At 42.0% G+C, this 72,089-nt stretch overlaps 1 protein-coding gene across 3 annotated transcripts; it reads right to left on the bottom strand.

Moving 5' to 3' along the window:
• Window positions 1-11,692: 11,692 nt before the first annotated feature.
• LRIG2 (leucine rich repeats and immunoglobulin like domains 2) lies at window positions 11,693-60,120 on the bottom strand. Of its 3 annotated transcripts, XM_033092837.1 has the most exons (19): window positions 59,666-59,800; window positions 56,335-56,511; window positions 38,907-38,972; window positions 36,503-36,577; window positions 36,209-36,343; window positions 35,481-35,624; window positions 35,234-35,377; window positions 34,582-34,725; window positions 34,233-34,376; window positions 31,940-32,020; window positions 31,129-31,200; window positions 30,922-30,990; window positions 26,699-26,862; window positions 24,691-25,011; window positions 23,343-23,624; window positions 21,557-22,006; window positions 20,791-20,940; window positions 18,856-19,146; window positions 11,693-16,832 (listed from the first exon to the last, which is right to left on the bottom strand). In XM_033092837.1, exons 4-19 carry the CDS (start codon window positions 36,571-36,573, stop codon window positions 16,606-16,608), a joined length of 2,889 nt encoding a protein of 962 aa, XP_032948728.1. In that variant the 5' UTR covers window positions 36,574-36,577; window positions 38,907-38,972; window positions 56,335-56,511; window positions 59,666-59,800; the 3' UTR covers window positions 11,693-16,605. The 3 variants fall into 3 exon arrangements, with proteins under 3 accessions (XP_032948728.1, XP_032948727.1, XP_032948726.1); XM_033092836.1 differs by lacking the exon at window positions 56,335-56,511 and having other exon boundaries at window positions 20,818-20,940; window positions 59,666-60,120; XM_033092835.1 differs by lacking the exon at window positions 56,335-56,511 and having other exon boundaries at window positions 59,666-60,119.
• Between the last annotated feature and the right edge of the window lie 11,969 nt (window positions 60,121-72,089).

The following is a 72,089-nucleotide window of genomic DNA, read 5'->3' as shown; positions in this document are numbered from 1 at the left end:
CTTAAAATAAAAGCACACACAGGCAGGTATTATCAATACAATTAAAAAAATTTTTTACAACACAAGGGCAAATCATTTTCATATTTAAAGAACTCATACAGATCAACAAATAGAGCATCAATATCACCTAGATTAATGAGAGCAGGACATGAGCACAAAAGTTTACAAGAGAAAATAACTTAACATGGGAAAATGTTCAAAAGACATAAAAATTTAAATAGCAACCAAACAAAACCTATTAATATTAAAATGTCAGATTAGCAGGTCAGAGGGCAAAGAAACTAACACTCTCATAGATTGTAGTAAGAAACGTGGCAATTTAAAATTGATTCAGGGATTAATAACCAGTAAAAGGGGAGGAAAAACTGGAGAGGGAAAGTTAATTTTATCAAGAACTCAACATCAGATGGTGTGTCCGCTTAAGCAACAAATAGAATCCCGAGCTTCCTAGCAGCCACTGCAAAAATAAAAACACAGGTAAGAAAACTCACTGGCATGGCCTCCAGGAGAGAGAAACTTTGTTCACCAAGGCCAACGGGAATTTTGGTCAAGTGAGTCCTAACACAAGGCCCTGAGGAACAGAATCTGACAATGTTTCAACAACAGTTCTGAGGTCATGTAACATGTGCCTCAGCTGCAATCGAAGCTTATTTGAAGCAGCACACACAGCTCTACACATCTACTCTGGCCAAGAATGTACCCTCCCACTCATCACTGAAGAATGAATTCGCTGAAAATGCCTGCCACTCTAGCAGTACGTTGGGCCTGGCAGGTACCCGACTCACCTGCAGGCCTCCTCCAGGCTGACAGGCAGGGATGGTTGCCAGCTCAGGCTGCCAGCTGCCTAAACAGTCCTGCTGGCTTGGCTCTCTGGCTGCAACCCCTCACTATACGGAGGCCCACAGCAGAGCCTGGCCCTGGGGTAGATGCTGCAGCCAAATTCCCCCACTTCCCCCCACCCCACACCATTCAGTTTTAAATGGCTCCCTGTGGGGAAGTAGGGAGGGGAAGGGACCAACTCTGAGTGTGTCGAATAAAGGAAATGGAAGCTCAAGTGCCCCAGAGAAAAGAAAACACTCACGGGAACATGACACGGTGAAAGCAGCTTCTTGCTCTCTTAACATCACTGTGCCTCAGTTTCCTCTTCTGTAGAATGGGGATAATTCACTTATCATCCGTAGGTTCTGAGACTTTAAGCGAAACAAACCTAATGAAATCAATTTTACCCTAGGCTAATTGACATAAACACGTGTTAAGTTCCTACTGCGTCTCATCAACGTTAGAATGAAACTATGAGGACCTGCTGTGGTGACCTCAGGGGGTTATTGGGAGGATTAAAAGAGCTGCACGTGCAAAGTGCTTTGAGCTAAGCCTGGCACATGGTAAATGTTAGCTGCTATTATTGTTATAATTTTTGCCTTCAGCACTCCTCTGTGTGTATCCTAGACTCAAGCAACATACGTATCTCCAGGAGGGGCTCACAGTGCAAGGGGGTGATAGGAAAAAGTTTCTGAACCTTTGAATCACTGGATAATCCTCAGCCTAGAGCCAAGCAATATTAATATGTTGGAGGAGCCCAAGCATGGAATACTAGTCTCAGCCCTGCCACTAACTGGTGCCCCTGTGCGAGGGCATTGGGCCGTGGGCCTTGGGCAAATCCTTGCTCCAATCTGGGCCTCAGTTTATTCACCTATAAAATGAAATGATGGGACTAAGTAATTCCTAAATTTGACTACCCATCAGAATCACTTTCAGGACATCATAAAATGCAGATTTCCAGGCTCTGTCAATTGAATTCAAGTCTCTGACCATGGAAACTGAATGTCTGCATTTAATGAGCTCCTTAGCAGATTTCTGATGTTCAGTCAGGTTTCGAAGCCACTGACTAGATGAGCTGTCAGGCCCCCTCCAATATTCACATGCTAAGTCTACCTGCAGAGCAGAAAGTGGCCGGGATTGTGTGTGCTTGGTGGCCCAGGGCAGGAGGTCGTCTGCCTGTGGGAGCCCCAGAAGGATATCGAGTACCCTTGGTGTTCTTCCAGGGCTTAGTCATGCCTACAGGTAGGGAGTTATACTTTTCCTAACCCCAGCTCTGATGGCATCACGTCTCCACCCTCAACCCTCCACACCACTCCATCAAAACCTAACTGCTCTCCCTGCCCTTCAAGGCCTGGCAGGCCCTAAACCAACCTACATTTTTGCTTCCATAGCTTATTACATTTCTCTTCCATAACCCCCACTGGCAAAGAGCCACCTTGGGCTACAGTTAACTTTCTCGAATTTTTTTTTTTTTTTTACAGAGAGTTTCCCAGACTTGAATATCATGGAACACTCTCTTCCCACCACTGCCTAATTTTCATGGCAAAAAATACCTGTAATATGCATACAAAGTGACTTATGGAACTCAGTTTGGGAACCAGTCTCTGTGCTCTTCCCTCTGCTTGCCAACGGCTTGATTCTGTATTCTGGCATTTGCCCAGGTCTTGAGCTCCGACTCAGAACAATCCGCTAAGGTTCTTAAGCCTGCTGTCTCTCCATCTGACTGTACAACTGTCAAGGTTCTGCAGAGACATGGGACCAGAACACTACTTTGTCCCCACCCTTATTCCTCTCTGCCTTCCTTTGAGTGGGTATCACACTTTCCCCAAGGGTAGAACTACTCAAAGTCCATCTTGGTTAACTCTAACGAGCACGTTGACCATTCAACCGTCTTTGTTTCCCAACTTCCAAATAAACAGCCTCCTCTTCTCATTAGCAACTCAAGCAGGTAAATCCCGACCCCTCCTGGAGCTACTCCCCTTTCCTGCATCTGCAACAGTCACCACGGACTGATCACAGCACTTGCTCCTAAGCCTCAGACGTGACGATGTACATTCCGCATCCATCTCAACACAATTCCCCAAGCAGGTATTATCCATCAATCAGAGTTGGCATGCCCGTCGAGACAGTCCTACTTACCATCAATGACCTAGTTGATTAAATAGCGAATGTGTTTACCAGAAAAGCTCCACTGCGTTTCAATTTCAACTCCCTTATGGAACCTTAAACTAGAGTAGTCTCTAGTTACATTCTATCTACTCGAAGCCTTTCAGGCGGGAGGATCTGGGTTGTGGGTGAGGATCTATCAGAAGTCTACTGTGGCGTAAGACCTGGAACAAGACTGCTGAGGTCAGAAAAGCTTGTACAAAGAACTGTACTGGCACATGGTCCACGTCCCATCTTTTTCTCTGGCCAAAACCCAAAGATGTATCTGGTGAGCTGGCTGGTCTTAGACATAAAGAAGAGCACTTGAGAGGCTACCAAACAGAGGACAAACCACCCCTTAGAAAGAAGAATCTCTGGAGCAGACAGCAATTGGAGATGGCGTCGATGTCCCTGAGCAGTGGCAAGGTTTTAGACTTGGCCTGAGCTAATGGAACCATGTGCAATGGAACCATAGACCGGTATCTTCGGTCAGATAACAGGCTGCTCCAGTTTCTTCTCGCCTCCTCCCACTCCTTCTCCTCCAAGCTGATCACATTTCCTTGCTGATTTTCATGCTTAGTCAGTAGGTCTTAGGGGACAAGTGTGAATTCCACAGGGACCTTGTTCGTATATGCTGCTCTGTACTGATGCCATCTTCTGCATGGTATCTTCCTGCCTGCCGTCGGCATTTACTAAACACCTACTGTGTGCCGTGTGGTGAGCAGGACTGTAGAGAAGAAAGCCTTTGAACTCTAACTGGAGCCACCAGGGGAGGCTGTCTATTAAAGATAATGCCGCTGCTCTGATCAGCAGAAAAAATGCATTTCAAGTTGCTTCCTCTCTTTTCAGGCCTCAAAAGACGTCTAACTGAGGTTGGAGAAAATGGAGAGGCTCGCAGCTGAAATACAGGAATTTCAGCAAATTCTCCAAAATCATGAAAAGCCCCCACAGGATGAATACAAACCAGTTCTCAAATCCAGGACACTCCAAGGAGAGAGCGGCAGAACCCTTGGGAACTTTGGCTAATGGCCAGGGATTGTTTTGTTATATGTATATTAACTCCCTAAACCCCCACAATAAAGCTATGAGTCAAATACGCTGATAAATGTATTCAAAAGATGAGAAACAGGCACAGAGGTTAACTGACGTGCCCAAGGCCAGCAGCTAGGAAGTGCTGGAGCTGGGATTTGAACCTCCGTATTCTCCTGGCAGAGTCCTAAGCTACCTGTGTCTGTACATTTAAACAACAAAGAAAGTGCTGATCTCAGATGGACTGGAGAGGGGTGGGGTGAATAATGACTGGATAGAGAAAAGCCTCATAAAGGCCACACACCCCCAGAGCCACATCTCGTAGTGTCCCCGACAGACAGCAGACTGGGCCTCGGGCCTGAGCCACTCTTGAGAGCCAGGCGTGGACACAGGTCCGCACTGGTCCCTCTACGTCCTAGCAAACTGCATTTCTGATTGGGAAACCATGTGATGTAATTAGTGCCTGGTGAAGCCCTGTCACGGGTCCTAGCAGCCTGAAGCCCTAACTTCTAGACTGGACTTTACCACCTTCTGTCCTGCAGTTCAGTTTTTTTCCCTCTGAAAATATTAACTCATTCAGTAAACAATTCTGAGCACCTCCTCCTGACCAGGCATCCTGTGCTAAGCCCTGAAACCACTCAGCTGAATTCAATAGCTGCCCCCAAGGAAGTTGCTATGTGCTGGTAGAGACCAGGAAAGTGAGCTTTAGATTGCACTGTGTCCTCCCAGGGCTCCAGAGAGCAAGGGAGGGCCCCACTCTGTCCCTCCTTCCCCTGGGAGTTTAGGAGCAGCAAATGAGATCACACAGGGGAAAGTGCTTTGTAAATAGCAGAGGGTGAGAATGAGGTGTGTGGGGAGGAGGGGCAGGATTTAAACCCAGGAGCTGGCGGTCATGTCTGGAGGCCTTGGGCAGGCAGCCAGCCAAGTTATGTGCTCCGTCCGGGGCGGTGAGCCTCGGCGAGGCCTCGTGGGAGCAACAGGACAGCCTGACGCTCTGGGCCCACTCTCCCCGCAGGCCAAGCCCAAACCTTGCGGCCCTGGGCTGTGTCATGGCAGGGACCCCAGTTGGGACGAGCGAGGTATTTCTGCAGCCCCGCGCCAACCCCTGACCTCTTCAGTGTCTCAGCGTGAACAGTGACAAAGTCTCTGTCTCCCCTCCATTGTGCAGCCCGAGAAGCCAGATTTCCGTGAGTCCCCTTATACAACGACATCCCTGAGAAATGGTGGACCGAGGCGCCGCCGGCACGGCCATTCTCTGTGCTAAAGCACCACCTAGAGGCCAGTTCTAGTTCGAATGAATGTGTAGGTATGTTTTACAATTTGCCTGCGTAGGAGGAAAAGGGCGGAAAAGGGAGGTTCCCAGGACTAAAAGGCAAGAAAATGGCAGCGGACCCTTCAGGAGACCCCATCAGGCCCTTCCCAAACCCCTCTGTTGTTTGCTGATGAGGTCATCAAGGGCTGAAATGTCTCTGCTTCTCATTGGGACAGGATTTCCTCTACATCCAGGGACCAGTGTGAGAATGTCGCTGCCTCTAAATGAGCATGTCACATACTCTAAAATCTCAATCTGAAGGGCAAACATCTTAAGAAAACGCCGTTTGCCCGACAGTCCAGACCCCAACCCATCTGCTCCTCTCCTCCTATCCCTCTGGCGAGCTTGGGAAAGTGGTTTTTCAATGGATGAGGCCTCCTCTGGGGGAGAGTTTGTTGATTCTGCTTACATTTCTGGAACTGGCTGCCCTCCACTAAGCATGAACACACATTTATCATGGGCCATTTATTCAGAAGTAGCTGGAGGAGGCTACAAAGGCATCAAAGATACGCCAATAGTTCAAAATCAGCATGGAGTTATGTTTGCCCAAAGAAAATCCAAGCCAGATGGTAGCAGAGTATCAAGAAAGGTAAGCCAAACTCCCAAACTGACCAAGTTGTTGTTTGTTTTTTTTTAAATCCTCTTACTTTAAGTTTTTCTGTTCATTCCTTTGCCAGAGCAGCAATTTCGCTTCATACTACTAGGCTTATCAAATTGTTACGTCTAATTAGAAAACAAGACACATACAATATCCAAGCTCTCACTGGCCATCCAAGTGTCCTAGCTCACGCTGCTTGGGGGCAGCAGCTGGCGCAGTGTCCAGGGAGGGCCCGCAGAGGCCATAACACGTCTTTGCCTGCAAGCAGCTGCTGCTTTCTCTTCAGATCGCCACCAATTCCGACAGGGGCTCCCCATAGAGGAAACCCTGATCCGCCACGGGTAAACTAGAATGATGTCTGGATCTATTACAAAGCTACAGCAGTGCCTCATGGATAAAGTGCAGTCCACCGACTGGCCAAAGGGCCCAGAGGAAGTGAAGCTGCCATCTCCTTTACCCACGCTCCCAAATGAGTTCGATTTACTAAAACTGCAGTGTTTGCTTCTCCCCAGTAGGAACAAGTCTGCTTGGCGCTTACAGCAATCTTGAGGTATGATCTTGAGATGAGTGTTATCATCACTGCTCTCTTGCAGAGACGGAAATGGCGGCTACAAGAATTGAGTCGTATTCCTGTACGCGACGTAGCCAAGATTTGCACTCAAGTGTTCTGATTCATTTTCCCAATGCCACCGTCTCTCCGCTCCATATTCAGTACCCAAAGACTATTCTGAAAAGCAATTCATTTTGCTACAGATTGGTGCAAGAATTCTTACACCATCATAAGGACTACACGATAAGGTGGAATTTATGGACCCAGGGTGACCTTCCTTCAGGAATAATGCCCACTGAAGGTCAGTTCACACAATTCACTTTGAGAGCCCCAAGTTTCTCAGTGACACTGAAATAACTTCTCCTGAGTTCGTTTCCTACTTCATTCCTTTGATTTGAATCAGACAGGATCTTTGTCCCCTATAAAATCCCATGCAAGTGTTCGTAACTCTTCTTCTGATAAAGTGAGTTCCCTCCTGGGAGGGGAAGGAAGAGAAAGAGCAGCGCTTAGCCCGAGCGCCCGTAACAATAGCTAATCTTTATGGAGTGCTATGGTGGGCACTGCGCTTAGCACTTCACGTGCATTAGCTCATCTAACCCTCTCGACAGCCATATAAGGCAGGCAAGTTTATTTCCACTTTACAGATAATGAAGCACAAAGCACCTAAGGCGCTGGCTTACGTTCCCACAACTTGTAGGAGTGGAATCCGGCTGTGTTTCAAAGGCCTGCTCCAACCACTGACTTTTAATAACCACATGGTAAATGCAGGGCTCGGGGAGTCAAATTCTATTTTGGCTGACCCCAGGGAACCTTCAACACCAGCAGCCAGCTGTCCTGGCACAACATTGCAGCCCCGGCTAAAGGGGATTTCTATCACGGTCGGCAGGTTGGGGCCTTGGGAGTTTGGTTTCTTGCTTCTCCTGCCCAGACTCTTTTACTTGGGGATGGAGGAAGCGTAGGACAGCAGGAAGGAAGGAACATTCAGGACTGGAGGTTTAGTGGGGACAGAAAACAGAGCAGGTTTGTTGTCTACACCAAGGGTATTTATTCTAAGAGCCACACCCTCCTTCTAGAGCTACAGAAAAAAATTCGATGCCATTCTTAAATTCTTCCACCAGCCTCAAAACCCATTTCACTAACAAGTCTTCATCTGCTAGAACTTAAATTAGACACAAGAAAGGACTTGTGGGCAAAATGAACCAGTCATCTCTGTAAATTGGAATGTCTCTTCACAAAATCCCTTTCCTGGCATGAGGAAAGTAATGTACCCAGCCAGCCAGCTCTTAGGACCTTCTCTAAATTAAGGCTGCCCAAAGGAAGACACACTGAGATTTCCAACAGGGGAGACAGAAGGGAGTTTTCAAACTTCTTACCTTCCTCGGTATTAAAGTCTTTTGCCCTCAAGGGACCTCCAGGAACTGGCAGGCATTTAGCAGGTGAGATGGGCGACTAAGGTCTAGAAAAGGTGAGAAAGCTGGTGCTTATGGAGGAGGCACAACTCCTGCCAACACCATACTGCTTTTCCCCCCAAATCTGCAATTTATTGTGATTTTGTGCTTCTCCATGTGTTTGAAGTTCTCAATGTCACACACTTGAACCATAACCGTAAGTTCCTTTTCAGGAAAAGCCTATTTGTGAGGTCCCTGGACGACCCACCCCCCAGGTTATATGTAGAAAGATCAGGAAGCAGCAGTCATTCATTGTTTGACGACATACTATTTTAGGTTGGTGCAAAAGTAAATGCAGTTTTTGCGATTATTTTTAACATTTTGAACCACAATTACTTTTGCACCAACCTAGTATTTCTTCTCTGCACTAGCTGTTTCTGGCCTGGTACGTACACCCGTGCACTTGTCTCTGGAGCTTACCCAGAATAAATAATTCAAGCTAGGTTCTATCACTTGGCGACTTGAACCACGTGCCTATTGTTTTTGAGCCTGGAATTCACATTGGCTTTAATGGGGGATATAAAAGGGACACAACATTAAACTACTGGATCTGGCGTGTAACTCAAGAACGGCCAGTAATTCCACATATGGGATTCTACTTACTGATCCAAAAGCCTGGTTTCTCCTTGGGTGAGAATAAAATGGGAGCTTAAAAGCACGCACTCTGGAATGCTCCAAATAGTTTGCTGCTTTGTTCCCAGATGCACTCGGCTTCCGATCACTTATGCTGTAAACACATGTCAGTTCCTTGCTTTCTGGGCACGCATCTTTCAGTGCGGCAGTCGCCTTTTGTTGGAACTTCTGAGAGGCTGGGGAGGTGTAGAGCATCAGGTCTCCAGCACGCCAGCCCGTGGTGGTGGGTTTCATTTCCAGTTTCTCTGCAGTGCTTCTCAGTATCTAAAGCACTGACTGGGACCAGAAGACAGCATGGCTCAGCTTTGGAGCATGTGACCGTAGGTAAATCACCTAGCCTGAGTTCTAAGAAAATTCTACCATCCTGGCTGGGTTATCGGAAGACTGTATTAGTTTGCTCGGGCTGCCATAACAAAATACCACAGACTGGGTGGCTTACACAACAGCGGTTTACTTTTTCGCAGTTCTGGAGTCTTGAAGTCCAAGATAAATGCTGGCAGATTTTCTCGAAGCCTCTTGTGTTGGTCTGTCTGCGGATGGCTGCCTTCTGTGTCCTCACATGGTCTTTCCTCGGTGCGCACACATGTCTGGTGTCTAAATGTCTGTTTTCTAGGACAGAAGCCATATTGGATTAGGGTCTTCCCTAAAAAAAAACAAAAACCCTCATTTTAATTACTTCTTTAAAGACCTTATCTAGTCACATTCTGAGGTAGTGGAGATGAGGGCTTCAACATATGAATTTAGGGCACACGATTCAGTCTGTAACAAAGACTGACAAAGCAGAGGGAAAGAACGTGTGCCTTGGAACGTGTGCCTTGGAATCATAAAGCGTAATTTCAACCCCTGCTTCTACTGCTTGTTAAGTATGTGAATTTGGGCAAGTTGCTGAACCTGTATCATCTGTCAAGTGGGACTAATCTCTCTCTCAAAGGGATTGCTGTGAAAATAAAAGTTAGGTATGTGACGTGCTTAACAGTATATGGAAGGGGTGGGCCGGATGTATTGCTATTATAGCATTATTTCTTCCTAGCAAGAATTGTGATTAATGCTTCCTATTGGCTGGCCTCTTTTTGTCAAAGTGCTTTGCACTTAGCCTTGGTGATGGTCTGTGAACTACATAAAGTGACAAATCTGTCCTAGGGATTTCAAGAAATACTTCTTGATTGGCTGAACAAAGGCTGCAGCAGAGGCGGCAGATGAGACGTCCCCAGTGACGCCTCACGATAGTGATTCCACAGTTCTCAACGGACCCCGCAGAATCAGACCATCTCCCTCCCTCTTTGGACGATGACCTGTGTTCTTCCTCTTCCCTTAAGAGTCTCTCATGACAGAATTTCCCTTGTAACAAAAGTCACAGCCTGAGGCAACCCACTGAGAACACTGGCCAGACTCACAGCACGACGGGAGAACAGGTGGCATGTTACAAAGGACTCCCGCACGCCTCTGAGATGTGCAGGGAGAGGCGCCTGAGCCAAAAAGGTGTTTTCATTGTTGCTTCTGGTCAGGGAGGCCTCCAGACAGAAGCCCAGTTCTCAGTTTCAACCATTGCAAACCAGCAAGAATAAAAGAACCTCCAGAAATGAGCCAGAAATGTCTTCGTGACACACAACTGTGAACGTGGTCACAGCAGCTCCTTCACACATGGTCTGCAGACCTGTCTCTCTCCACAAACTGTTTGCTACTGGTCCACGACCAAGCACAGAAATGAAGAGTAAGCATCTAGAAGCAGCAGTTTGACAGTGTAATTTTATATCTGTTAAATCTATGAGAACTTTCTTTTTTTTTCCCCTAGAAATTCATCCTTATTGAATTTTTACAAAAGTATCAATCTGTGGCATCTAGTCCTGCAGCAGAGAGAGCTTAAGCACTGGGTTCCAAGCTTCTAAATAGCCCTCAGAGTGTGAAAGACTCTCCTCAGTCAACAGATGCCACTACTTGGGTCCTAGTAGATCACACTCCAAAACAAAAATTAGTGAGACCGTGGCATCTTTCTTCCTTCCAGCCTTGTAAGAAAATGAAAGTCTGTTCTCCTATCAGGAATACAGTAAAAATCAGCTTCCAGTGTTCATTCCAGTCCAAACTTTCACTATATTGGAAGTGATCAATGCCCAAAAGGGTTTTTATTCAAATGTGTATGAAGACAATCGACATGACACTCAGTTCAGAACTGGAAGGTATCACAGTGGAAAAAATCCTGACTATGAGTCAGAAAATCTGGATTCAAATCCTGACTTTATTGCCTAAAAGCTTTTTGATCCTGTATGAGTGATGCCACCAAGCCAGTTTTTGAACTACAAAAAGTGGAGATTAAAATGATCTGCCCAATCTACATTTTAAGAGTGTTGTGAGATTCAGGTAAGATAACACCTGTGGGATGTACCTCATAGAGAATCAAGTACAGCAGAAGTACACAACGCGATCCCCAGCCTTCAAACTGACAGTCTCAAAGAAAATGGCCCCGAGCATGGTACAGTGAGAAAGTGGAGCAGGATACTGACATTCTTCCAATATTTTGTTAATCAAAGATTTACCAAGTTAGAAAATGCTGCCTTATGCGCAGCCGGATGGCTCAGCTGGTTAGAGCGTGGGCTCTCAACAACAAGGTTGCAGGTTCAATTCCCACATGGGATGGTGGGTTGCGCTCCCTGCAATAAAGATTGAAAATGGAGACTGGACTTGGAGCTGAGCTGCGCCCTCCACTAGGTTGGAGAACACTTGGCGCTGATGGGCCCTAGAGAAACACACTACTCCCCAATATCCCCCAATACAAATTTAAAATAAAAAATGCTGCCTTCAAATGATTCCCTGTGCAGAAGGCACTCTTATTTTCTCAAGAACTATTAAGTAGGTTTGTTTCCATCCTGCCAGGCATCGTGCACTATGGTCGGCATCGTGCACCATGGTTGGCATCGTGCACCATGGTCGACACCGCAAGGAAGGCAGAGAACACAGTGCCAGCCCCCGGGGGTGCAGGGGGCACCTGGGGCATGTGCAGGCAGTGTGTGACTCAGATACAGCAGGAAATAGAGCAGGACTCCTGCCCATTTAATTTGTACAGCGATTTGGAGACCCTCTCAAAACCCCACAAACTTAGAAATGCACCATTTTGCTGCTGTACTTGACGCATGCAAAGACCAGAGAATCGTAATGTATTTTAGCTTTATTGAAGACATATTACAGTAGACAAACAAGTAGACAAACACATGCTTTATAAAATATACATTCTCATGTGTGAGAAAATATAAATAGATACCAGGAAAGGCCACACTCAACACCTTGGCTTCTCTCTCTCTTTAGGGACATCTGGTACCGGGGCTGCTCAGACTGATATCCCAAAGGGAACAAAGGAGAACTGGGGGAAAGGACGGGGTACAAAGAAAGAGTCTCTCTATAGATCAAGAGGCCACTTTAAGTAGCCAAGACATATTCCAAGAGCACTTGACCACCTGATGATCAATTTCTCTTTCAAGACAATTACAGTTGATAATTACACTCCTTACATTTGAAAACAGGCTCAAATTGCACTGCTTTTCACCTTCACCCCACGCGCTTGGTGGAGATTAGGATTGCTAAAAAACACACCACACAACACTGAGGGAGCAGGTCCATTATTACTCTTAAAACACACACACACACACACGTGCGTACACACACCTTGGTACCCACAAAACCTTCAGATGATTCGTGGGCTTTCAGGTGTTTTGTTAAGAGCAGCTTGTAATATATCTCTCAAGTCAAAACTTGTTATTTTTGCAACAAACCAGGCAGTTGTCCAAAATAGAAAGAATTTTGAGGCTAACTGATGTTGGTTTATTGTATTCCAAACAAAAAAGTTGTAAGTTAGAAGAAGCAGGAAAGAAAAATATTTGCCAAACTGAACTGGGAAAGAGACCATGTAATAGAAAAATGAAACATTACTTGCAAGTTGCCAAAAAAATCTTGGCTCGACCTTTAAGGTCCATTACCTTTGTAATCTGCATCAAGAAGCAAAATAAGAAATGGAGGATGTAGCATAAAGTGACAATGACAGCAAATTAACCTCTGTTGCTCTGTTACCCTCTTGGCATTTCTGTGGATATTCAAATGAACAGAAAAGGCTGGAACTCACTTGGGTAAAATATTGGTATAAAACTGAACACAATTCCAACCCCATTCAAAATGGAGTGCCACTGATTAGAAGAAACAGGAATAAAAATTAAAGAGTAAAAGGGAGGGTTATAATACATTATAGGCTTTTAAATTTTTTACTATGGTAATGCCATTTGTGTTAATAACTAGTTATAGATTCTCTCAGAAAAGCAAGCCCAGAGTTTCACGTTTTCAGCCATTAACACAGAACAGGCTCCTTTTGTCAACCAAACCCAAAATTCTTTTTTAAAAAAATTCTTGAGTGCTCTATACTTACTGCATAGACAGGATTCTGAAGGACAAATTTTTAAGAACATCAAATTGCTTCTGGTGATTTCCAATGATAAAACAGAGACCTAAAAGTCATCTTGCTCGTGTTCCGTCTCAATGCAGAAATTTCTTCAATGCTATTAACAGATGATTCTTTAGTTTCTGTGTGTCCTTTTCCCACAAAAGGCTGTATCCAATTGTCAGACAAATCTAACGGTTAGAGAGAGCTTATGTAGAATTACTGGCAAGAATGTACTGCGCCTCCCTGTAACTTCTGCCCCACTGAATACACTGCCCCGTTCTTCTGGAATAGAGTGCATCTCATCCTTATTCTGTATGATAATCCTTTAAGTAAAGACTTTTGCCATATCTCCCATTTCTTAGGAAAATGAGTAAGAGTCTAAGTTGCTTGACATCTTAATGTTCCCTTTACAAAATCCGAATGGGCAATATGAAGGCAACTGTTTTTAAACATGCAAGTTACCTTCAGAAAAATACATTTTTTTAAAGCATTCTGAGGTGGTGCCATAGACGGGACCGCACACTGGGCTGGGTGTTGCTCGTTCCTATCCTATGTAGTAACTTGAATACTAGGGAAAGCATTTCAGAAGCTGCTGAGGGACAGAAAGCCAGTAAGGCTTGGAGTTCAAGGATAATGTTAGTTCTTCCAGGTAGACTTGAAGAATCCGTCTAAGAGGGGCACAAATAAATGAACAGAATGTATGCATCCCTCCTGACAGGAAGTGGTAACGGAGTCGGGGGCAGAGTAGTTTTCTCAGCATTTTAGTCTGCGGTGCTTCTTGCAACATCCCTGATTAAACTGGCCAGAGGCAAACATTAGAGTGCTGGAAAGAAACACTGATGAGCCACCGATCCTGGTTCTAGTAGAGAGATACATCACTGCTTGGTCAAAAACATACACGGTATGAAAAGTTTCAGGAATTCCTCCTATGATCAACATTTATCAAATTCTTTTTTTTTTAAGAACAGGGGTTGGCTATTCACATGTAAACAAAGTCCTGACTAGTTTTTTAAGCAAGTTGTTTAGTTATGAAGGCAAGCCAGAAATATCTGGGAGAACATCTCAACCATGTGAGCTGCCATCATGGAGAACCTGGCCATGCAGGAGACCGGCCTCTGACACCAGCAGCAGAACGACCACTGCTAGAGCAGACGCAGCACTCGTATTTGAAGTTTCCTAGAACGCTGGTTCACAGCCTGTTTTGTCCTCTCACACATAACAGCTGATGCTCTCCTCCAGTCTGGCTCTAACTCCACCCTTTTTCACTCAGGCAAGTCTCAGAATGTGAGTGAGAGTGCTGTATAGTTACAGGGGTAGCCGCGAACACATGAGAAAGGTAAAGGAGTCACAAACTAGCCACCGATTAGCTGTGGCACACCTCTCCGGATTCTGGAACTTTGGTGTGGTGTAACAGTAGCATTTAGACCTGCTGTTCTAGAGAGCAAAGGGTGGCTTTCAATGGAGTCAAGAGTCTCTGTTTACTGAGTCTGTTTAGAAGCAGAGTATTTCTTCTCCTCAAGAGTATTTCTTGTACCATTACTCCTGCTAGAGAGGAAATAAATCTGGCTCAAGTCAGAGTAAGCAGCAGCATCACCCTTGTTCTACTCGAACAAACATTTCATGAAAGCAGCTTTTCATTAGAGTAGCATAATCCTCCTTGGTCCTGGAGGGATCACAGATTCATAGAATGTTACAGCTGGAAAGGGCTTTAGAGCATCTAGTAAAATGCCCTCATTTCATAAATGAGAAAATCGGGCTGAGAAGTAATGGAACTAGCCCTTGATTACACAACTAGTAAGGAGCAGAGCGAGGAACTACGTCGTCTCTTGAGTCTAAGTCAGTGCAAATTATACGACAATCTAGTAAGTAAGAAGAGGGACCATAAATGGAAGGGATAGGAAAACAGTGATATTTAAGACGTTCAAAGTGAAAATGAACGGAGGCTGACAGTTTAAAAAAGGGGGGAAAAAGGCATAGTGGTAAAAACAACTAAAGAAGTGCTGCTGCCTGTCGGAGAAAAATTTAGGATTGAAAACTAGTACTGTGTTTCCCCGAAAATAAGACTGGGTCTTATATTAAGTTTTGCTCTAAAAGACGCACTAGGGCTTATGTTCAGGGGATGTCATCCTGAAAACTCATGCTGGGGCTTATTTTCCGGTTAGGTCTTATTTTTGGGGACACAGTATGAAATTCAGCTGGGCTTTCTAGCAAAAAGCTGAGAAACTATGTGAGTTTAGAACCCTTGAAATGCACAATGACTCAGAAATAGATATTGTCACTTAAGTGATTGAAGTTATCTATTCATAATCAGTACACTTAATAGATTTAGAGGACAGCATATGACAGCCTATGTAAGGAAATCTGAAAGCACAAAGAAAGAACCTCAGTTCATTCCATTAGTGTTAAGTCCTTTGTTTAAATAAAGCTCTCTCTCAGAAATTCAGGAAAACTTTTTGGCTTAAATAATCACTTGTACAAAACAAGGACCACTCTAAAGCTTTATAGTGTAAGAATTTCTGCACGTTCTTCCACTCCCGAAAGCCTTCTTCCCTTCTTAAGATACACTGTGCATCGGTAGAAGAGACATTATAAGAAAACAAACACAGAAAAGAAGCAATCTTTGGCTTTCTCAACTAAGTACTTTGTTGAAAGAAGCTATTCTCCAAACAAGTTTTCCTTTATCTATGTGCATATGGCTATGACAAGACTGCTAGTCTTTTGAAAGAGCCTTTTTATGCTAGGAAGGTAATATTACCTGGCACTTATAAACAGATGGCAAATGATGAGATGTATGAACCTTCAGGTATGAAGTGGTTAATTACACCAGGATTGTGTCTGTGTGTACGCAATCGCTAGGGACCCTGCCTCTATACATATACTTAACAAATACATTTTTGAAACTTTAAACCCAAGATATACAAAAATCTGTGGTCTGAGAAGCTGCTGTCAATATTGTAACTGGATTATATATATAATTTTGGCATATCAAAAATATTTACATTGTAGCCAACACATATGGTCAATGAATACAAAAATTATTTATAAATGCACATATATTTACAATGAGATCCCTGGGTGATAGGGACCTCCCCCCCAAAAAAATATTCACATGAATACAAAACCCCTTGACCTGGTGACAGTGGGTCAAGCCTGGGATTCTTGTCCAAGACCTTGAATATCAAAGCCCCAGCCTCAACTATATGCTAACCACCACCGAGGACTCTCAGGAGCACTTCCCAGAGGGCTCCGAAGTTATTTTTGTTCTTTGGAAGGCAAAACAGAACGGTGATGCTTTCTCAGAGTCACTTTGCGGGTTGAGACAATCAGCATATCAAGCAGCAACGAGATTCTTCCTAATGTGCAATGCACACGTGGGCACATCCCCATGGAACCATCAGGAAACACATTTGTCTTGTATCTTCCTCGGCCCCTGCTGCACATTTCTTATCAGATGTACCCATTTCCGTCAGCCACTACTCCTCCTTTGTCAGACAGAAGCCCAAACAAATGCTTGGGGTACCTTGGTGTGGTCAGATGTAACTGTAGACAAAGACTAAAGCAAATGCTGACTCGGGGGTGTCTTCTGAACTCTGAGGTAGTAAATACAAAATTAATTTGGGTCTCTGCCCAGATTTCATCCTGGAATGAGTTTCATGTGCCCTCACTACCATCTTGAACGTTCCGAGTCCTACTAAAATCAAAAGCATGGTCAGGTGACCTGTGACAAGGCGTGGGGGACGCGGAACAGTCTGGACCACTCTCTGCCAGGCCCTCATTTGCATGAAGTTGTGGCGACTCAAGGACCGGTTGCTGGGAAAAGGGAAGATGAGGCAGGCCTAGCTCTTTGCTTACGTTCCACAGAGGCCGTTGAAATGTTTCTGAGAATTAAAGACAAGAATTATCAGTGGCGAAGACAGGCTCAAAATAAATTTTCTAAAATTTAATTTTCTTTTACCCAAATCCTCAAAGAAATAAAGATGTGCAATATTCCTGAATAAGGACCTGGAAATCAAATATATACTGGCCATCTTCTTAGCAACAACTAAAAAAAAGAAAATCTGGAACTATGGTCTTTCAAACCCTTCTACTCAACAAACTCAACCAATTATTTACTGAATCCAAGCGATATGTCATCTACTTTAGCCTATTAGTGGTTCTGTTACTACAAAATTTTGAAAATAAAACTCTTTAGACACACGGAAAACAGACTAATAGTATCCATATTGTAACGCAAGTTGCATGATACATAGATCAAAACTGATTCAGAGCAGCCATTACATTTTTAAATAACAATTAAATGCCTATGTAAAAAAACTGTCTTAAAAATAAACAACCATTTCCCTCCAGCGTCTAGCATGCCAATAATTCTAACAACAAAATAACCAAAAGCAGCGATTTTAAATCAGATTATCTGTACTTTGGTCTCAAAAATATGAATTTCTCATTCTCCTTTTTTACTGCAGTGGAGAGCTCTGCCCAGAGATTGTTTACTGAAAGTTATATTAACTTCATGAGAATGCATTTTAGAAAAAGCTAGCCAAACATTCTGGAAACAAATGCTCAGAAATACAATAAAATAAAAAACCCATGTGAAAAGTAAGCGAAAGCAGGGTTTCAAGCAGGTTTCAAGCAGGTTTCAAGCAGGTTTCAAGCAGGTTTCAAGCTTTAATATGCACAGAAAGAACCTGGGGATGCTGTTAAAATACCGACTCTGGTTCACCAGGTCGGGTAGGATCATGACGTGCATTTCTGACAAGCTCCGAGGTGACCCGGATGCTGACAGCCAACACTGAGCACCAAGGAGCCAGGGCAGCCTGGGTGAGCATGAGCACTGCACCCACACACTCGCGTCTGCTCATCTCCTCCCTGACAGACCAGATGAACGTGTCAGATATCCCGAAGTCAGGGAAAGGATGCAATGCACGGGAAAATGGATTCAGTGTTGGTGCATTTCTTTCATGGACACTGAACTTTAAAAACAAGACACTCATTTCACTAACAGTATACTTTTTTCTGACCTGTACCCTCTTTAAAATCTTTAGTGTTGGTCCCTTAATTAAGAACAACAGAGCACATCTCAAAAGTCCCAGGTCAGGTCATTTACTCCTGCCAGAGCCGTTCCTGGAAGCGCCACTCTACACTGCCCTCCTCTGTGCACCTCCGGTTCTCACCCCCCCTACCTCCAGTGTCTTTCCATTTCAGGATGACAGAGGGTGACAGCTGATGAAAAGGCTGGATGAACAGGAAGGCATGTGCCCTTCACTGTCTTGAAAGTGTTTCGTTTTGTTTTACTGACCAACGAGTTATCAAATGACTCATCTGCACAATACAATGTGCAGATTGTAACACAATACATATTCCTTTTACTGGGCTATGTGGGACCGAGGACACCATCCCAAATTTGCTTTCCCACTCACAGCCCCGATCCTAATTCCTCACAGACAAAAGCAAACACTAGCCAAGTGGTATTGACATTTAATACTTACCTGATAGCACAGTGACCAAATAAAACATTTTAAAATCTCAGTGAAAACCTTCACCAAAGTATGCCCAAATTATATCCTTAGCATTTCAAATCTGTCATTTAAATAAAGATGGAAGAAAAAATTAACGACTATATGAAACTTTTTAAAAGCTTTTTCTATATGGCTTCTAAATTGTCAGAGGTGTGGTCTTGTTATTCCCACAAAAGCTGTTTTCATCCTTCAGATGCAGACTTCTTTGTAACTCTAATCTCTCAAAATCTCTGGCTCTACTTTCCACCAGCTAACAGTAGCTAATTACTCCATTATACCAACTTGATTGCTTCCTGTCAAATCAGAGTGCTACCTAAATGACAGAATGAAAAACCAAGGTGGTGAAAGTGAAAACAAAATAAACAAAAACCACTGTGCCCTTTACCATTGCTCATCTGTGTGGAGGGAAGCTTCTTCTCATTTATCCTCTCGTGGTTGGTGGGAAAGGCAGACACCTCTCTGTCTGCTGATAAGACCAGGCTCTCCAGGGTAGCAGCATCTTGGGAAGGATGTGCCAAGTATGTCTCTTTGGGCATCTGGACCATGAGGCTGGACAGTGTCTGATCTAAAAGGTCCTCCTCAGCAATATAGGTGTACGGACAGTATTCTCGGGTCCTGGAGTAGATGTTGGCATTGTCGTAACAATCTGAGCAGATGACCCGGGTAGCAGTGCCACCTAAGGACAACATGGGAAAGAACCCGAACATCCTTCAGTGAAGGAACCAGCTTTGCCAATCAGTTTTCTTCAGCAGCTGCCATCATTATCATCATCGCTGGCATTTATTCAACACTTACTTTATAAACCAGGTGAAGTTCCAAGGTATTTCTGTGAAGTAACTAATTCAATCCTCACAACATCCCTGTGAGATAGGTACTATTATTATGACCATTTTACAGATGGGGCAAGTACAACACAGAGAAGTTAAATAACTTGCCCAAAGACATACTGAAAGAGTGAGGAGTTGAAATCTGAACTCAGGCACTCTGGCTCCAGAGCCCATGCTCCCGAATTCAACACTAGACCATCTTTGTCCAGCCTGAATAAGGTCACGCTCAAACCAAGGAAGCCAAAATATGGCTGGTACTGGGCTAAAAGCCATGTTTGACTTAAGCAAACTAAAGCAGAGAATAAGGAGTTATAATGACTCCCAAAAGCCCATATTACTTTCATGAGTCGAGAGGTTATGCAACACTAGTTGCTAAAGTACCCTAGAGAAAGCCTCCGACGGCTGAGTCCTGTCTGACAAATACGTGTTTGGCAGAGGTTTAGTAATAAGCTCCCTGGACTCTTATGTGGTTTGAAAACTGAATGAGGAAAGAGGGGAAAGACACTGAGGAATCAAGAGCGAGTTCCTTATTCACGATCAAGCAACAAAATGTTAGAACTGGAAGAGACCTAAAAGTAATTTAGTTTAACCCAGAAGGCAATGGTTAGTTCCCATAAATTTCAAAGAGTAAAGGCTTTTAAGTATTCTTTTAAAAAGTTAGAAATATCCCCCCCTTTCTATAGAGAGCCAAAATAAAATCGAATTTATCGATTAAACAGAGAAGTTCTGCTAACACCCAGCCTAAAAAAATCTCTGTAGAAATGGAGTAACCTTTCATTTATATAGTACTTGATGTACCACAAAGATTTGTTGAAAGATTCTGTGAGACTCTTGGGAGAAGTTCTTTGTAAAATATTTTATTTTAAAAATGAGGAAATTGAAGCTCAGATCTCAAGTAACTTGTTCATGGCCACACAGCTGGAACGAAGAACCAGGAATCCAACCCAATTCTCCTATCCCTTACTTCACCCCCGCGTCCTGTCACTCCCTGTGGGAAGGGTGGAGTGGGAGAAGAAAAGCAGTGTTGAGAAGTCGGGCTCATTTAAGTAGGGAACATTTTACCTCTCTCTGACATTCTCCGATAAACGCTGCAAATCATCATCAGCCTTTAAACTTTAGTGAATATCTACCTGTCCACAGGAGAAACAAACCTCCCCTGGATATGGTCTGAAGGGTGCTCATGCCTGAATCAGATAAAAGACACCTAAAAAAAGTTTCCAGAGCTTCTCCTTCCCATAGTAACACTTTGGTTTTGGAGCCTCTGTTGTGTACTCCCAATTTCTTGTGTAAGGATGTGTGTCTCCTTTCTGTCAGATGATTTTCTTCTCTGTTAAGACTTTCGTCAGTTTTCACCCTATTTTGCATGAAGCCAAACGTTTTCATTGAGTATTTTACTTTAAAATATTGCTCCAGGTTAAAGGGGGAAACTGTACACTGAAAAATAAACTCAGCGGGATAGGGCTGAAGTGGTAAGCACATGCAACAGTCATTACCATCCGTGGCTTTGTGGAAATACCCACTGGCAGGAGGCATAAGCTGCTGATGACTGCCGGCCTCGGAGGTGCTGTAGCCTTCCTGTGGCTCAGACAGTGTTCCCTGGGAAGATAAGTAGCTGGGAATGTCTGCAGGCAGATTCAGCTCCTCTGCAAAAGAGAAATCTGCATGTAACGCTCAAATACAGCCAGGCAATTTAAGCCAACACTCAGAAGATTATTTTGCAAATGTGGTGCACTTTGATACTATTGGACAGGAAAAGATTATGTACCTTGGAATTTTCCCCTAAAACCATTTCTCACTAGAATTCTTCTCAAAGTTTCATCTTAAAAGTATTACCAAAAGAAACAAAACCTAAAGCCTAAAATCTTATTCCTAGGCACACTTTCACAATTTATCTGGCTGGACCTCTTCTCTTACAGGATTTCAGGGTGAGGGGGGTGAAAGACTGAGCTCAGTCATAAGGGCTCCACTCTTCCCCACAGGGAAATTACGACAGAAATAGGCCCTAGGCATTAAGGAAAGAACGTACACCTGTAAGATGTTTATGAGAGCAAAGTTTTCAGGGAGTGTCTACAAATTCTTAAAATTATTCATCGGGGGGGTTCCGTTATATCAAGGAAATATAACACTTTAACAGAAAATCTCTTCCTTCTACTACACGTAAAGTATCAAAGCTCTTTAGTTTTTTACATTTTACAGTAAATACTGCGCTACATTCCTGACTCCAGTACAAGCCACAGGTGTCAAGTGGGCACCACTCACCTGTGTTGGTGATGCTGTAGTCTTCACTTTTCCTTCTCATGTGGTAAATGACAATGACCCAGATCAGAGAGGTGCCCACAACACAGCAGACCACCACGATGATCACAATGCCCACTGTGGTCCAGCCGTCATCCTCGTGCCCAGTGCCACTCTGGGAAGAGTCACAATTGGGGGAGGAAATGACATTGAGGTAAATGTGACCACGTTCTGTCCCAAGGGTGTTAGACATAATGCAGGTGTATTTCCCAGCATCTTCGAGCCCGGCGTCGACAATGATGAGCAGCTGGTTGGCTGCAGCAAAGAAGTGCCGTTCTGTCACCAGCAGTGGGCCATCGTCCTTGGTCCAGTTGAGGCGAGGGGCAGGACTCCCCCCGGCTATGCACTGCAAGACTGCAGTTTCACCTCGGCTCACTGCTTTGTCCTCCAGGGGTCTAATAAACGACGGTGTCTCTAACAGAAAAATCACAGAAAGCAATTTTATTTCTTAAATCCTACTGAATCAGACTGAGGTTATCATGAAATAAGCACTTTCATATATTCATGGGAGGATCAGAAGTTAATGGTTCAGAAAAGCAAATGCCTCTGCCTCAAAAAAATCTAAATCTTATCTCAGCAATTCCACCTCGGGCAAGCTATCCTAAGCTAAGAAATTCAAAAATTTATACAGGAACATGTTTATTACCAACTTATTTGTAATTTTTAAAAATCTAAGCAGGAAAATGATTAATTATAGTACACAGCCATGTGATATTTTATGAAGACCAGTGAAAGGATGAACCTTGTGATACACTATTAAGTGAAAACAAGTAGGTATGCATAACTACATAAAAATGAGTGTAAAAAAAAGTCAAGAACATGACAAAATCTTTAACAAGCATTTGAGTGACTTCCCCTCCTTATTTCTAATGTCCTGTACAAACACAATGAACTTATTTTTCTGATTATACAAGTAAATAACACAAATCAACAAACGTTCAAAACCTTAACATCTAGGGAAACAGAGAACTAAACGTAGAATTTTTGCCTTGGATTTGAGTCAAATGAAGAAAAGTATTCTTATAACGCTAAAATTAGGCTTGTTCAGGGGAAATCTTTAGGGAAAAGACAGTTTACCAGAGCACAGGATTAAGAGGAGCACACTGGAAGGAAAACGGGCGAGACGGGTCATGTTTTGCTATTAATTTTTTTTAAAAAATGAACTAAGGGGAACAACAGGTAAATTGTCTGAAGTTCTCCCTGAAGCAGTATTTGAAGCAGTATAAAACAACTAACTGCAGGGGCAGCGGGTTAGCTCAGTTGGTTAGAGCACGGTGCTCTTAACAACAAGGTTGCCGGTTCGATCCCCACATGGGCCAGTGTGAGCTGCGCCCTCCACAACTAGATTGAAACAACTACTTGACTTGGAGCTGATGGGTCCTGGAAAAACACACTTTAAAACAAACCAACAAAAAAAAAACCTAACTGCAAACTCACTAATGAATAGAAAAAACATGTATGGAGTAAAAACCTCAGAGAGAGATAACAAGATAAAGGGATTTGAATTTTCAATTCATGTGATAAAGACTTCTAATTCTGCCCTCAGCATTTCCCCAGATTTCAGTTCCCTGATCCACTAACATCTTAGGCTGACAGAAGCCTGTATAAATTGACAAAATAAGATGATGAAGATACATAAGGGTAACAACTGAAATCTCAAACATATTCTTTTCTTGCCATTAAGACCAAGAATAGACCCGGAATAAAAAAGCTCCCACAAAATCAGGGACCCATGGAGCAGGAAACATACCCAACACTGTGAGGGAGGCATTTGCTGAGCGGCCTCCTGCTATATTTTGTGCCATGCAGCTATAGATTCCCATGTCTTCTATTTTCACGTTTGCAATGAAGAAGACATCATCCTCAGGCATGACATGCATGCGTCTTTCCCGAGCTGCAGGAAAGTCGGTGCCGCCATCTTTCTGCCAGGAAATCTGAGGTGCAGGGTGGCCCTGTGCAGCGCATTCTAGTCTGGCCATGGCACCAGTGCGAATAGTCAGATCCATTGGGGTTTTCAGGAAAGATGGCATCTCTGTTCCAAGAAGATCACCAAGAGAATGTGGGTGGGGGAAAAATACACACACACAGATAGAGACAGAGAGAGAGGGAGGGAGAAAGAGAGGGAGAAGGAGAAGGGGAGGGAGAGGGAGAGGGAGAGAATCTGTTAGGCCAAATAGCAACTGTCGTATGACTCCATTCCTTTGAGAAGACATGCTCTCTGGATTGATAGTAAACACAACTTCAGAGGCGATCTCTTCTCCCAGAACCTCAGGGTATTGGAGTACCGCGAGAACTAACTCTTCTAGAATGCATGACACACCTACCTGATCTCCCTGATGGACACAGGGAAAGTGGACGGCCACAAACCTTTCTGAACTCCCTATTTTTTAACCTGATATTTACTATGACTCCCTTGGTGCTTCCCAAACTAACATCTACAAAGCTGTCAAGGCATTTCATGATAAAAAAATTATGCCTTCAAAACTCTCATAAAACACAGAATCAAGAACACAAGCATGTTTAGCAAGACACAAGTATATTTTTTGGCTGCACAAAGCCTAAAACGTTGTAGTAATTCAATCTAATAAGCAATAAATAATTCAAGCTGTTTGGAAGGTTTTTTTACAGCCACACCGAAGAAGAGCATTAATTTAAAAACTGATTCTGTTTGACTACATTTAGGCAATGGTGATGATCACTGGACCCAGAAATGTCCTAAACACTCCCAGTTACTGGAAGGCCCTGTGAACAGCGTCAGGAATAAATTCCATAGGTTTCAGGACAGAATTATGGTTCTGGAAAGGAAATGGAGAATTTCAAAAAATTTTTTTCAAAAGCATCAATAACAGTGAAAGTAGTAGCCTGTCTCCTGGAGCCATGGAATTTGCCTTGACCCCTCAACTAATGACCAAGTAGGGACAGTAAAAGGACAAACTGACAATCCAGTCTACACATTATCACAACCCTAAAGACAAAAACAACAAGATCCTCCCCTCAACTGTCAGGTTTAGCCTAATTTTCTTGGGTCAGGTGGTTCAAAACTGAACATAAAAATCCTTCTAACTACAAAAAAACTATTAGGGAACATAATTCCTTACCATTCACAGTCAGTTTGGCTTTATGAGAATAATTAGAACCAAAGTGATTAGTAACGATGCACTGGTATTTTCCTTCATCTGTGAAATTCACACTGAAAAGATGTAAGACACTAGTATATTCTAGAGCTTCTCCAGCGTGCTGCTGATAACGAACCAAGTTCTCAATGTCGGCATCATACAAGATTTCGCTGTCTTTGCGCCACACAGCAGACATGGGTGAGTCACTGCTGCTCACTGCAGTGCACGCCAGGGTCACGTTCACGCCTCTTAGGGCAACTGTGGTTTCAGGATGTATTCTTATCTGTGGCTTGAGAAAATCATCTAAGGGGAAAAACATGGGGCAGGAGCCAAGTCAGTTATTTATATTTTTGCTTCTACAGACTCAATCTTAAAATAAATGATGTAAAATGGTGTGCCGTGTTTACAAAAAAGCATATTATATTTGAAAGAAACTATAGAGCTCGAGTCCAATTCCCTCATTTAAAGATGAGAAAAATGAGGCACCGAAAGGTCAAATGACTTGTTCAGAGACAAGTCAGTCAGCAGCAGAGCCTGGGCTGGACTTCAGACTTCAGGGTTTTAGTTTTAGCACCCTTGCCACTACCCCTTACTGTCATTTATGCTTAGACTGTCCTTCTTAAGCATTACCAGTTACTGGGGAAAAAGAGAAACCTATCTTAGAATTTCAAGACAAGTTCTAATACCCTTAGCCTGTTACATATATAAACATGATACGTTACCTATAGAAACATGTATATGATACCCATTATCCTTTCTGCGCCAATATAGAAAATAGGGATTATGAACTTATTATATTTTACAGGGAATACCTACTAAAACATTATCTGAAAGTACTTTGTGCATGCGTAACTTTCACCTAATAGTGAAAATTTCCAAATATGTCAAATGTCCAACTATATATTGGCTTGAGACTGGCTAAGAAACAATAGATTCATAAATAATAATATGTTATTGAACTGATTCAGAGAGGCAGGTATATGAATTCTTAATCATTACCTTCATTGGGTAACATTTCACTGTGTCATAAAAGTGAAACATGAAAAAAGAAGTCAAAATATACAGTGTTTACATTTAAAACTAAGAAAGTCAGGAGAGAATTCGTTATAACAAAGTACAATTTAATTATTAGATTCTTTGTTTTCTTCGTTAAAATTTGTAAAAACAATATAACTACTTTGTGGGCCTGAAGCATCTTTGAGTAGATTGTGGAAATAGATCTGGCAATATACTGCTATGTAAGTGATCAGAGATACTAGTGATATGTAACACAAACATAATTATCTAAAAGATCTACATTTATAAAGCTCGGAATCAGTTATTCCACTTTTAAGGAAATGTAAGTGTAAAGTGAAAATTTCCAAGTTGAGAAAGAACAGTAGAGATGTATACGTGAAAGTGTAAGTGCTACAATCAAGAAAACTTGCCTATGATTGCCCCCTTCCCTCCAAAAAACTCCAAAACCCCGCCACTTTAGTCCTAAGAAACTGCATCAAAACTAGAAACCAAGTGAACTGGGTTAATTCATACACTGCTGGTCACAGCATAAACTAGCACTATTTTCTAGAAAACACCTCGTAGCACTTTTCAAGATCTACTAAAAAACAAACAAAAAAGATTTATACTTTTGAATGAATTCATGTAAACAAAAAAATCATACTTTTTGATTCAGGAATCTTACTACTGAATATTTATTCTAAGGTTAACAATCTCCCTAAAAAAGAAAGGCTCACATCATAAAGATGTTATCACACTGACATTAAAAATGGTCATTTAAGAACACATAGAGGAAAACAACTGCTTATGATACATTAAGTCAAAGAATATAAAAGTTAACCTACAATTACAACAAATATAAAAATGTTAGAGAAAAACAGAGAGAAATGGAAATAAATACCAACGGGAAAGCATTCTGGTTTAATTTTTTTAAAATTCTGTTGTTAGGATAGTAAGTGTGTAATATACAAAATTTTAAAACAAAAATACAAACCACAGACAAAATCTTTCAGATCCACATTCAGGATGCTTTGCCCTGCCAGCCATTCAGGATGTGCACAGCTGACATTCACAGAGTGTTGGAAGTTATTATCAACCAGCCACTGAAGCAACCACTTCAAATGGCAGTCACAGAGCAAACTGTTAGTGTTCAGGATGCTGCAGAAAAAAGAGGACAAGTAACCCTTTCCTTTTCATTCTAAGTTTCTTCAAGCATTAAAAGCTTACTATTTATCTATGCATTTTTCTTGCCAAACAAATGTTTACTCTGAATCTAACCATGAAAAAACAAAACTCAGACTGTCAACCTCAATTCCTCAAATATTGTCAGTGTCATGAAAAACACCAAAAAGGTGGGAGAGGGGAGGACCAGGGAAAGGGACACATTTTAGATTAAACTAAAAAGCCATTACAACCAAATAAAATGCATGATCTTTGACTAGAAAAAAAAAGATCTACGAAGGACACTTTTTGACATTGGGGAAATCTGAGCATGAACTGTATGTTAGATGTGAATTTCATCGGGTGTGACACTAGTGCTGTAGTTATGTAGGAAAATATCCTTGTTCTTGGGAAATACAGGCTGAGATATTTAGGGTGAATTGTCATGTCTGCAACTTACTTCTAAATGGTTAAGCAAAACAATGGTGTGTGTGTGTACACAGAGAGGGAGAGAGACAGAGACAGAAGGGTTGGCGGGGAGGGAGGGAGAGAGGGAAAGAAGGAAAAAGGGAAGGAGGGAAGGGAGGAGGGAGGGAGAGAGATAAATTTAGCAAAAAACTAACAATTGTTGAATCTACGTAAAGGGTATATGGATGTTCCTTACACCTTCCTTTAAATCTCTGAGGTTTAAAATTTTTCCCAGAAAAGTATAGAGAAAAGCTTACTATATATATTGGAGCAAAGACATCTTCACTGTGGAAAAGGTGTCAAATTATTTAATCAAGACTGACAACACTTCAGCCCTGGGGCAATGTCTACTACAACTTAAACTAAGAACCACTGAAAAATTATTTGTGGCCCATAAGAGGCCTATAAAACATAGCTGAAAAATCAGTGTTTTCTTTTAATGACTCCTCATCCAGTTTTAAGGTTTGGTATAAAGTACCAAAGATCTGATTCCAAAGACGTTTCAAACAGTCTCTAAGCCTATCTCAAAAGTCATATTTTGTCAAGGTTAGTTTTAAGTAAGCAGGCCAAAAGTTACCTTTTGCATTATAAGAATTTTTAGGTCATATTCCTTCATTCATTCATTCATAGAGAAATATTTGAATCTACTATATGCCAGGCGTTGTTCTAGGCCATGGGGATACAGCCCTCACACAGCTTATGTATTTAGAACCAAGCAATAAACAAATAAATGCAAAGTATAATGTCAGAAAGTAAGTGTTATCAAGAAAAACAAAGCTAGGCAAAGACGTAGAGACAGCAGCTACCAGTGACAGAGCCAATCACAGAGCTGCAGCAGAGTATCGCAGCCAGAAGAAACTGACAGATGGTGATGGAACGAGGTCAGAGAGCTGGGCAGGGAGGTCCAGACCACACAGGTGCTTTAGAAGCTATGAACTTGAGTCGGTGTTTTCCTGTGTGTGATGGGAAGCCCTCGGGAGGTTAAGAACAGAGGAGTAACAAAGTCTGATTTACAGTGTCTTACGTGTAAGCTGGGCTTATGAGACCTGGACTCATTTCCTAATTCCACTCACCTTAGGTAAAATACTGAATGTCTCCAAAATCTCAGTTTCTATTCCTGGAAAATGGGACTGACAATGCCTCCCTCAAAAAAAGTTTTAAACAAAGTATTTATTTAGCACAGTGCCTGGCCAGATACCACTGAATTCACATTAGTTCCCTTCACTTCTATTTCTTTGCACCTTTCCAGCCTTCACATGCTAACCAACCTGTGCACCAGTGCCTAACTGAGTACCTGCATTCCTTCAACAGGTACCGTGTGGCCAGATATATACCCAAATATTAACAGTGGCTGTCTCTGAGTACTAGGGATATGGGGTCTTTCTCTCCCTCTCGGTTTACCTGTATTTTCTCATTTTTCCACCATGATTATATAATTTTAATGTAAATTATTTAATTTATAGGCGACTCTCCCACCTTCTCCCCATATTTATGCAAAGCATTGTGCAGGATACCAAAAAGTGAAAGAGATTTTAATAAATGGTGATATAAAAAGTATTATAAACATGACTTAGATTTAAAGTAACTAAAAGCAACGAAAACTTCTCAGTAAAAATGTTGCATTAGAGGTCCTACATTAGCAGTTTGTAAAAGCCAACTCCCAAATTACTGAATGACTCGCTGACGGATGAAAGGACAATATTTGCTTTCACCTAATTTCTAAATTATATTTTGAACTGTGTTCTCATAACATGAGTTAAAACTTTCTTGCTGGCCCTCAGATTATCACAGGCAAAAAAAGGTCATGCTGATATACAATAAATCGGGCCTTTACATGCTAAACTAAGCCTACAAGGCATAACTCAAAATATCTCAACAGACACAAAAAAAAAGAAGAAAAGGAAAAGAAGAAAGCCACTTCAAAAATCTGGCAGAAAATAACAAATGATAATTACCATAACATTTTTATTTTTGTTATTGATATTAGTTATTGGACTTTCACTATGCGCCGGGCTCTGTGCTGAGCATCTAGTCAAAACTCTCCAAAGCTCCCTAAGGTACTTAGTGGGGAAGGTCCTAACTCCTCCTGGCCTCCCAGGCCCCCTATAACCTGGCTCTTGCTTACCTCTCTGACCTCCTCTCTGCCCACTCCTCCCTGGCTCTGGTCTGGCAGCCACAGCAGCGACCTGCAGGCACGAGGAGCGAGCTCCTACCTCAGGGCCTTTTCAGGGGCTCTTCCTTGTGCCTGGAATGCCCTTCAGCCCGTGCTCAGTGGTTTGTCGCTTCATCTCACTAAGGTCCTGGTCCAAATGCTGTTATCTTCAGCAAAGCCCTCCCTCACTACTTTATCTAAAACAGCAAGCCCTGTCACTCTCCATACCTTTGACCCAGCTTTACTGCTCTGTGGAACATTTATTATCAGATGAGATATTATTATCTACCGGTTCACTGTGTATCTTCCTTACGAGAATTTATTGCACTACGCTATGAGGACAGACTCTGTCTCGTGCACTGCTGTGAACAGTACTTTACATAGCAGACAACAACAAAGATTTCTTGAATGAACAAATTAATCTCTTTCAGTCTCACTAACCCTGAGGAAATTGCTATTACCATTTTAAGGAGGAAAACTGAGTCTTAGGCTAATCAATTGGCCCAATATCACACAGTTGTAAAAGAATGGAGCAAGAACTTCCAGTGCATCTTAGACTATCTGTGGTGAAGAACCAGTTTTTAAAATTTCCAACATGTTGTGGATCAATACTTTTATAAAATTCAACAAAAGTATCACAGTAATGTCAAACTGTTCTAAAAGTTTCTACACACATACTCTGAATTTCTATCCCTATCTCGTCATGAAGCAGTTCTGGTCCACAGACCTTTCTTTAAGAAGCTTTTAGCAGGCAAGATAAACTGTCATTGTTCCTTGATTCTTCCCACTGGCTGAATATTCACATCACCAGAATTTAAAATTAATACAAATACCCAACTAGCCACCCCTCCACCTGGGAAATCTCTGAATCAATTAAGAGCCTTTTTTAAAAAAAAAAAATCATGAATGGAAAAAGTATGAAGTGATATGCATTTTTCTATTATAACTATTTAAGTTTTTGAGCATTTTAGTTGTTTGAGCAAACAGGTAAGAGACATCCTCTCTGACCATTATACTGAAAGTGCGAGATCATTTCCCCCCAAAATTATATAATACCTGAATTGTAACCCACCCCAAGGGGTAAGGATTAGAAACACACGTTTCCAATAGTCCAAAAGGGATGAGGGGAACAAAGAAAAAGAATGGAACAGTAGGGCACACACATCTGAGGAGCAAGCGCTCGGCTCTCGCTGACTTGACCATCAGCACCAACAGAACGGCCAATGCAGAAGGGCCTGGGGCCACACCCTCGGGGCTTTGCAATCTGGGTTATTTTCAAATTATATCCAGCCACTGAAATAACTGCATAGTAACACTTTCTTTCTTCCTGCCTGAATTGTGTGCTTTTGAAAACATCTGGGTCACATTCATCACACAAGCATGGATAATGATCTAACTGGTGATTGAAAAAAATAAAAAAGACTTAAGTTACGTACAGTTCTTTCAAGCGAGTCTGAGAAAAAGCATTTTCTTGGATAGACATTATAGCATTGTTGTTCAAATCTCTGAAATGAAGAGAAACAAAACATTACCAGTCACCATTCCTACAATTAAGTTCTATAAACACTTTAAATGGTCATGAAAACCTCTGCTAATAGCAAAGATTATTTATAAACTGAGTAAAATATATGCAGAATACTTACAGATGCTCAAGGGATTCAAGCCCAATGAATGCTTTCTTTGTAATTGATTTAATCTGATTTCCTTGTAAGATTCTGAAAAACAAACAGACCTTCCTAATAAAGCTTTCCACTAAATGAAATTAAATTCATTAAATCAAACATTTACCTATAAAAGAGGAAAATAAGCTTAACGTGCGTGTTTAAGAAAGCTGCAAACCTTTCTGATTAACCAATGCATAGCACAGCATGAAGGCTTCTATTAAGATGTTAGAGCTCAAAGAGGTACCCATGAACAACCATCCTGACTACTGACTACACTGGGAGTTTTCATGAGAAATTGGATTATTTCCCCAGTTTCTCCCTTCTTAGCAAAGACCATCAAGTCAAAGAAATACGCTATGAAGCCTTGAAGAAATTCTCATGGGCAAAGACCTAAAATCTTACTGGAGAGCATCCTCCCTTGCTTATGGGTAATTTAGCAAGAGAGGATGCTCTCCAGTAAGATTTTAGATCTTACATAATTAAACAGATTACTGGTTCAACTCTGGTTTCTCAGTGCATTGCTTTTACTTAAACAGAAATTCTAGTTCCATAAACGACTTCCCTTTAAGTGCCCATAGGAGTGCTCTTCCAATAGAAAGTGTCCCATAACAGAAAACAAAATTTAAAAGAAACAAAAAACTTAATAAACAGCAAAGCTTCTTCCTTGAGTAAATGAGTCGGAAGGCTCAAACTTTCCAGCCACAGCAAAGAGACATAAATCCAATCACATTTACAATCGATTCTTGAAAATATACCTCTGTAGACATACATAAATATTATAAATACATACAACTTAGTGAGACTTGTGAGTCCAGCAAAGGCTTCACTAGCATCTTCTATGGCCCATGAAATTTCATTGTTTCTTAAGTTTCTATAAAAATGTCAGAGAAAAACAGGTTATGTTAGTCAACATGACCATTACACCATCGGGCACCAACCTGGCATGGCAATGCTAATTTTTATCCTTATTTAAACAGCTAAGTTATGATGAAGACTCTACTTTTTAAAGAATACTGTGGTATGTAAAAAGTAATTCTCATAAGCTAAGAATTACGCTGGCCTTGATAAAGAAATTAAACAACCTGCAAGGGTATGAATCGTCCTAGCTAACAGTCCCTAATCGTGTCAGCATTAAAAATTATAGTCAGGCTCCTGCAAAAAGCAGGAACATTTCAAGATGCTGGGGATATGGCTTACAAATCTGATTTCAGACTAATGGGATTTCTGGGTGACCCAAGCCTTCCCCTGGGCCCTTAACCTAAAAGGGCTGACAAAGAGTGATGTGAATAGTTTCACAGCTCCACAGCAATTAAACATGCCCCCTGGGAAGCAAGAATGTGCTAGAGTGATCACTGTTTTCTTTAAAAGGAAAAGTATGGATCTTTTCAAATCCACTGTTCCATTCTCAGAGGAAATGCAATTGCACCACACCATGTCCTCTGATGGAAAAAACACCAGTTAAAGATATTTAATCAGTTTTGCTTCCTTAAGTTGTCTCGTAATAAAGCACAAAGCTTTTTTGCTTTAGAAGACATATGTACAGTTGTTTGAATCACAGTAAGGAGATAGGAGACCACTGTTTCCCTTGAGCTATCCATTTCCTTGAAATGAGAGCTAACAAAGCTCATTTTATTTTACTAAAGAATAAACACTAAAAACAACCCATGGCTCTACTCTTCAGGATGTTCCCCGTCCTCCAAAGCACAGCAGAAATCTAACTCATCACCAGAATGAGTAAGAAGTACACCTACAAGGGCAAGAGTGCTGGTCTGAAGTCAGGATTTCTCAGATCGGATCCTAATTCTGCCTTAACTATCTCTGTGGCATTAGACCATCAGTTACTTCTGCAATTACTTTACTAAACTTTAATGTTATGATAATCACTAGTATAATGAAAGAAACTGTTTGCCATCCCCTGACTGTCAAAAGGCAATTTGTATCTGATAACTGAGCTGGTTTCACCTCTGATAATACAGAAAATGGAGGGCGGGGCTGACTGAATTTTTCAAGGCCAACTGAAGGAAGACTACCTCATTAACTTTAAAAAAAGAAAAAAGAAAATCAAACACACACTCATGCACATAAACACACCTTCACAAAATCATCATGCTTTCTTTCTCATTGATGGTTAGGCCACAAAGTTGGGAGCCTGCATCTTCTCTGAGACCATTTACCAACTCTGAACCTGATGACCAGAAAGTCCCCTATTCAAGAACCTTAGAATCTAAAATTTCTACTAATTACTCTTTTTCTCTAATTCTGCTCTATGTTTGAGATTATTGTATTTCATTAAAATACCTCTCCATTCAATTATATTCATGATCATTCAACTTATTGAATCACAGAATTTTAGAACTGAAATTGCCTTCAGTAACCATCTAATATGTCCATCTTCACTGGATGAAGAGACAAAGAAAATGACAACTAGGAGAAGTTAGGTGATTCTGTTCACCTGGCAGTATGGCAAAGCAGGCGAGCTTTAATATCAAACAGGCCTGGGTTCTAATCTTGACCCAAATATTTACAAGCTATGTGACTTTAAACAAATCATTATAATCTCTCTGAACCTCAGCCTCCTGCCATGGAAAAGAGCGATCACATCCTGTGTTCTGAAAGCACCTGGCACAGATCATTAATAAATGTTAGTTTTTTCTGTTCCAAGTCGTGCAGCAAATTATTAACAATGAACAGGTCTCCTGCCAGGGCTACACATCCTGCATCCTTTTGAATGAAAAGTGGTGGTTCTGGTATACTACTGGTAGTTCAAGGTCAGAGGAACAAGAAACTGTGCATTCCTGACACCAGCAACTGTGTTTTATCCCACAGTAACTGGCACAGTAAAAGATGCTTTGTTGTTTGGTTGATTAACTGAGAATTACAGTACAAACTGAACTGGCTAGAGATGAGATTTAGGTATGAGGACAGAGACAAGTAAGACTGTCTACACCAAGGCTCAGGACAAAGAACCCAAAATATTAACATATATAAATCTTCAAGCTGATCAGCTGTTTTAATATATTTGCTTAACTGCTTTTAAAAAATTAGCAAAAAAAAAAAAAAAAAAAAAAGACAGATGTACTTACAGTGTCTGAAGATTGGAAAGAAACCTAAAGACACCATCAGCAATGTGAGTGACTCTGTTGTCCCCTAAATTCAATGTCTCCAGTAAGCTCAGACCCACAAAGGCAGATTCATCCAGGCGGGTCAACTGGTTATAGGACAAATCACTGAAAACAGAAAACATGGAAGGTAAGGAATTCACTGTATTTCAGTTCAACTTTCATACCCTTATTCTACTTACATGATAAATTTAGAGCTTTCAACAAGCGTCTAATAAAGAGGGACATCAGATTGTGTTACTGGCCATGGGAATGATTCATCCCAACCTGCGCTAGTCTCACAGCCTCCACTGGAATGCCATCCAACACTCACAGTTCGGACAGTCTTTGGCAGAACTCCCAGGCATCAGGGCTGATTCTTTCAACAGCGTTCTGGCCCACATAGAGCTGCTGTAGCATTCGCAAGCCATACAACCACCCCTTGTTCACTTCTGTAAGGTTATTATGCTCCAGTTCTCTGCACATTAGAGAAAGAAGGGAAAAAATATGTTTCATAACAAGCTCTGCGATGAGAAGATTCCAAAAATCTTCATGAAGTCTTGCTCAGAGAAACACAGACCTTCACTCAACCCACGTAAGCCAACAAATTCTAGTCAATAAATACTCCCATCTTCCCTCAGATTTGGTACTAGCAAGTAGTAAAACTGTCTAAAATATCAGATCTATAAAATCGAGACACCGAGAGGTATAGTATACCTGTTCTGGATAAATTCTGATAATTTTCATCAGCCAAAACATTAAAGGAATATAGACTATTTAGATGAAACGTTTGTAAAACTGATGACAAAAATGCCAGTTAGATAACAAAACTTAAAGAACTTTGTATACACTTATTTCATATCAGGGAAGGGAGAAAGAACTAATGTACCTTGGCATAATTAAAGCAATTACCCTAGTTGTTTGGCACTAACAAGTCCCGGTCAGACTCCCTTCCTAACAATCTCCTACTCCAGGTCAGTACTTACAGTTCTTCCATGTTATCCAAGCCAAAAAAAGCGCCATCCTTAAGTTTGCTAATTCCATTCCGCTGCATTTTCAAAGATCTTAAGGAGTCAAGCCCTTGGAATGTTAGACCTTCCACAACTTTAATCCTGTTTCTTTTAAGTTCCCTTTAACAAAAATAGTTTTACAGTCAGAAAACTGCTGATGTGTTCTGATGATAATTACAAAGAAAAAGACACTGTAAGAAACAAAATCTACGTGGTTACTCACAAGAACTGGAGGTGAGGCAGTTTGAAGATTTTGGGTGGAATCATGCTAATTCTGTTTCGGTTTAACTTTACCACTAACAAGGAACTCGATAAATTATCGAAGCAACCAGCCTCCAGAATGGTTATCCTATTATTACTCAAGTTCCTAAAATGAACAGGATTGCAACAACAACAAAAAAAATTTAGTGGAACAACGAAAAAAAATACTACCATCAGAAAGCTGCCCAAAGTCTACGACTGAGCCCCAGTTCTACCACTTAGCAACTGCATACAACTTTATAAATATAACAATTTAAGTGCTTTGTTTCTTCAACTACAAAATAAGAATAATACCTAGTTCATTTGGGTTGAAACTGTATGTGTGAATATGCTTGTAAACTGCAAAACACCAGCACACAGACTAATTACCATCATCATTCTATACGGCGAACCATTGTTTAACAAATCACTCAACTATTTACCTCTTACAAAACTGTCAGTGAAACACAATCCAGAATTAAATCTCAAAAATTACCCTGGATACTTAACAGTATTTTCTGACAATAGTGCATAGCGCACTCTTTCTTTATGGGGGGAAAAAAACTCAAAAAATAAACAAAAAACTAACCATGCATTTGTTTCACATATGCATATCAAAATAACAACAACAGACATTTCTGGAAAGATAAGCATCAATGAGTAATAAACATGCACTTTAAAGTAAATCTAATTCAAACTGTATTAACTTACAGGTATTTAAGCTGCATTCGAGGAAATGAAGATGTCTTGATTTCTGATATTATATTTGAGCTGAGATCTAAATTCTCAAGAGCAGGGTAAAACTGGAAAGCCTCTGCATTTATTTCTGGGATTATATTATGGACTCTACAAAACAAAGATTAAATTGAAGTTATTGCCAGTGATCCACCCCAGGCCACAAGCGTATTAAATAACTGGGATCAACAATAAGGGTATCCAAAACAAAAACCAAAAAACTGTACTACTCATAATTTAAGTAAAAGATCTGAAATCTTATTTACTTACAATGACAGTAGAGTAATATTAGAGGTTGGTTCTCCAAAATATGGGATTTCTGTTAGCTCATTGTAATTCATTCTCCTAGGCAGGAAAAAAAACAGATTTCAAAGCTTTGTGAGAGAAATGTTACCTCTTGAGTTCTGGTTTACTGGCTAATACATACTTTAGGACAGGTGCCACATCTGAAAAAAGCCTACGACTCAGGATGAATTAGACAAAATGTATCATACGGCAAAATTAGAGGTTTTAATAAGAAATGTTTTTTCATGGTGTTAGATGTACAATTGATTTCAATATGTAAAAGGTTAGAAAATATTTTGCACATTAACTATTTTTAATCCCAGCAAGGGTCTTTGAATAGTTACATTTCTGACAGCTAATATGACTCCTTAAATAAAAGAATAATTAAGCATCCCTATCTCTTTTATATATTTATAACAGATAAAATTATACATTAAATAAAGTGTAGGGGTGGTCGAGTGGCTCAGTGGGTTAGAGGGTGAGCTCTGGGCAACGGGGCTGCTAGTTCGATTCCCACATAAGCCAGCAAGCTGTGCCCTCCACAACTAGAATGAAGTCAATGAGCTGCCGCTCAGCTCCCGGATGGCCAGATGGCTCAGTTGGTTGGAGCGCTGGCTCTCAACCACCAGGTTGCCGGTTCGACTTGCCTCCCGCAAGGGATGGTGGGCTGCGCCCCTTGCAACTAAGATTGAACACGGCACCCTGAGCTGAGCTATCGCTGAGCTCCCGGATGCCTCAGTTGGTTGGAGCACATACCCTCAACCACAAGGTTGCCAGTTCGACTCCCACAAGGGATGGTGGGCTGCGCCCCTTGCAACTAAGATTGAACACGGCACCCTGAGCTGAGCTATCGCTGAGCTCCCGGATGCCTCAGTTGGTTGGAGCACATACCCTCAACCACAAGGTTGCCAGTTCGACTCCCACAAGGGATGGTGGGCTGCATCCCCTGCAACTAAGAATGAACACGGCACCTTGAGCTGAGCTGTCGCTGAGCTCCTGGATGGCTCAGTTGGTTGGAGTGCATCCTCTCAACCACAAGGTTGCCGGTTCGACTCCCACAAGGGATGGTGGGCTGCATCCCCTGCAACTAGCAATGGCAACTGGACCTGGAGCTGAGCTGCGCCCTCCACAACTAAGACTGAAAGGACAACAACTTGACTTGGAAAAGTCCTGGAAGTACACACTGTTCCCCAATAAAAAGTCCTGTTCCCTTTCCCCTTCCCAAAAAAAGTACATTTAAAAAAGTAAATAAATAAAAATAAAAAATAAAGTGTAAAAATATAAATATGTTTTTAAAAAGTTACTCAAAGTGAGGAAGGTTTGCTCAACAGCACAGATGAAATGAATTTGCCTTCCCAGACATGGAACGTAAGATGGATTTTATAGAAGACATGGCACCATCTGATCCCAGCAGCTCTTTAAACAGATCGTCTCAAAGGTTTTAGTAGCAAATCTAATATAATCACACTTCATTAACCTGGTTTTCAATCACTGAACAACCTCAACAATCTAGAATACAGAAAGAAAAAACAAAGAAGTAAAAGGCCTCTAAGAAACCAACCAAACTTACAAAGTCCATCTAATAGAAAAGCTCAGGATTTCCCATCAAAGCAGTTTCACCTCCTTCCTCAGTGCCTACTCTTTCAGCTAATAAGCGTGTCAACTGTGTATTCATTCCATAGCAGATTAGAAACAGTCAGTTTGGGACAGGGAAGGACAGAATGGAAGGACAATGAGTGCACGAAGAAGTTACCTGTCAGCAAGAAAGTAGAACCAAAAATAAACCTGAGGGTTCTGGGGGTGTTTAAGGTAGAGACCAAACAGGATCAATAGCCATACCTCTGGGAACATCACAATGCAATAACTGATATGAAGAATATTTTAGAAAATTTCCTCCACAGCATGCATAAATCTCAGTCTTAAAGGAAAAACTTCAAAGAAGTGGAAAATTGAATCTTATTAATCACCACATTACAAATGATGCTGAAAATATTATATTTCATATAAATCACTTCAGACATGATGCTTCCATCTTACATGAGTCAAGACATTAAAATAGTTTACACAACAGAGTTTGACTGGCTTAAACTTTAGCAAAAAACAAACAAAACATATTTATTCTCAAGAGAGGAAAAAAATCTTACTTCTGGCCCCAAGGAAGAATATTTCTTCAGTTTGCAACTTGAAATCACCAACCCAATGGTACAATGCCCACAGGGTTTGTGATGAACAAAGCCAGAGATGACAGTTTAAGTTTTTAAACAATGTCTTTTCATTTAAAATTTTTTCAATTTTTTGATAGCATTCTGGATTGAACATACTCAAATTCATAATTCATCAGATCACCTCAAGGAATTTCATGTAAATTTAAATAAGCAAAATAACTTACACTTCTTGTAACGTTTGAGATTCCAAGCTGACGTTCCAGTGAGACAACCGATTATGACTCAAATCCCTAATGGAGGAAAAAAGATCATTTTTAGTTTAGTGTTAAAAAGCAGACCTAAAAAAAAAAAAAAAAAAAGAGTTTGCCTCCAGAAAGGGCAGGGGAAAAAAAAAAAAAAAGCAGACCTAAGGGGGGAAAAAACCTAAACTAAGAAATCTAAAAGCACTATCAAATGTGAAGTTGTGAAGTTGAATAGTACAGACAAAAGGAATGTTTATAAAAGATGAATAAAAATTTATCTAGATTTCCAAGCAGCTATTTTATTTTTTCATTTTTATGAGGTTTTGGTTTTGTTTTGTTTTTTCTAACTAGGAAATACATTCACATCGTCCAATAATCAAAAAATATAAAAGGATATACAGCAAAAAGTCTCTCACCCTTATCTCCAGCCATCCAATTTCCCTCCCAACAACAATAAATGAAAATACACCATTTCTTGTGCAGCCTGTCAGATATTTTATGCATGTACAACAAATTTTTACACAAGTGGTAGAATAATTTATACATTATTTTGCCCTTTTTACATCTTGCAGATCATTCCATAGCAGTATTACAGTTTGTTCATTCCTTTTAGTGATTATACTTTATTATGATGTGCTATACTTTAGATGCTTTTGAAAGAATATATCTTTTTTTTCCCCAAAGATTTTATTGGGGAAGGGGAACAGTGTGTACTTTCAGGACTTTTTTCCAAGTCAAGTTGTCCCTTCAATCTTAGTTGTGGAGGGCGCAGCTCAGCTCCAGGTCCAGTGGCTGTTGCTAGTTGCAGGGGGCGGAGCCCACCATCCCTTGTGGGAGTCGAGAATTTGAACAGGCAACCTGTGGTTGAGAGCCCACTGGCACATGTGGGAATAGAACCACAGCTTCGACCGGCATTAGGAGCACAGAGCTCCAACCGCCTGAGCCACCAGGCCAGCCCCTCTTTTTTTTAAAAAACAGTTTATTCCTTCCTTCCCAACCTGTATTCCTACAATTTCCTTGGTTTTTATTTTATTTTAATTTTATTGGGGAATGTTGGGGAACAGTGTGTTTCTCCAGGGCCCACCAGCTCCAAGTCGTTGTCCTTCAATCTAGTCGTGGAGGGCGCAGCTCAGCTCCAAGTCCAGTAACCGTTTTCAATCTTTAGTTGTAGGGGGCGCAGCCCACCATCCCATGCGGAAATGGAACTGGCAACCTTGTTGTTGAGAACTCGCGCTCCAACCAACTGAGCCACCCGGCCGCCCCAAGAATATATCTTTGTAAAGGAATATTGTACTTTTTAAAGTAATATATACTTTAAATTATAGAATAATATATATAAATTCTGACAATTAAGTTTGTGAACTTGTTGCAACGATGTTGCTAACCTTTTTTTTATACCATAGGGGACGACCTGGTGGCTCAGGTGGTTGGAGTGCCATGCTCCTGGCACCGAGGTCGCTGGTTCTATTCCCAAATGGACCAGTGAGCTGCGCCCTCTACAGCTAAGATTGTGAACAATGCTCTCCCTGGAGCTGGGCTGCCATGAGCAGCCGGAAGTCGGCGTGAGAGCTGCCGCCGGCTGCTGAGTGCTGCCACGGGCTACTGTGTGCTGCCATGAGCGGCCGGCGGCTGGCGGCCAGCGTGAGCGGCCGACCAACAACTGGCGACCGACTGCCTCAGCCGGGGGGAGCGCAAGGCTCATAACACCAGCATGGGCCAGGGAGCTGTATCCTACACAACTAGACTGAGAAACAACGGCTTGAACCGGAGGGGTGGGGATGAGGTGGAAGAAAGGGGGGGGGAGGGGAGATATCTGGCACCAGGCCTCATCAGTTCAAGGGCACTCGTGAATGGAGAGGTATGTTGAAAAATGTAAGAGATAAAAAACATGATCAATTTGCCCCACATAAAAATCTTACAGTGATACCTTATCCAATTCACTCTTGCTACTGAACAACAAACACAGACTTTCACATAAAAGATGTTTATTTATTGTGGTGTTTCAACAAAAGGAGAAATTCATCTGTTCTAATTTAAGTTAGATATTCCATATTCTGCTCCAAGGTGGCTGGTCTGGCAAAGAGAGAGCTAATATTGTCTGGGTAAGCAGACTAGCATACTATGATTTAATTCTATAGCTCATGCTTGTTGAAATTTAATTTACTTTCCTTTTACAGATTAAGAGCTTTCATTTTAATAACAGTGCTTCTATGCCTTTCCAAATCCTAATCTCCCTGGCAGTGTGTATCTCCCGACTACTCATCCACTAGAGTTCTCTCATGGATGTCAATGTGACCAGATAACTAATTTTAAAGAAAACCATTACTCAATAGTAAAGAAATTGAAAGCAATCAAATTAAACTCAACTTAGTACAAACTTGGTAAACTCGACATGGTATAAACCACTTTGCATTCAGTATCAGTGAAAACTGTCCAGCGTCTCTATTGGGGAAAGAGTGATTTTCTGTGTCTTTGAAGAACCTGTAAGGCGTTTCAATGGAACCCAGTGGATACATGATACACTTTGGAGCCTCTCCACAGGGTAACGTTGCCTTAAGGATGTGTTCCTCCTAGGTCAGAACTCCATAGAATGAGGCTCTCTGGACCTTTCTACGATAAATCCACATTGAATGGACTTTAAAAAAACAAACAGTGAACTGACACACTGCAGAAGTAGTACTATCCTAGAAAGCAACTATAATAGTATCAATCAGTGTAGCTATTTATCAAACTATCAGGTGTCTTACTAGAATGACATGGATTGATCTAATCATCAGGTATTCCTGCAATAAACAGTTACTGAACCATGTGCCAGGCACTGTGCTAAGTGCAGGGTTACAAACACTGTCAACTTGAGTGACCTTTTTCTTTGACTTCTTTGAAAGCAACATTTATAATACTTGGAGGGGAAGTCACTCCAAAACTGTAAACATCAATTCAACATCAATTCAACTATCCTCATTCACTGGAAATGTGTGAATTAACTTTCTTTTATACCTAAATTTCACTCTGGAATTTAATGACGTGTATCTGAGAGTGTAGAGACACACGCTTGCTCTCCACGGCACACCTTTCCAGTTTCTTTTTTTAAAAATACCCCAAAAAGGCTGAAGATGACTGGTATTTGAAAACTTTAAATATCAGATGTAAAATTCTTAATTAGGAATTCAGATAATTTTAAAAATTAAAAGTCTCTCACTATTCTTCCCAGTGGCCAATCATTAATTCCACTTAGTTTGCATAAGCTAATGCTACTTTGTCCAGTTTTTTTTTTTTTATTAAAGCAAGAGTCCTGAAATGGAGAACTCTTTCAAAATTTTCCCCCTTGACATATCCCTTAAATGTACTTAAAAACTTGAAATAGTCTAATGCTTGATAAACATAACCTAAAGAGGCTAAAGCTTTGTAACAGTCAATAATCTATTTTTTAACACCACCAATACCTGAATATTTATGGATATGATGTTTAGAGAGTAAAGGTCTCAGAGAAGGCTTTACCTCAGGACTGTAAACTCAGCTCCCACTCATGCTAATCTACAGGGATGTATCTGTAATAAATGATGAATTATTAAGGTTCTTGATCTCCTGTGGAGCCAGAGGTGCCATTAACGTAGTCATTTAGTACCATCAGGGTGTAAATAATTTATAGGATGGACAGAGCAATCACAACAGCTTGAGGAGGAGAATCAGTAACTGCGAAGAAGTCCCGCAGACACGGAGAGGCAGGGGTGTTCTCCTGCCCAGTCACACAGGGACGCTTCTGAGTCACTGTCCATCGTCTGTCTTCCAGAATCTGCAGCACTAACAGGCCAGACTGTGAATTGCAACAATGACAAAACTTCTTCAAAGGGGCCCTTCTGCACAAGTTAAAAGGACTTATTCCATCCAATAGTTTGGGCCTGACGATGCTTCGTGTGTTCATCCAGCGTAATCTGCCCTTTCTTTTGGCTGATGATCACGAACACTCGGAGCACACTAAAGACAAGATTCTGAAACAACCCTTACCATTCTGCCTGCTTTTAAATTTGCTTTTTCTTTACCACTAACAGCTTTACACCAAAAGCTATCTCCTCTTGAAATTGTCAGCCTTTCTATCTGTAACAAGGCTGCTTAAATTTTTTCTAATTTGTTGCTTCTCATCAACTGCCACAGGCTAGGACACCGCAGCGCCTGTTAGAAGTGCCCCAAACAGGCGGAAATGAGATCTGAGAGGCTCCTTCACAACACATGCTTCCTGGAAGCATTTTCACTTTGTGGGTGAACGAGAAATGGCTGGAAATATTAAGTATCTTTAGGATAAGTAAGATTTTATTATAGCATGAAGCACAATGCTATTCCAAATTAAACTTTCTATCTTTCATTTGCACCACTTATTTGTAATACACTGTACAACACTTTTTCTAGGTAGGAAGATGAGAGCATTCATTTTAAGAATAAGAGGCATGTTTTATTTTCTTCCGTTATCTCCCCTGGGTTCCAAATGACTGAAAATATTGCTTCATTGGGGGAAATACAACCAACAACACACAGCAAATATCAATTCTCCAGTTACATTTAAGAATAGAGTTTTCGCAGGCTCAGTTCTAGGACACTGGGCACGTCATATCACCTCTCTGAACTTCAGTCTCCTCTACTGTTAAACGAGAATACTAGTACCAATCTCACTGGGTTGCTTAGAAGAGTAAAAGGACACAAATAAAATGTTTAGCATGAAGGTCAATGAGTAAATAGTTGACGATATGATGCTAGATTTGAAATAGAATGGTCCAGTACTGTCACCTTCTCTACTGCACATGCAGGCATAATCCATTTCCCAAAGTAAAACCTTAATTAACTGGAACTACTACTCCCCAACAACACCTTATTAATGTAGTAAACTAAATATGGCTTCTGGATTCCAATTTCAAGGGCTCACATCTTCTACCACATTCCCAGATAGAGGAGGATAAAGAAGATGAAATATATTAAGACCCTTAACGCAGTGAAAAAAAAAGCATATTGTAGATGCTGTGAAATGACTGTTGGAAGCGAAACAGTTCATTGTAACAGTAATGTGCGAACCAAGGACAACGTATATCAGATTCAGGAAACATGATGGCAGTGCACTCCCCTTCCTCCCAAATGTGCTTTAGGGATTTACCAGTAGGTCTGTTTCTTCTGAAGAATAAAACTGGTGTTTCCACTAGTGCCTGGAAACAGGGTATCTGAGTCATCCGCAATGCCTTTAAAGCATCCCAACTTTAGAAACGCATGGCTGCACATACATGGGGATGGAAGGAGGACTGACTCCGGGTGGTGAACACAGAGTGTGACATATAGATGGCGTATTACAGAATTGTACACCTGAAACCTATGTAACTTGGCTAACCATTGTCACCCCAATAAACTTTAATTAAAAAAAAACAGAAGAAAGAAATGCATGGCTGGTACACAGGCTGGAATGAAGTTGTAGACTATTAAAAACCCCTCAAACGACAGCTGCAAGCCATGACTCTGCATGCAACTTACTCTTCATTAATATTTAGTGAATAGCTAGTAGATGCTGCAAAGCCCTATTAAAAACAAAGATGACCAGAATAAATGGAAGATTATTTGGGCGTGCAAGTTTTTGTGAATTTTGGTGCAATTAGACAAAACATCCCAGAGAGTGAAATGGGAGCTAGACTCAGTAGTAACTTAATGTGTCTATATATAGAATTTTTCTTGTTTACAGATGATCTTAAAATACAAATAGTTAGCTAAGATAACGCCTTGATTCATTCACAACGTTTACTATGGAGAATGAGGTACCTTGAAAAGAAATCATCTAGAGAAGCAAATGAGAAAGGACTGCTATGAGAGTTTCTCCTCATCTCCCTCAAAAAACACAGCCTCATACTTTCTATAATTATTTACTGCATTCATTCAACAAGTATTTTTGAGTACTTACTGCTGGTCACTGTTGAGCTACAGCAATGAATAGATATGTACACTGTACTAAAAAGAAGACAGAGTAAAACATATAGCCTATCAGAATATGATGTCTGCTATAGACAAAAATAAAGGCAAGAAGGGGGTCGAGGTTGTCTCTGGCAAAGGAGAGAGAACCTGCAAGTCCTGAGATACTTGTGGAGACTGGTAAACACGAACAAAGGCCATAAGGAGACCGGTGCTGGTCTCAAGGCAGCCACTGGCTGGTGTGAGAATGAGGGTTAAGGGGAAAGAAGGGGTGAGGAATCTTTCCAGGAACAAGCACACAGTTCTTTAGTCTGGAGTGTAGACTTGGAACAGGGTGATACTGTCCAGATCAAGCAGCGTTTCCTCTTGCTTCCTGCCTATGGAGGCCTAGAGGCCGAGAGAGAGAAGTCCTACCTGGGTTGATCACAGAGTGAACCAGGTTGCTAATCCATTGTATGCACAGCCCCAGGGCCAATCCCACTTCTCTGAAAGAAGTACCATGAAAATGTGGACATAAATTAGAAGGAGGACGTGGAAAATAAAGGTAAATAGCAAAAATTGAGGTAACATGAAGGACCTTAACTAGAAGGAAAATCTAATCTGTAACTTTTTTTTTTTTTTTTTTTTAAGGGGAACAAGACTTTACTGGGGAACAGTGTGTACTTCCAGGACTTTTTTCCAAGTCAAGTTGTTGTCCTTTCAATCTTAGTTGTGGAGGGTGCCGTTCAGCTTCAAGTTGTCCTTTCAGTCTTAGTTGTGGAGGGCGCCGCTCAGCTCCAGGTCCAGTTGCCATTGCTAGTTGCAGGGGGCACAGCCCACCATCCCTTGTGGGAGTCGAGGAGTCGAACCAACAACCTTGTGGTTGAGAGGACGCGCTCCAACCAACTGAGCCATCCAGGAGGCAGCTCAGCTCAAGGTGCCGTGTTCAATCTTAGTTGCAGGGGGCGCAGTCCACCATCCCTTGCAGTACTTGAGGAATTGAACCGGCAACCTTGTGGTTGAGAGCCCACTGGCCCATGTGGGAATCGAACCTGCAGACTTTGGAGTTAGGAGCACAGAGCTCCAACCACCTGAGCCACCGGGCCGGCCCTGTAACCGTTTTTAAAAGGACTCATTTTCAGTTCACCCCCTTGTGGTTTAAAGCAATTAAAGACAAATTTCAAAGACCAAATATTAGAATAAAAGATGCTCCTAGTGTCCTTATCACTTAGGAAATTACAAGGATATTAGGAGCTCTGTGCCAGGAACCGGGGGTAGAGACCAATATATATATATATATTTCCTATTATTCCATAGCCTACCCTTTTGGTGTCTGGCCATAGACCCCTTACAGCAAAAACAGCATACATAAAAAAGCCTTCCACTGTATGCGGTGTCAGAGGGGTAGTAGATGAGGAGAAGGGGGTTATCACTGTGTGAGGGATATAAATGATAAATATCTATCACATTGTTTTGTACACCTGAAACTAATTTTAAAAGAAAAGGCCTTCCAGGCACGGCGGCTCGGGTTTGCAGGCTTCCATTTAATCTTGTCAGGTTCCAAAAGCAGGAATGGTCTAAGCAAACACAGTCTCGTTCTTTCAGTCAACTGGTACACCTGAGCTAAAAGACAATGCCATCTCTTACTCTGAGCCCCTCTCGAGGTATTAACATTGGATTTCCCTCATTATACAACCATTTATTCATTCCTTTACCCGCAGCTACTATTGCTCCTGCTCTTCATTTACACCCAAACTCTTCCACCTTTGGAAGAGAGAGCAGGTCCGCCACTGTGCTGGTCTAGATTGGAAACAGCAATACTAGTCTAGCACGTGCCTCAGTTCACTCTCTGCAGTTGGGTAAGGTCCTGGAGGGCAGAACTACTGGGCTCTTTTTCCCACCCAGCAATGCATCGGCATTCCCTGTTAACCTCACTTTGGCCAGATGGGGGAAAAGCAAGACCCACCCCCTGAGGCCTTTAGGAATTCTGACCTAAAGTTTAAAAATGTAGCTTCCTGCTTAGGAGTCACCCCTGTTCCCAGCACCTGTATTTGCAGCCTCCGTCCTATGACCACTTCATCAATTAAAGGAAAAAGAAAAGTATAGTTGTTACACCAGCGCACTCTTCCTTTGGTAAGAATTTCATTGTCATTCCAGCATCCTTCCCCATATCCACCAGAAAAAAAAGAGGGCTCAGTCTAGTGGGGCCGCTCCTTTAGCCGCCCCTAATGTTAAGTGTAAGGTGAGTCAGCCAGCCCTTCACATCTTTTATCTCCCCCATTTTAGACCATCAATGTTTTAACTGCCCATTCCAATTCTCTTTCAAACTAGTACAGCAGGGCCTCAAATTACATCATTTCGTTATAACGTTGATGAGATGCTGTACACCAGGGGTGTCCAAACTTTTTTCAATGGTTTTCACCCAGGGCCCTATGCGGTAAAATACACAAAGAGCCGGGGCCACTCACTCGAGGTGAAGTACGTATTGTCTCACCTGGTTTATTTAAGTCAAGTAAATATATTTTTGGAATTTGCTGCGGGCCAATTAACAATGGCCCGCGGGTCGCAGTTTGGACACTCCGCTGCAGATACTTGTTCACATCAATTAGCCTATAGTAAAACTGGTTTCATTAGACGTCACTCCACCGAGTTCCAAGAACCTTTTGATGGCGTTAGGTGAGGACTTACTGCACGTCTCTGAGGAGGATATCTCTGCCCACTGTTGGGCATTACGGGCTATAAATGTATTCCTTGGTCTACAGGAATGATGGCCAGCCATCCGAACTGGTACAATTACCTTCTGCTCCGGTTCTTCTGCAGCACTCTGAGCATTTGCATCTACCATCCGATAAGCAAAGCCCAGCCCACAGTCCACGTCTATTCCTGTCAGGACCCGCTGGTAGCCCCCCAGGGTTACCAGCGTCAGTGTCACCTGCCAGCTCTGTTCAGGAAACAGAGGCAATAGACGCTTCCCACCAGAGAATCTGCCACATGGCCACCTGTGGCCTCCTTCTCTTCTGCTGGCAGACACAGCAGGTCTTACTGGCGTTCTGAGCCTCAGGGGGTGCAACAGGAACGTCAGGTCTGCACAGCTGCAGTGCTCCCAGATCCACTCATCACACGCACCCCGTGGCCACCTCAAGCAAGCACACAGGGACATCTGCTTGTTGACTCCAATCGCCTTCCGAACCTGGAAGGGGGTTCTGATGGGCATCAACATGTCCTACTTTATGCACCCCTCAACTTCTAGTGATTTCCATAGGGCCGTCTGTACATCCCTCTCGTAGGCCAGGTTCCCACTGCTCCTCTGCCTGACCACCGGCCAGGCCATTGGCCACGGCCCATGAGTCAGTAAAAGCCAGACAGGAGCTTTTATCAACCACGGTTCAATTCTTCCATTACTGCTAGGAAAACAGCATGCAATTCAGCCCACCACGCTAATTTGTCTTTACCGTCCTCAATCAGAGTGGTGGCCTTACAAGGAGGATGTTGTCCATTCCTCTTGGAACTGCCATCCACAAACCAAGCAGCTCCTTGTTGGTCAGTTATGAGCTGTTTATAGGACGCTGCCCAAGTGACAATAGAATCCAGCCCTCCTCACACAGTTCCAGTCAGTGCTAGGGGAAAAGAGCCTCTTTGCTCGTGAGTGTACGTCCTCCTTGCATTCGCCAGGCAGCAAGATCCTGTATAAACCACTTGCATTTTATTACGGACTCTTCTGGGCACTGCCCTCCCTAGTGGAGTGCTTATCCGAAATTACACAAGACAACACAGTGTGTCAGGTTTCAGGATTACTTTTATGGCTTTTAGTCATGGTGGCAGTTTCGATTCCTGCCCAATCGCAAGCCAGCAGTTGCCCTTCAAATGGAAATTCTCTCGTCCAAAGTTCTAGCAGTCATTGCTGGGAGGCGCTCACAGCACGACAGGCTGTCACAAAGAATCTATCCCTGCCAGCACTCCAGCTCCTAGTCTACACTGTGACTGAGCAATCTTACTGGTTCCCGTTTAGCATGTCCAATTAGTATTGCTTGAGGGGTGCATTTACATGCCTTCTGTCTTACAATTCTTGGTAGAGGAAACATTCCCCAGTCAGAAACAATGTCTGTCTCCATAATACAACCAGATAAAAGCCTGTTCAGACGTACCAATTCTCCTACAATCCTCCTTACCTTCCTAACTGTAACCTCCATTAGGACTTTACTAAAAGGTTTTGGTTTTACAATATTAGTTATGGAAGGTGTTCCCCAGCTAGACCTAACGTCCATGTCTGTAAAATATTCTGATAAAGGACGTACAACTTCTTCACATAAAGCCTGTCTGAACATTCCAACTTTCATAATCTTATCAACCCTTGTGTATTTTTTATGGTCTCTCAATTGCGTCATAGCTTTACCAATGGATTTGGTACCACATTGCAAGAGGCCCCCGTATCAAGCAATCCTGGAAGTTCTCTTCTCCGACTCCTGACCCTTTCACCCACTGTAAGGCTTTGGACACTCCCCCCAACCTACCCCTGGCAGGGGTTGAGCCAAGGGACCCTGGCCCTTTCGTCAATTTTTATCTCATTCAATCGGCCTAACCAATGCCCCAAGCAATTGCTGCTCAGGTTTCTCATTGTAACCTCTGCCTTTGGACTTTTAAATTTCTCCATACTGGAGTAAATAAAGCAGACGGGTTTGGGGTCCTTTAATGTTGGGGAACCAGAAGGTGGGTCCCTTGGGCCTGCCCAACCTTAGGTAGAGCTATATTAAAACTTGTTTTAACCCCATCATTGTCTGTTTTATTCATCTGAAGCTTTCCATTCTGCTGGGTGAGTCCCACGAGTCTTCCCTTTTTCCTATTTGGCTCCAAGTAATATTTGCTTTATTCACTTTATTTCTTAATAATCATTTAAACCTTCTGCCTTGTTAAAACCAATCCCTGACTCTCTCCTCTGCTCTTTCTCATTCTCCTGATAATTAACCTAATATTTTCATTAGCATCTGTAAGACCCAGGAGGGGAAGCTGAGACAGCAAATACATAAGATTTCCCCAACTATCCGTTGGTTTTGCAGCAGTAAGGTTACATGGGGTGTCCATGTAAAAGAGTCCCCATTAAACACAGCATTTACCATGAACTGGGTAACTGGCATATTCAGCAGGTGAATATTATCATAAAGATAATCCCAACCAGGCTTATATACAAAACGTATCATCTGCCTCATTAGATGTGTCCCACTTGGCATTTATAGGGGGAAATGGCAGTCCCTTTCTCTGGGTCAAAAGATCTTACAGTGGCTTTTACCCCGTCCACCAGGCTGGCCGTTCCCTCGGGTAAACCTGCTTTGTGTCTGGATCACACAGAGCCATCTGTGATTGTTTCATAATGAGGTACAAATCCTGCATCAACCCAAACCTGCTCTTCCCCACTGCAGCCTTTAAAACCAGATACTGCTCCTAAATTAATTACTCTCACCGTCCATTTTAGTAAAGGTTCTTCAAGAAGTCGACGTTACTCATCCACGAAATAAAACAACTCCTTCACACTGCCCTCTCTGGTTTCAAATAGTTTCTTGGTTTTGCCCTTCCCTCATATCGACTACCTTCTCGGTGACCAGAGGTCTTACAGGCACTTTCTGTAGTCTTTGCATAATTTTCCCATGGGGGCCAGCACTGAGGCGAGTGGCCAAAGCTCAGATTCACTGAGAAGTGAGCTGGGTCTAGTATCAAGGTCTGACCCAGCATTCTCTTCTAATTTCATTTTAGCTATTACAGATAACAACCAAGGGACTAACCATTTGGCCTTTTTCTTATTAGTTTCTATTTCTTTATGCATCCAGTGAACCAACAAGCTGGGAACTGAATTCCACTGGTAGCTTTTACCTTTGGTAACTGAGAGCAGCACAGCCACTGTTCCATGCCATGGGTGACCACGTGACCACCAGGAATCAAGGTTCTGCATCCCCCACCCTTATATCCTTTCTCTTCCCAAACCACATGTTTCCGTGAGCCAGAGCCATTGTAGCACATCTCGTTTCTATGATACCAAGGGTCTAGGAAAAACTCTGTGTTAAAATATTCAATGGCACTTGTTAAAACCCAGTAAGGAAGACCTTACCCCTGGTGGCCAGGTTATCTCTACAGGTACAGGGACCACGAGGGTGAAATTTTTCAGTGGCAGAAAGAGATTGGGCTCACTTCCAAATACTGCCTGGGTGGGGGGACTTTATAGCCAAAGAGCAAGGAGGTCAGCCAAGGCCAATGCATGGATAATTACTAAGAAGAAACAACAGGGCGGAGGGGCGTTTTGGCTAAACAGACCTAAGTGAATTCTTACTGGAGAGGCCAGCGTGATTAGACAGCACCAGGGGGACGGGGGACGAAACTCAATCAGGTATCAAGCGGGGGGGGGCTTCTCACTAAACTAACTGAGCAGGGCTCTAGCTTAAACTGCATTTTATAAGGAAGAATATAGATAGGCCTAGGAGAACTTTCAGGAGTCTGACTAAACTTTGGTCAAAGAATCTTTGTCAGTACCCTCTTGTTCAAAACAGAAGAGACATATTTCTTTCCTCTGAACAGTATCAATCTATTTTCTCATTCAGTAGCCTCCTGTTCACTAACGACCAGGTGAGGCGTCTGCTGGGACTTGGTACCAGAGGCTATGTGCTTGGTGGTACCAGCAGTCAGGCATTTAATGAAGGGAGTTTCTATGAAAGCAAAAGAAGTCAAAAGGTAGAAACCCAGTTCTGAGTCCAGAGGGCAGCGAGCTGAGATTTTTAGACTTGAGCTAGAAGCATGTGTAAATGGTAGAGTAAGAATGCCAGTGGCCACCTGAAGAATTTTCCTGGTTGCAGTCTGAATGTCTCTGGTGAGGGCATCAGGTGTTCTGGAACTGATGAGTGGTCTACAGAGCAGGAGGCACAGAAGTTGCCCATACATGACCTGCTGTGGTAATTTGTTTTTTTACGTTTACATCAAGTCAACCAGCTTCAGCTTGCAGGGTTTAAAGAAAAGGGCAGTTATAGTTCTTAGTGATGCCAAGTAAGGAGGACGGGAGAAAAGCTGGAAACTTTAGTTTGGAGAGTTACAGCCAGATACTGGAGGAAACTAGAATTGAGAACTTGGTGAAAACTGGCAAGATGTGCAAGAACAGACCCCACAGGGCACACTATTGTTTTGCATCGAAACAAACAAAAAATCCTCTCTACAGTCAACCTTTTAATTCTTACTTACAAAATAATTCTGGTCTCCTTCGATCTGTTCCAATTATTTCCGTAAGTGCAGCAAGAATAGCGACTGGCCATAAAGGCTCTTTTTGAGTTTACTTTTAGGGAACTTTTCATAAGGAAGCTCAGATGAGACTCTGAAAAGCCTCTCGAGGCTAGGAAGCCAATTCAGGAACCAGCCACCAGACTGGGGAATCCGATACCTATAGATCTGGGTGAATTGCTCTCTTCTCAAGGTCCCCAACATATCCTGAGGTTCCTGGGCGTGTCAGGAAGTGAGCTTCCCTTCTCACCTATAAGGCTGGGAAGCCTGCAGGCTACGTCCCAGGCCCGTTTCTCCAAGAGCATTGGCTCCACGAGGTCAGTCTTAGTCCGTTAAACCAGAGCCCACATACATCACTGTCCAGTCAAAGTCTGGTAATAATATAACCAATGTTTCCCATGGTGCCCTGCTATAAAAAGACTCTTCCTGAACTTATGCGAAATAACTATATTATCATAAAAATCAGAATGCATACTCACTGAGAGTTTCTGAATTCTGAAGGGGCCAGTTAGGGAGAAAAAAGTAATTGTTTCGTATTTGTTTGCAAAGGTGTAATTAACCAGATTGTTGTTGTTAGCTATCGATAGCTTAAGAGAACAGCAAAAAGGATTCTTTAAATCTGGAAAACAAAACATTAAAGAACCAGCGATATTTCAAACGAAGAGTCATAAAAAATTATAATCAACCTCAGCAGTTCATTCAGTCCATTGTAACTAACTCTTGTTCCGCTTGATCCTGGGTTAACAGTTTTACGAATCCATCAGCTTCTTCATTAGTTCTGGAAATTCCTACGCAGCCCAGGGGCATGGTCTTAAAGTTATTCAACTGATGCCAGCGTGCAGCATTCGTGCCTGTAGCTGATTGTAAATGCTTTCAGAAGAATGAGAGTAAAACAAAACCTTGTCTGTGAATGAAAAAAAGGCTCAAAATGGCCATGGTTAAAGTTCTGATGAGAGTTCATTTGATAAGGAAATTAGTTATTTCTATGGCATACAGAATTTTGATATAAGAACTAGACAACAAGGGTACTGATGAATTTCTATGAACTTCATATATTTCTGGAATACCTGTATTAGTAGCATCTATCTATCTATACGTACATAACCTAAGGTTTGTCATCATTTCTTATTTGACAATGCTTCCCAGGTAATTTAACATACCAAATAAACGTGATTAGTTTAACATCTCTTTTTTACAGATGAGAGACAAATCCGTTGAGATTTTTCCAGGGCCCTCTGAAAAATCTCAATGTCAGTTTGAGGTCAGAAAGACTCCATTTAGAATTTGATTTTGTGAAGTTGTCAAAAATATCAAACACTTGGCTAATGATCACAGGTCACTGTGAAACAATACTTAAGTTATTCATTTAAACAAAGTAGCAAAATATTTCTAAGGCAAATATAGAAACTTACACAGTTGCAAAATATTTTAGCTCTTTTAGTATTGAGGAGACTCAGTTTTTTTAAGTAATCAAAGACCGGATAAAGACAAGATGAAGCACAGGAAATTAATTTGATGACACAAAATCTGTTTCCTGGCCGGTGCAGTGGCTCAGGCGGTTGGAGCTCCGTGCTCCTAACTCCGAAGGCTGCGGGTTCGATTCCCACATGGGCCACTGGGCTCTCAACCACAAGGTTGCCAGTTCAACTCGAGTCCCACAAGGGATGGTGAGCAACACCCCCTGCAACTAAGAATGAACACAGCACCTTGAGCTGAGCTGCGGCTGAGCTCCCGGATGGCTCAGTTGGTTGGAGCGTGGTTGCCAGTTCGACTCCCGCAAGGGATGGTGGGCTGTGCCCCCTGCAACTAGCAAAAGCAACTGGACCTGGAGCTGAGCTGTGCCCTCCACAACTAAGACTGAAAGGACAACAACCTGACTTGGAAAACAAAAATCTGTTTCCTAGGCAGATTATTTAAAAGATAAATGAAAACCTTTTTACAATTTCTTAATAAGAGCAAACAAATAAATATTCCAAGAAAACTTTGGCATTCTAGTTTTGATCAATACATTTTTGATTTTAAAGTTTGATTTTTAACTTATAAGCAAATCCACCCATTCAATCTTAGCAACTTAACCACACAAAATTCCTTTTCTATAAGTCCACAACCATTTTTCTAATATCCTTTTGGTCTTTGTCCTGTATTTCTCCTTTCTCATTCTGGAACAACCAGTCAGTCTACCTTAAAATAAAATTACTTTTTTCCCCTGAACAAACACACATCCTTCATACCTTGCATACTTTGCATACAAAGTTGTTTCTCTTCATTCTCATGGTTTCTAATAGTTTCATTTATATATATTGATTGTAATCTTTAACTATTAGTAACATTTCTTTTACAGAGAAAACTAGGAAGCAGACAACTGTGGTCTGCCCTATATCAGTATTCTGTAGATTAGTAAACTTATGAATATACAATTTCACAATTTCTAGAGGCATGTGATCCCTCACAGTACAATTTTTCAATGTGGCAAAGCAAAGGACATGTTTACTAATAGATCCAAATATCTTTAGCTTCGCTACACCATATAAAAACAAGATGCCAAAAATATATAAACTTAAACTTAGGTTCAGGAATGAATGTTTCAGCAGTTTAATCTTTCGTAGAAATGACCTAGATTTTTATCCCAGGCAGACATAACACCAAACAAAGCTTGCCATCATCTCAAGTTATACTCCTATTAACTATTTTTACAACACATGCATGTTAGGCAGGCATCACAAAAGCAAATACCTAAAAAGGTTAAATACATGGTCTTTCCCCCTTTTTTCTTCTTTTTGTACCGCTGTGCTTGACATACCTCAAGCAATTCATTTTTATTGTACATTTTATTCTTAGTTTGGATTTATAGTTTTATAATCTTAAACATCTAGTACAGATAACAAACTTGTCTGACTAGTAAACCTAGGTAGGAAAAAAATTGTATATCTGCACTATATTTAATGCTCCCAGTTCTGAAGACATACCTGTTATTTTACCAACAGCTTGCAAATTAGCTTTATTTACGAAAATCATCCCAGATCATGTAAAGTTAAAACATGGGGATAGTTTCTCTATTTCTGAGTTTCAGGAATACTTAATTTATATGAGCACGCGTTTATTTCTAGGCCAATTTGAATAGAACTCTTTCAAGGGATTTTATAAATTAATTTGGTAATACTACCCAGAGGTAGAAAAATATCACACATCTGTAACATACACATATATACATACATAAAAACCAGACTCAAATAGAGATCTTAGTTTTCATTCTAAAATTTTAGCTATGAGTTAGTAAAGCATAGCAATACAAACTCACTGATTTATATAAAATAATTAGCTCTTGCCTTTTCTCAACTTTATACTTATATATATGTGAGTGACCAAGAAAATATCTAGCAGCTGTCTAGATGTCTCCAAAGCCCATCCAACTAACTAAAACATCCAGTCTATTTCCAATTAGTCTTTTTCCTTTTCAGCCTCAAGTAGTTGCTTTTGGGGGTCTCTAAGTCCCTTGACTGCCCCTGTGGAGGGTGGGGCTCAAAGTTCAAGTGACTATGGAGATTGGCATGGAAAAAGGTCTGGCTGGGATGGACAGAGGGATGGAGGAGGAAGAGGTTTGTAGGGGGACACATCAAAGGAGTCAAGGGAACTGGAGTTAAGACTGAAGGTAACAAGAGAAGAAAAGAGGAGCAGAGGCAATGGGAGGGGAGAGGTCTTAGGGGAGCTAGTTTGAGGACATCTCAAGTTTCCCAAAGAGGCCACTGAATTTCCACTTATTCTCAGCAAAGGCCTGCCAACAAGAATGGAGGTAGACGGAACCAGCGGAGAATATATTCGGCAGGGGTTTAACAAGGGTGTTAGTCAACTGAGAAGTTCCACGATCCAATACAGAAAACTGAGAGGTGTCACACACAGCCAGGAAGAAAGAACTGCCCGGGCAAAGAGTCAGAAAATCATCAAAAAAAGAGCCAGGACATGATTAAAAAAAAGAGCCAGGAAGCAGAGACTTCCAGCCCAGTGTCGGGGAATAATCCCCACTCAGGTAGAAAAGAACCAGGAAGAAGAGACTTCAGTCCAGCAGGTAACTTTCAAAGAAGTCCAGGCCTCTAACCCAGGTTCTTACAAACAGCAGCTTGGCTAGGACTGCGCGCTTCTTAAAAACAGAGAAACCTAGGTCTTTAACTCAGCCTGTGTTTATCTAGGATTCTATCCCATCTTCTGGAGTATACTCAGACTCTTAAGAATCAAAATCTGTCCTTACCAGCTTCCACGGACGTTTGTCCGGAACAAGTGTTCAGGAGTCGGACTCACCAATGGATCCCCGATCAATCAGTCAGGAGTGAAGATAAAACCTTCAAAGGTACGCACTTAGGGTCCTGGGTGAGAGGTCCGGGGGTCCAATGATGAATCTGATCCTATCGGAGCTGTGGCACCATAACTGTTAAAAGGAAAAAAGTGTTCAATAATGCTCAATAAAGCGTGGTAAGGAAGACTTTGGGGGGTGGGGAACTATCTCAATAGGCATGGGGACCACTACAGTGAAATTTTTAAGTGGGGGAAGGAGAGTGGGTTCAACTAGGAATACTGCCTGGGTAACTGGAAATTTACAGCTAAGGAGCAGGATGGATGGAGTCAGTGGATGGAAAATACTAAGAGCAAAACATCAGGGATAAGAGGGTTCTGACTAAACAGAACTAATGGGATTCTTGCTGAAAACAGCTCAGGGTGATTAGATATCACAAGGGAGATGGCAGAGGTGAGGAAGCCAACCATACATCGAGGGTGGGGGCTTCTTGCTAAAACTGCATTTTACAAGGATGTGAACAGACGGTTTAGGACGGGGTTCAGGAGCCTGACTAAACTTTCGTCAAGCAAAGATTTTTTTGTCACCTGTTTCTTCCTTTACTTACACACATAATACTTCTGACACCAGATATACGTTGTTGGTTTTATTTTTCTTCCCCACACCAACCATTTCTCCAACACCAGCTGGGTATCCTGCAATTCAATTCAATTCTGCCACTAACTGAAGTTAGTGCAGATCTCACTGGGTAAGAACTCAAGTCTCACAAGACTGTACACCACTTCACACACCAATCACAAGTAGTAGGACCCCATGTGACCCACAAGTTCTGTCCAATTTAGCTACAAATCGGAGGTTCCCATGACCCCCTCCTTAGATTCAATCACCTGCTAGAAGTGCTCACAGAACTTAGGGAAACACTTACTCACATTTACTGCTTATTACATAATAAATGATATGATAAAGAACAAAGACGAACAGCCATATGAACAGATACATAGGGCGAGACCTGAAATGGTACGGCAAAGGAGCTTCCGTCCCCATGGAGTTGGGGTACACCACCCTTCTGGCACGTAGATGTGTTCACCAACCCAGAAGCTCTCTGAACCCCACACTCTTGGGATTTTTATAGACTTCATCACACGGGCATGATCAATTATTAGCTCAATCTCTAGCCCCTCTCTCCTCCCAGGATGAAGGGGATGGGGACTGGAAGTTCCAAGCTTCTAATCACCAATTGGTCTTTCTGGGGACCAGATCCCATCCGGAAGCCATCCAGGAGCCCCAACAGTTGCCTCATTAGATGAAAAGACACTCCTATCACCCAGGAAATCCCAAGGGATTTAGGAGCTCTATGTCAGGAATCAGCGTCAAAGACAAAACATTAGAAAGAAAGATGCTCCTAGGACCCTTATCATCCAGGAAATTACAAGGGTTTCAGCTCTGTGCCAGGAACCCAGAGCAGATATACACATATATATTTCAACAATCAGGATCAATGAATTTTGTCTACAATCTTTTCAATGATGGCCACGCATCTGAGCATTTGAGTTTGAATCACTAATATTTTAAAGTATTGCGTGTGTTTTAAACATTCAAAATTACATCAAGAAACCCATGTGTACCTGGTGGTTTTATAGCTGAAGGCAATTGCCGAAGAATGTTACATGGTCAGTTTAAAATAGCACAATCCCATCTTTTAATACTTACAGTTCTACTAATGTAAGACTTCCATCCAATTACATTTCTACAACAGAATTGCTCTCCAAAGCATTTCACTTCAATTGAAAATATCAATTTCATTATAGAACATTTAAAATTTTTGAATGTCATTTGGCTTTCGACAATTTGTCGTGATTAAACAAAAATCAAACTGAGAGGCAAAGTAATGTATCTTATGTAAAACTATTTCTAATTATCGTTTACCTACCACTGGAGAATCTTAAAAAGTAGGCCACACTTATTTCAATTACAGCTAAATAAAGTCGTGCTGTTTTTCAACCTGCACCAGATTTATTCTGTCATGATCAGGTAGCTGTTCCAACAATTGCTTAGAAAAAGACACATGCTGCATTACACAGATGCTGCACATTGATATGAATTTTTAAATTTTATGTGTAACAAGAGAACCACAACTAGCTACAGGTGTCTCAAGGAGTTTATGAGGTAGCTTCCTTTCCTTCTATTCTAACCTATTTGCAAATGTATAAACACTTTAACCTCTGCGACAGGGACCTGCTATTTGTATTCTATTCCCACTGAAAATTCAAACAGCCTTTCATATTTTAATTCACACCTCAATCTATTCTTTTTTGTGACAACTCTTTTAGAGACGACTCTATTAGAAGTCTGTCAATTAATAAATGAATTGTTCAGTTAGCGGCAGAGAAATAACTGTACGTAAGTGGTTATGAAGTCCCATAATTGCAGCAGTTAATACCTACTGTTGCTCCCAATGCCACCAGGCTGACTGACTCAGGTTAACGAGCTCTCCAGGAGCCACTGTCCAACACAGCCCTGCCAAAATGAGCACTCAGCAGTGGCGTCCCCCGAAGAATTCACCCCATCACTGTACTTGCTTCTCATACATCAACAAAGAGGACTTATTTTTAGGTTCTTTGCCACAAGAAATATGCACTGAAAACAATTAAAGCATCACATGACTTTGGAAAGAATACTCCTTCCCTTCTTTACAGAGAATCCTAAATTAGAACAAGAATGCTACTCAATATTCTTTCGGGGTAGTACTGGATCTCCTAACACATTTAATTTTAACCCTGTTAAGCATAAAAACTGAAGCACAAGAAATGAGCCAAAATGCGAACTGGGGACAAAGACAGTTCACGTGCCTTTAGCGATCGTGGTTATAAAACCACATGCCCGGGGACCATTCAAGCTGAGGTGCACACTGGATGATGCAGCCCAAAATGGGCGAGGAGCTCCAACTATCCAGAGTCACTGCGGATGCCCAGGAGCACTGAGCCCTTAACAATATCCCTGCCCCAGCTCCTCCCCAGCCCAGGGTTCACGGACTCCGGGACCCTAAGAATCCTAACTGGTTTTCATACAAGTCTCCAGAACCTTAACACCAGGTTTTTCAGGCTGCCCATACTCCCCCGCGAAAACCCAGCTCATAACCTGGTAATGGCACTTCCCTTCCCAACGTAGGCTCCCGACCGCGCCCTGCGACCAGGCCTGTCTCCCTCCGGTGCCCCTTGCCGGGGGAGCTCCCCTTTCCTTAGACGCCCCACCACCACCACCACCACCGCCGCCCCGCAACTCTACTCACAGGCTGGCGATGTCGGGAGGCAGCGGGCTAGACAGCGCCCTCCAGCTCGGCGCTGGTAGTTTCCTGCGACTGCAGTCCAGCAGAGGGATGCGGCAGGAGCAGGGCGCGGGGCAGAGGCCTGCCCGGGCAGCCGGCAGCAGGAGGAGGAAGGCCTGGGCGAGAAAAAGGAGCCGGGAAAGCGGTCCCGACCCACTCTCCAGCAGCGGCTCCTCCCGGACGCCTCGAGGCGCCGGCGCCATTTTCACCCCCGACCTGGAGCCAGCCGAGAAGAGCCGCCAGATAGAAAAGGTGGCTCAGCGGAGACGTTGGGCGGCTGTGCGACCACCCCAAGCCCCGGCGGTGCCCTGTGCCCTCTAAAGGCAGGAGAGGGGCGGACACTGCACAGCAGTGGGGGCGGCGGCCGAGCATACACCGCTGAAGCTCCACAAAAAACGCTCGTCCGCCCCGCCCCACAACGTAACGTCTTCACGCACAGAAACCAACCAATCGGTGCCACAGGACGAGATGGCGTCGGGGGCGGGACTCCGTAGGGGGCGGGGCCGGAGACAGCAAGTTCCTTAAAGGAGGAGTTTAAGGTGTCCTGCCCTTTCGGGTACCCCTCTGGGGTTCTATCGCCGTTCTTCCACTGGAGGGCGCAGTGGCTCCTTAAGAGGGAGTAGGGACCGAAGCGCTGCGAGTCCCAGGTCCCGACTTGAGGTTTATCTACTATAGTAAGAGAAAAGGATCTTTTATCTTTGGGCTCCAAGAAAAGGCAATGGCAGACCGGCTTCCAAGTCGCAGCCACGAAAGCGGCGCGGGAGCTTCCTTCTGGCCCGTCGGCCTCCGGAGCCGAGCTCGGGCCTCCTCTGCCCTCTCCTGCTTGCCAGCAGTTGGTGCAGTCCTGCAAGTGGGCGGCAACTCCTACTCTCCTAACCGGAAGCACGTTCTCACTATCAGTTGATGGACCCGTAAAGTCCTAAGGGCAGAAGCTTGGTTTATTCATCTGTGTGCTTCCAGCTTCTATTCTAGCTTAGAATTCAGTAAATGTTGGTGGGACAGCTCCTGCAAGTCACGTCTCTAAGGAAAATACTCCTTTCCTCTGTTTTGGAGAATGCTGTCCTTATTTACACATTCACTCTCAGAAAAGCTAAAGGAACATGTAGATATAAAGAGTGTTGGAACAGCCGACAAAGTGAAGGCTGGGTGTGCAGAAATTTTTTATTTATCCTGAAGAAGAGGCTATGGAAAACCTACTAGAAACAGTGATGTCTAGCCACCTTAAGCTCACTCAGTCATGTATATATATCCAAGATTATGAATAAGAGTGAATAACAGTGATGCTGCACTTATATGTAGAGCTTTTATACTTTTAAAGAGCCTTTGCATGTTACCTTGTTTGGTCCCTAAATGACTGTGAAATTGGCAAGACTGTTATTGCTGATGAGGAAACAAGCCCTGAAAGGTTAAAACCAAGTTGCCCAAAGACAGAGGCAGGCTGGCACTACTACGTATGAGTGTTCTGACTCTTATAAATTAAAAACCTGAGCAGGTTAAAAAGAAGCCTAGTGCCTAGGTCACGGGGCTGTCCTAGAGAGGCTTTTAAAAACCTGTTTTCTGTTTTTTGATATTGAACTATTTCTTGAACTCAAGGATATACCCAATGTTCTAATCCAAACCAAACTTTGAAAGCCAAGATAGCAGAGTGAAACTTACTTTTACCCTCCATTCCCGGGTTGTTGAGCATGCTTGACCTCCACTAAGAAACTGGGCATAGGCCAGAGCCCCGCAAAAAAATAGGGCACCTCAGTATCTCTCTGCATTATAGTTTCAGAGCCTCCTTCTAGTCTCATTAAAATATTCTCCTGTGTCCTCCCCAATAAGTGCTGCAGGTCACACCAGCCAGGAGTCCCTCCCAACTCTTAATTCATCATGCACATTATTTTTTACCATTCTATTAGTACTTGTATATCTTTATATTCCCCATATGTGCTAGCAGAGGACCTGGCACATAATAGACCCTCGATAAATGTTTGATAAACGAACATATGATGAGATTATCTTACACTCTCTATAGTTCCCTAAATATTTTTTAAAACTTTATTATGAAAAATGTCAATACACACACAAATAAGCAAATCATGGAATAAGCCCAAATATATCCAACTAGATTTAGCAAATACATGTTTTTAATGGAGTTTAGTGATCCATTTCTCATTAACAATGGAATAAAGAGTTTGTTTGTTTGTTTTATTGGGGAATATTGGGGAACAGTGTGTCTTTCCAGGGCCCATCAGCTCCAACTCAAGCCATTGTCCTTCAATCTAGCTGTGGAGGGCACAGCTCAGCTCCAAGTCCAGTCACCATTTTCAACCTGAGTTGCAGGTGTCGTAGCCACCATCCCATAAGGGAATTGAACAGGCAACCTTGTTAAGAGCTCGCGTTCTAACCAACTGAGCCATCCAGCAACCCCTCAGCAGCTCAGTGGCAGTCGTCTTCAGTCTAGCTGTGGAGGGCGCAGCTCACTCGCCCATGTGGGAATCGAACCAGCAACCTTGTTATTAAAAAGCTTGCGCTCTAACCAACTGAGCCATCTGGCTGCCCCTGTTGCTAACCTATTTTGATATCAGAGGGATTATTCATTATGAACTTGTACCAACTAGACAAACAGTTAACCAAGTTTACTATTTGGAAGTACTGAAAACGCTGCATGAAAAAGTTAGACCACCTGAACTTTTTGCCAGCAATTCATGGCTATTGCATCACGACAATGCATCAGCTCACATGACACTGCCTGTGAGGGAGTTTTTAGCCAGTAAACAAAAAACTGTACTGGAACACCCTCCCTACTCACCTGATCTGGCTCCCAATGACTTCTTTCTTTACCCGAAGACAAGGGAAATATTGAAAGGATGACATTTTGATGACATTCAGGACATCAAGGGTAATAGGACGACCGCCCTGATGGCCATTCCAGAAAAAGAGTTCCAAAATTGCTTCAATTTGAAGGGTAGACTAGGCTCTGGTGTCAATGCATAGCTTCCCAAGGGGAGTACTTCGAAGGTGACCGTAGTGATATTCAGCAGTGAGGTATGTAGCACTTTTTCTACGATGAGTTCATGAACTTAATTGTCTGACCGTGTGTGTGTGTGTGTGTGTGTGTGTGTATTATGCCAAAAAAAATGTATACACATTTTAAGAGAGGAAAAAAACTGTATTAAAATTGTAATACTCAATATATACCGATAACAAAAGATGAATACAAGTCACCTTTGACTTCTGCAATTACAAGAGGTTATCAAAGTGTTTACCATCAGCGTAATTTTAATACAGTTTTTCCTTTCTTAAAATGTGTATACATTTTTTGGCACCTCTGTATATATATATATATCATATAAATATATTTTTTTTCATATACTCAAAGCGTCATATGGTTTTTCTTCAATATATACTATATGATACACATATATACTATATGATACACAATATAGGTCACATATGTCATATGAGATATATGTAAATATCTACTCTATGAGATATATCACGTGTGTATGTAAAACATAATATTCCAGCCATATTCATTATAAAAACTCTTGCCAACTTGGAACACAATGAACTTCCTTGAGCTGATAAAGGGTACTTACCAAAACCTGCAGCAAATTTCATACTTAATAGTGAAACATTAAAAATATTCATTTAAATTAGGATCAAGAAAGTAATGCCTACCACTGTTTAAATAACACTGTACCAGAGGTCATAACCAGTGCAGCAAAAGGTCCCAACAAGGGCAAGCAAAGACATTAAAGATATGAGGATTTTTTTTTTTAATACAGGGGTTTTTTTTAATTTTAAGATATGCCATATTTAAATACAAGATCACCATTTGTAAGAGTGCATACCAAACTGGTCTTTAAAGAGTAAAAGATTTTAAAGGAAGAAACAAAACTACCTTCACTCACATGGGATATGATTATCTGAAGAAAAAATCCAAAAGAATCTTCAGGTAAATGATTGGAAATGAGTAAAAAGGTTCAACATACTAAAATCAATATTATTCTAATGAATCAACAATTATAAAATATAATATTTTAAAGACAGCATATGAGGTGCTATCAAGAAATACAGTGAATGTTTAAATTTAAAAAATGTATTACAGTAAAAGATACATTGTCATTAATCCCCCTTAAAACACTCTCCCTCGCTTTGAAAATACTCGTCCCATCATTCTTGCAACTTTCTCAAGCAGTTCTGGAAGTCCTCTATTGTGAGTGTCTTTAGTTGCACTGTCATGGCTGCCTTGATGTCCTGAATTGATTCAAAATGTTTGCCTTTCATGGTCATTTTGACTTTGGGGAACAGCCAGAAGTCACATGGTGCCAGATCCGGTGAATAAGATGAATGAGGACACACTGTAATTTTTTTTTTTTTTTAAAGTTCTGGAGTTTTGTTTTGTTTTCTTCACCCTCTTCTTCTGCCTTCCCCCCCCCCCCCCCCCCCCCGCTCTGCCCCACTCCAGTTCAAGCCGTTGTTTCTCAGTCTAGTTATGTAGGACACAGCTCCCTGGCCCACGCTGGTATTAGGAGCCTTGTGTTCCCCCCGGCTGAGGCAGTCGGTCGTGGTCCTTGGTCAGCCGTTCACAGTAGTTCATGGCAGCTCTCGCCGGCTGCCGGCCACTCACACTGGCTGCCGGTCACTCACACTGGCCACCGGCCGCTCATGGCAGCACACAGCAGCCCACATCAACCTCCAGCTGCTCACAGCCGCCCAACTCCAGGGAGAGCCATTGTTCACAATCTCAGCTGTAGAGGGCGCAGCTCACTGGCCCATGTGGGAATTGAACCGGCGACCTTGGCCCAACCACCTGAGCCACCGGGCTGGCCTGCACACTGTAATGTTTTTATTTGATAGAAATTGCCATACCAGAAGCAATGTGTGACACAGAGCCTTTCTGTTGTGATCACAAACTATGGTGAATGCTGCTACCAAGTGCCATCCAACGGAAAGGCAGGGATCTTCAATACAGGAAGTGGCACGTCAAACCTTAGTAACAGTAAGTGGCAAGTTTCTACTTGTTCAGTGCAGTCAGTCAGGTGTGAGCTATAGTTGAGAGACGTGTTTTAAAATGTGCTATAAATCATCCTCCATCATGACAATGCTCCATGTAACACATTGCTTCTGGTATATGGCAATTTCTGTCAAATAAAAACATTATGGTGTGTCCTCATTCATCTTATTCACCGGATCTGGCACCAAGTGACTTCTGGCTCTTCCCCAAAGTCAAAATGACCATGAAAGGTAAACACTTTGAATCAATTCAGGCCATTGAGGCAGCCACGACAGTGCAACTAAAGACATTCACAAAAGAAGACTTCCTGAACTGCTTCAGAAAGTGACAAGAGCAGTGGGATAAGTGGGTTTGCAGTGAGGGGGAGTATTTTAAGAAGGGATTAATGGCAACGTGTCTTTTACTGTAATACTTTTTTTAATTTAAACATTCACTGTATTTTTTTATCACATCTCGTATGCCATAGCAATAACATCTAAAAGATACTTAGATCAAACAAAGAAGTGCAGGAGAAAAATTACATGGAGAACATTATAAAACGTTATTAAAAAGTATTTTTTAAAAAAGACCTAAGAGGATGGAGAGTTATACTTTGCTTTTAGACTGAAAGAATCATTACTATATTATTATTAAAGATGTTAATTCTCCAGGTTGGTTTGTAGATTTAATGCAAAATGTAGATTTAATAAAAATCCTAAATGTACATGGCAGTGTAAGAGGAAAATAATAACAAAGATACTCTTGGGGGAAAAAATGTAGAACTCGATTTACCAGCTGTCAAGGTAGGTTTTAGGTTTTGAAAGCTATAGCAATTAGAAAGTATACTATTGCCACAGGGAAAGTTAAATAGACTTTTGGTGCATATCAGAAACGTCACTGGATATTTGATTTATGACACAGATGGAACTTCAGATCGGGGAGAAAGTACAGGCTGAGATCATTAGATAATCATATGGAAAAAAATAAAACTGGATCCTTTCTCACACCACATTCAAAAATCAATTCAAGACCAAAAATGAAAGGCAAAACCATGAAGCTTTTATTTTTTTGTATTTTTCAATTACAGTTAGCATACAGTATTATATAAGTTTCAGGTGTACAGCATAGTGGTTAGACATTTATATAACTTATGAAGTGATCCCCTTAATAAGTCTAGTACCCACCGGGCACCATACATAGTTATTACATTATTACTGACTATATTCCCTGTGCTGTATTTTATATTCCTGTGACTATTCGTAACTGCCAACAAAACCATGAAGCTTTTAGAAGAGAATAGTAAAGGCTATCTTCTTCACTTGGAGTAGAAAAGCATATCTTAAAATGGAAAAAAAAATCATTAATCATAAAAGAAGAGAACGATAAGCTTGACTACATTAGAATAAATTTTCATTCACAAAAGACACCATAAAAAGACATTTGCAACATACATAACCACCAAAGTATCCAGAATTTGCAAAGAATTCCTACAAGTCAATGAGATAAAAGCAAACAACCCAAAAGGAAAATGGGTGTAAGATTTTAACATGCACTTCAAATGAGGAAAAAAAAACACAATACAGATAGCCAAAAAGCATATGAAACATTGCTCAATTTCAATATTTGTCAGGGAAATGGAATATTAAAAGCACAATGAAATATCACTACCCATGTGAGATTGACAAAAATTATAAAACCTAACAATCCCACGTGTTGGTAAGAAAGTGGAGCAATGAGTTGTCTCGCCAAAGGCTAGTGGGAATGGGAGTTAGGTAACCACTTTGGAAAGCAACATGGCATTATCTAATAAAGCTGAAGATGTACATGTGTCAGGATCCAGCAATCCCATGCTTAAGTATATACCTTAGAGGTAAGCATGCTGATGCTCCTGGATACATGTACCAAGAGGTTGATAGCAACATTATAGTAATTGCCCAAAACTGGAAGCAACCCAAACATAAGCCAAAATTCCAAATGATTAAAGAGAGCATACTATATTAGTCTTTTCATGTAAAGCTTAAAAACAGGGAAAATTTTATTTAGACGTAGATCCTGGCAGAAAAACTATTTAAAAAGCAAAAAAAAAAAAAAAATTCCTATGAAGTTAACAGTGGTTACCTCTACAGGGGAGGAGGACGAGTGCGATTGGTAAGGAATAGACAAGCACAGGGGGCTTCTGGAGTCCCAGCAGTGTTCTGTTTCTTGACCTGGGTGATGGTTACGTGGGTTTTGCTTTACGACCAGAATGTAGATTCCTATATGTTCTTTTTTATAATAGGTTAAAAATGACAAGTCTGCCAAAATGAATCCATAAGAGCAATGCAATTCTAATAAAGTATTTTATGAAACTTCGCAAGTTGACCCTAAAATTATAAATAAGAGCAAAGGACTAAGAAGAACCAAGACTATTTTTATAAGAAAAAGTTAAGTCAAGGGCCTACCCTTCCAGATAATAAGATTTATTACAAGATTTATTATAACGCTTATTAAGAAACTAGGGAAGAGGTATAGGGGTAAACAAATAGTCAAAAGGACAGAACAGAATCAAGTCATACACATAGGAAAGTTGATATAAGATACAGGTCACATTACAAAGCTATAAGAAATGGATGGATTAATCAATAAATATGCGGGACCACAAGAAACAATAAAATTTAGACCCCTCCTCACATTATAATAAAGATAAAACCCTAATAGAATAAAGACCTCGGGGGTAGAGAAGGTGTGACAGAAACTACTCCTTGCCCACAGAATCCATTCTCCCAATTCTTCTGTGATAATTACACTGTAGCTGGGTACCTTTCCAGCCTCCCCTACAGATGGGTCTGGTAATGAAATTAAGTTCTCACAATGGCATGTGAGCAGAAACGAGCTGCCACTTGCAGCTCTGGGACTTGACATTAGGTATGCCTCCCCCATGCTCTCCTTCTCTCCCTGCTGGTTGCTGTCTGAATGTGGCAGTGACCCAGCTTTGACTATACAAGATGGTGAGATGCCCAAGATGACAGCAAACCCACAAGATGGCATGAACCTTGGTCCCTGAATGACTGTGTATAACAAAGCCACCTCAGCAATCAGAACTACTCATCTCAGTGGGGGCTCAGGCGGTTAGAGCTCCATGCTCCTAACTCCGAAGGCTGCTGGTTCGATTCCCACATGGGCCACATGGCCTCTCTACCACAAGCTTGCCTGTTTGACTCCCACAAGGGATGGTGGGCTGCGTCCCCTGCAACTAACAATGGCAACTGGACCTGGAGCTGAGCTGTGCCCTCCACAACTAAGACTGAAAGGACAACAACTTGACTTGGAAAAATGTCCTGGAAGGACACACTGCTCCCCCAATAAAGTCCTGTTCCCCTTCCCCAGTAAAATCTTTAAAAAAAAAAAAAAAGAACTACTCATCTCGGGACTGTTTTGTATGAGAGAAATACATGTCTCTGTTCTCTATACCACTGTATTTTGGGATCTCTTTGTTACAACATCTCAATCTTTACAAACACAGAAACATTTTGTAACCATGACTCAAACAGCACCAATAAGATAAGAGAATGTTGGTAAATTAGACTGTATTAAGACGAAAAATATCTATACCATAAAACACCATACATAATGTGAAAATGGAAGCCATGATTGAAAGAAGATATTTATAATGTCTATCCAGTGTATATAAAAAATTCCTCAGATCAGTGGAGAAAAGATAAACAACCCAATAAAAAAACAAAGGAAATAAATATGAAATCACAGAAGAAACCAAATGGCCAAATAAACATATAAAGAAATGTTCACGTTTAACAGTAATCAGATAAATACAAAGTAAAACTACAAAAAAAAAAAACTACCATTCACGTCCACAAATAGGCACATTTAACAAATATATTAAAGTTTAGTGATACCAAATGTTGGCAATGAGCAACAGAAACTCTTATATCCAGTTTTTGTAGCAGCTTAAATTAGCCTAACCACTTTGGAGAATAACTTGGAAAGATCTAGTAAAGGTGAAGATGCACATTATTACGATCCATTCCTAGGTATACGAGTATATCCTAGAGGGAACATACACAAGAGTGTCAAGGGCAGTTTTATTTACAATAGCTGACAGCTGGAAGCAACCTAAATGCTTATCAACAACAAAATACTTTGACATAGTAGCACCAAAGATAAATCTCAAAACCTAATGGCAAATGGAAAAAAAGCAAACTGCTGACAGATATGGACAGTATTTCCAAAACACACAAAGTTAAAAATATGCAAAAAATACTATGTAGCAAATATGTAGTAAAAAAAAAATGCATGTGAATGATAAACACCAAATTCAAGAACATTGTGCCCTCTTTGGAGAGAAGGTGGGGAATGGGTGTTTGTATGTGGTGCCGGGGGCCGGGAGGGTAGGTTGTGTGTCTGTGTGTGTGTGTGTGTGTGTGAGTGTGTGTGTGTGAGCCCATGCTTTCGATTGTCTTGCTATGGGAAGAAATCAACCTTTGTATGTAGGCCTCCAAAGACGAAACAAAACTCCATGGAAAACCCTTTTTATATATATTCCTGTCGGCTTGCAAACAGTCCTGTTTACAATGCTGTTTTAATGCAGTCTCCTTCCCTCCATTGTAATTTTTTGCAAGTTACCCTCAATCATACATCACCCGTACATACATCACCGGTGCTTAAATTTCAGCAAGTATCACAACCAGTTGAAGGGCTTGTTTTATACACAAATTGTTGGGCTGAGACCCCCAGAGTTTCTGATTCAGTAGATCTGGGGGACACTTGAGAATCTGCATTTCTAAGAAGTTCCCAGGTGATGCTGAAGCAGCTGGCCGGGGACCACCCTTTGAGGCCTGCAGTAAAGTCTATTATACACAGCGCATGGGTTTTGGGGCTTGTGGGACAGTAGGAGACAGAGGAGTGAAAGAGAATGTGGCTTCTCCACACTCACCTTGGGCCAAGGCCAGCACAGAAGCTGCTGATTCTAGGTGGTGAGTGGGAGTGCTGACAGTAGGAGCCAGGGGTCAGCAGAATGAGTTTCATGTGAACCCCCTTTTGCCTAAATATCTGCCTGAATGGGTATGTATAATGGAACTGGTTGAGGAAATAACTGGGCTGACTTCCCCATTCTGTCTCCCTCCCTCCTTCCCTCCTTGCACGCCCGTGCGCGCGCGCGCGCGCGCGCGCGCGCGCGCGCTCTCTCTCTCTCTCTCTCTCTCTCTCTCTCTCTCTCTCTCTCTCTCACACACACACACACACACACACACACACACACACACACACACACACACACACTGCCCCATCCCCAGCCTGAGGGCATCAACTCCAGTTTCGCACCCCAGTGGTGTGTGTGGGGGGTTGGGGGCAGGGTTGAAAACGCTGACTCAGTTGTGTTCCCGACAAACCCACTTATCCCTGCTTGAGCTTCTGAGCTAACTGGTGAGCCCATTCTCTTTTATCCTGCTAGGGCTGGGAGGGAACCTGCTCTCACTCAGAATGAGGCACTTGTGATGGTTGAACAGGCTCCTGAGAAGTGCAGGGTTTGGTTATTCTCAGCAATCAGCAGGAGCAGTCATGCGTTTCCCGGCCCTCCAGCCTCGCCCTGTTTACCAGCCTTCCGGGCCTGCAATGTTCTCACCAACTCTTTGGTTGAGTGAAAGCCCAGGGAATGTGCCTGCATGCCTGCAATGCGCGTGTGTGCATGCGTGCACACGTGCACATGCCCAACAGGGAGCTGACGGCCAGAGGCCTCAGGGTAGTCGTTATCTGTGGGACAGAATCTTCCAGTCCCTGAATGGGACCCTGGTGTTCTGCCAAACAGCCAGACTCTCTGTCTAATGATGTTCCCACTGATTATCCTGATGACCTCCGAGGAGACCAGGGTCCATCTGCTGCCAACCCTGGTTCCTTGTTCCACCACCCCCCCATGGAAATGAGGGCGGCCTGCAGCTCCCCCCACATGACTTCCCCCACAGAATGCACAACCCAAGGGACCCTACTCCTGGGGCTAAACCGAAATGACAGTAACAGTTTATTAATAGGACTAATGAGATGCCTGGTTAGGGAGCGAGAGAGAAGCTGGAAGAGTGAGAAAGAAGGGACTGAGGACAGGAACATCCTACAGCACAGAGGTCAAGACTAAATTTCAGAGAGGAAACAGCAGCTCACTTTCAGAGAGTCTGAGGGGAGGGCAGGCAGGGATTCGGAAGACGGTTTTACAAAACTTGTATTTGTGTTTAGAAACATGCTAAGTTTTCACCAGCAAACTGTGACAGCCCCATTTTCTGAATGCCTGTGTCCCCGGCACTGTACTGTTTTATATGCATTATCTCAATTAATCTTCACAGCCGCCCAGTGAGATGGGAATCCTCATATTCATTCTGCCCAGGAGAAAACTGAGGTGCAAAGAGGTCTGCCCGAAACCTCTGTAATAAATGACAGAGAGAGCCCCAATTCCTAACCACTGCCATTGTGGAGAGGGATAGAAAATGAGGCTCCAAGCACACAGAAATGTAGCTTCTACTGAGTGTTCCTCTATTTCAGGCACAGAATGCTAAACCCTTTACAGGTAGCAGCACCAACAACCCTGTAACACAGGTGGGTTTATTTTCCCTATCTTACAAGTAAGGAAATTTAGGCTCAGAGAGGTGAAGTAATTTGCCTAAGGCCACACAACGAGGAAGTGTCAGAGCAGGGATTTGCTGCCTCCATCTACCTGATTTCTTAACCTATATCATTGCCTCCCTTAACCTATACCAGGGGTGCCAAAAAAAAGTATACAAGTGGACACTTTGGTCAGCGTTGCTCAAGCAGTCTTTCACTGTAATCACAAGTGTCTGGATGCTGATGGTAACCACTTTGAGCACCTCTTGTCATTGCAGAAGTCAAACGTGACTTGTATTCATCTTACTGTATATACTGAGTATTCCAATTTTAATACAGTTTTCCTTTCTTAAAATGTGTATACATTTTGGGGGCACCCTCTATATTTGCTCTGAGCTCCTGCAGGCGTCTTGCATAAGAGAAGGTTAGGCTGTGAGGATGATGAAATGTTTTATTTTTCTATAGAGGAAGCTCCAGTTTGACACAGGAGACCAGGATCACCATGTGATTCGGCCTGTGGACCTGAAACCCTAACCAAGAATGGAGGACACGTTGCCAGGACCTGGAGCTGGAAGGTCCTAAGGCATGCCCCCACAACGTTTCCTTCAGGGCCAAATAAATCCGGCTCACTCCCCTCTGCGGGCAGAGGCTTGAAGGAGTTGTACAGACTAGCACGAAGCTTTCCTCAACATATGAAGATTTAAATTGTTTTCCTGTCCAGGAGACCAATGGGGCAATCTCCACGGGCAGCTGCGTCCTTCCTGTTTGTCCTCCAGAAGCAGTTCCAGCTGACCAGCCACGGGGAACCTGCTGTTTAAGCAG

Source organism: Rhinolophus ferrumequinum, chromosome 22, assembly GCF_004115265.2.
Source record: "Rhinolophus ferrumequinum isolate MPI-CBG mRhiFer1 chromosome 22, mRhiFer1_v1.p, whole genome shotgun sequence".
NCBI lineage: Eukaryota > Metazoa > Chordata > Mammalia > Chiroptera > Rhinolophidae > Rhinolophus > Rhinolophus ferrumequinum.
Note: the sequence above shows the minus strand (reverse complement) of the source record. Positions and strands in the feature narration are given on the sequence as shown.

What these genes read in the sequence shown, in the direction of transcription:
- LRIG2 (XM_033092835.1), bottom strand. Translation starts at nt 59,904, where the DNA reads ATGGCGCCGGCGCCTCGAGGCGTCCGGGAGGAGCCGCTGCTGGAGAGT. An exon ending in TGCCAAAGACTGTCCGAACT is followed by an intron (nt 34,377 to 34,581) that starts GTGAGTGTTGGA and finishes TTCTGTTTTCAG; the next exon opens with TGATTTGTCCTATAACCAGT. An exon ending in CTTGAATCCCTTGAGCATCT is followed by an intron (nt 30,991 to 31,128) that starts GTAAGTATTCTG and finishes TCTTCATTTCAG; the next exon opens with AGATTTGAACAACAATGCTA.